This window comes from Triticum urartu, chromosome 3, assembly GCF_003073215.2.
Source record: "Triticum urartu cultivar G1812 chromosome 3, Tu2.1, whole genome shotgun sequence".
In the NCBI taxonomy this organism is placed as follows: Eukaryota; Viridiplantae; Streptophyta; class Magnoliopsida; order Poales; family Poaceae; genus Triticum; species Triticum urartu.
In genome coordinates this window covers 746,354,995-746,425,422 of record NC_053024.1, presented here as the reverse complement: position 1 = coordinate 746,425,422, position 70,428 = coordinate 746,354,995, and the positions used below count along the sequence as shown (strand labels likewise).

General features: G+C 45.6%; 3 protein-coding genes across 4 annotated transcripts; 2 read left to right on the top strand and 1 right to left on the bottom strand.

Moving 5' to 3' along the window:
- Window positions 1-26,796: 26,796 nt before the first annotated feature.
- LOC125546433 (protein IQ-DOMAIN 2-like) lies at window positions 26,797-31,370 on the bottom strand. The gene is made up of 5 exons (XM_048710704.1): window positions 31,019-31,370; window positions 30,521-30,931; window positions 29,188-29,403; window positions 27,875-27,994; window positions 26,797-27,760 (listed from the first exon to the last, which is right to left on the bottom strand). The coding sequence occupies exons 1-5, from the start codon at window positions 31,082-31,084 to the stop codon at window positions 27,029-27,031; spliced, it is 1,545 nt and encodes a 514-aa protein (XP_048566661.1). The 5' UTR covers window positions 31,085-31,370; the 3' UTR covers window positions 26,797-27,028.
- Window positions 31,371-35,161: 3,791 nt separating this feature from the next.
- LOC125546431 (E3 SUMO-protein ligase SIZ1-like) lies at window positions 35,162-42,752 on the top strand. 2 transcript variants are annotated; one of them, XM_048710700.1, is made up of 17 exons: window positions 35,162-35,377; window positions 35,527-35,607; window positions 35,918-35,960; window positions 36,137-36,215; window positions 36,319-36,487; window positions 36,590-36,717; window positions 37,248-37,304; window positions 37,507-37,594; window positions 38,092-38,167; window positions 38,538-38,611; window positions 38,820-38,927; window positions 39,041-39,202; window positions 39,557-39,661; window positions 39,845-39,925; window positions 40,006-41,389; window positions 41,563-41,856; window positions 42,476-42,752. In XM_048710700.1, exons 1-16 carry the CDS (start codon window positions 35,351-35,353, stop codon window positions 41,688-41,690), a joined length of 2,790 nt encoding a protein of 929 aa, XP_048566657.1. In that variant the 5' UTR covers window positions 35,162-35,350; the 3' UTR covers window positions 41,691-41,856; window positions 42,476-42,752. The 2 variants fall into 2 exon arrangements, with proteins under 2 accessions (XP_048566657.1, XP_048566659.1); XM_048710702.1 differs by having other exon boundaries at window positions 35,163-35,377; window positions 36,322-36,487.
- A 401-nt stretch (window positions 42,753-43,153) lies between these two features.
- LOC125546432 (probable serine/threonine-protein kinase PBL25) lies at window positions 43,154-44,695 on the top strand. Its single transcript, XM_048710703.1, has one exon. It carries the CDS (start codon window positions 43,154-43,156, stop codon window positions 44,387-44,389), a length of 1,236 nt encoding a protein of 411 aa, XP_048566660.1. The 3' UTR covers window positions 44,390-44,695.
- The last annotated feature ends 25,733 nt before the right edge of the window (window positions 44,696-70,428 follow it).

Genomic DNA, 70,428 nt, shown 5'->3' with positions numbered 1-70,428 from the left:
GAGATTGAACTAGGTATTGGATTCCGACGATCGAATCTCGGGCAAGTAACATACCGCTAGACAAAGGGAATTGTATACGGGATTGATTAAGTCCTTGACATCGTGGTTCATCCGATGAGATAATCGTGGAACATGTGGGAGCCATCATGGGTATCCAGATCCCGCTGTTGGTTATTGACCGGAGAACGTCTCGGTCATGTCTGCTTGTCTCCCGAACCCGTAGGGTCTACACACTTAAGGTTCGGTGACGCTAGGGTTGTGAAGATATGTATATGCAGTAACCCGAATGTTGTTTGGAGTCCCGGATGAGATCCCGGACGTCACGAGGAGTTCCGGAATGGTCCGGAGGTAAAGAATTATATATAGGAAGTGCTGTTTCGGCCATCGGGACAAGTTTCGGGGTTATCGGTATTGTACCGGGACCACCGGAGGGGTCCCGGGGGCCCACCGGGTGGGGCCACCTGTCCCGGGGGGCCACATGGGCTGTAGGGGGTGTGCCTTGGCCTATATGGGCCAAGGGCACCAGCCCCAAAAGCCCATGCGCCTAGGGTTCCACTTAAGGGAAGAGTCCCAATGGTGGAAGGCACCTCTAGGTGCCTTGGGGGGGAGGGAAACCTCCCTTTGGCAGCCGCACCTAGGAGATTGGATCTCCTAGGCTGGCGCACCACCCCCCTTGGCCCTCCTATATATAGTGGGGGAGAGGAGGAACTTCATACACCAGCCCCTGGCGCCTCCCTCTCTCCCCGTTACGTCTCTCTCTCATAGTATAGGCGAAGCCCTGCTACTGTGACGCCCTGCATCCACCATCACGCCGTCGTGCTGCTGGATCTTCCTCAACCTCTCCCTCTCTCCTTGCTGGATCAAGGCGTGGGAGACGTCACCGGGCTGTACGTGTGTTGAACGCGGAGGTGCCGTCCGTTCTGCACTTGATCATCGGTAATTTGAATCACGACGAGTACGACTCCATCGACCCCGTTCACTTGAACGCTTCCGCTTAGCGATCTACAAGGGTATGTAGATGCACTCTCCTTCCCCTCGTTGATGGTTTCTCCATAGATAGATCTTGGTGACACGTAAGAAAATTTTGAATTTCTGCTACGTTCCCCAACAGTGGTATCAGAGCTAGGTCTATTGCGTAGATTCTATGCACGAGTAGAACACAAAGTAGTTGTGGGCGTTGATTTTGTTCAATATGCTTGCCGTTACTAGTCTTATCTTGATTCGGCAGCATCGTGGGATGAAGTGGCCCGGACCAACCTTACACGTATGCTTACGTGAGACCGGTTCCACCGACCAACATGCACTAGTTGCATAAGGTGGCTAGCGGGTGTCTGTCTCTCCTACTTTAGTCGGATCGGATTCGATGAAAAGGGTCCTTATGAAGGGTAAATAGCAATTGGCATATCACGTTGTGGTTTTTGCGTAGGTAAGAAACGTTCTTGCTAGAAACCCATAGCAGCCACGTAAAACATGCAAACAACAATTAGAGGACGTCTAACTTGTTTTTGCAGGGTATGCTATGTGATGTGATATGGCCAAAAGGATGTGATGAATGATATATGTGATGTATGAGATTGATCATGTTCTTGTAATAGATGATCATGGAGCCCCAAGATGGAGATCAAAGGAGCTATATGATATTGGCCATATCATGTCACTATTATTTGATTGCATGTGATGTTTATCATGTTTATACATCTTATTTGCTTAGAACGACGGTAGTAAATAAGATGATCCCTCATTAAAATTTCAAGAAGTGTTCTCCCCTAACTGTGCACCGTTGCTACAGTTCGTCGTTTCGAAGCACGCCGTGATGATCGGGTGTGATAGATCCTTACGTTCACATACAACGGGTGTAAGACAGTTTTACACATGCAAAAACACTTAGGGTTAACTTGACGAGCCTAGCATGTACAGACATGGCCTCGGAACACAGAGACCGAAAGGTCGAGCATGAGTCGTATGGTAGATACGATCAACATGAAGATGTTCACCGACGTTGACTAGTCCGTCTCACGTGATGATCGGACACGGCCTAGTTGACTCGGATCATGTAATCACTTAGATGACTAGAGGGATGTCTATCTAAGTGGGAGTTCATAAGATGAACTTAATTATCCTGAACATAGTCAAAAGGATTTTGCAAATTATGTCGTATCTCACGCTTTAGTTCTACTGTTTAGATATGTTCCTAGAGAAAATTTAGTTGAAAGTTGATAGTAGCAATTATGCGGACTAGGTCCGTAAACTGAGGATTGTCCTCAATGCTTCTTAGAAGGCTTATGACCTTAATGCACCGCTCAGTGTGCTGAACCTCGAACGTTGTCTGTGGATGTTGCGAACATCTGACATACACATTTTGATAACTACATGATAGTTCAGTTAAACGGTTTAGAGTTGAGGCACCAAAGACATTTTTTGAAACGTCGCGAAACATGTGAGATGTTTCGAGGGCTGAAATTAGGATTTCAAGCTCGTGCCCACGTCAAAAGGTATAAGACCTCCGACGATTTTCTTAGCCTGCAAACTAAGGGAGAAAAGCTCAATTGTTGAGCTTGTGCTCAGATTGTCTGAGTACAACAATCATTTGAATCAAGTGGGAGTTGGTCTTCCAGATAAGATAGTGATGTTTCTCCGAAGTCATTACCACTAAGCTGCTAGAGCTTCGTGATGAACTATAATGTATCAGGGACATATATGATGATCCTTGAGATATTCGCGATGTTTGACACCGCGAAAGTAGAAATCAAGAAGGAGCATCAATTGTTGATGGTTAGTGAAACCACTAGTTTCAAGAAGGGCAAGGGCAAGAAGGGATACTTCATGACACGGCAATTCAGCTGCTGCTCTAGTGAAGAAACCCAAGGTTGAACCCAAACCCGAGACTAAGTGCTTCTGTAATAAAGGGAACAGCCACTGGAGCAGAATTACCCTAGATACTTGGTAGATTAGAAGGCTGGCAAGGTCGATAGAAGTATATTGGATATACATTATGTTAATGTTTACTTTACTAGTACTCCTAGTAGCACCAGGGTATTAGATACCGGTTCGGTTGCTAAGTGTTAGTAACTCGAAATAAAAGCTACGGAATAAACGGAGACTAGCTAAAGGTGAGCTGACGATATGTGTTGGAAGTGTTTCCAGGGTTGATATGATCAAGCATCGCACGCTCCCTCTACCATCGAGATTGGTATTAAAACCTAAATAATTGTTATTTGGTGTTTGCGTTGAGCATAGACATGATTGGATTATGTCTATCGCAATACGGTTATTCATTTAAGGAGAATAATGGTTACTCTATTTATTTGAACAATACCTTCAATGGTCTTACACCTAAAATGAATGGTTTATTGGATCTTGATCGTAGTGATACACATGTTCATGCCAAAAGATAGTAATGATAGTACCACCTACTTGTGGCACTGCCACGTAAGTCATATCGGTATAAAACGCATGAAGAAGCTCCATGTTGATGGACCTTTGGACTCACTCATTTTTGAAAAGTTTGAGACATGCGAACCATGTCTATTGGTGTGTATGCATGAAGAAATTCCATGCAAATGGACCGTTTGGACTCACTTGATTTTGAATCACTTGAGGCATGCAAATCATACCACATGGGCAAGATGACTGAAAGCCTCGGTTTCAGTAAAATGGAACTAGAAAGCAAATTGTTGGAAGTAATACATTTTGATGTGTGCAGTCCAATGAGTGCTGAGGCATGTAGTGGATATCGTTATGTTCTTTCTTCACAGATGATTTGAGTAGATGTTGAGTACATTTACTTGATGAATCACGAGTCTGAATTATTGAAAGGTTCAAGTAATTTCAGTGTGAAGTTGAAAGATCGTCGTGACAAGAGGATAAAAGATCTATGATATGATCATAGAGATGAATATCTGAATTACGAGTTTGGCACAAAATTAAGACATTGTGGAAATCGTTTCACAACTAATACAGCCTGGAACACCATAGTGTGATGGTGTGTCCGAACATCATAACTGCACCCTATTGGATATGATGCATACCATGATGTCTCTTATCGAATTACCACAATAATTTATGGGTTAGGCATTAGAGACAACCACATTCACTTTAAGTAGGGCACCACGTAATTCCGATGAGATGACATCGTATGGTTTAGAGAAACCTAAGCTGTCATTTCTTAAAAGTTTGGGGCTACGACGCTTATGTGACAAAGTTTCAGGCTGATAAGCTCGAACCCAAAGCGGATAAATGCATCTTCATAGGACACCCAAAACAGTTGGGTATACCTCCTGTCTCAGATCCGAAAGCAATAAGGGATTGTTTCTAGAATCGGGTCCTTTCTCGAGGAAAAGTTTCTCTCGAAAGAATTGAGTGGGAGGATGGTGGAGACTTGACGAGGTTATTGAACCGTCACTTCAACCAGTGTATAGCAGGGCACAAAGAGTTATTCCTGTGGCACCTACACCAATTGAAAGTGGAAGCTTATGATATTGATCATGAGACTTCGGATCAAGTCACTCCCAAACCTCGTGGGATGACAAGGATGCATACTACTTCAGAGTGGTACGTAATCCTATCTTGGAAGTCATGTTGCTAGACAACAATGAACCTACGAGCTATGGAGAAGCGATGGTGGGCCCGGATTCCGATAAATGGCTCGAGGCCATATAATCCGAGAGAGGATCCATATATAAAACAAAGTGTAGACTTTGGAAGAACTACTTGATGGTCGTAAGGCTATTGAGTACAGATGGGTTTAAAAGGAAGACGGACAATGATGGTAAATGTCACCATTAAGAAAGCTCGACTTGTCGTTAAGATGTTTTCTGACAAGTTCAAGGAGTTGACTACGGTGAGATTTTCTCACTCGTAGCGATGCTAAGAGTCTGTTGGAATTATATTAGCAGTCACTGCATTATTTATGAAATCTTGCAGATAGGATGTCAAAACATTGTTTCCTCGACGATTTTCTTGAGGAAAGGTTGTATGTGATACAAACGAAAGGTTTTGTCAATCCTGAAAAGATGCTAATAAGGATGCAAAGCTCCAGCAATCCTTCTGAGGACTGGAGTGAGCATCTCGGAGTTGGAATGTACGCTTTGATGAGATGATCAAAGATTTTGGGTTTATATAAAGTTTATGAGAAATTTGTATTTCCAAAGAAGTGAGTGGGAGCACTATAGAATTTCTGATGAGTATATGTTGTTGACACATTGTTGATCAGAAATGATGTAGAATTTCTGGAAAGCATATAGGGTTATTTGGAAAGTGTTTTCAATGGAAAGCCTGGATTGAGCTACTAGAACATTGAGCATCAAGATCTATAAGGATAGATCAAAATGCTTAAAAGTACTTTCAAATGAGCACATACCTTGACATGATCTTGAAGAGTTCAAGATGGATCAGTCAAAGAAGGAGTTCTTGCCTGAGTTCTGAGGTATGAAGTTAAGACTTAAAGCTCGACCATGGCAGAATAGAGAGAAAGGACGAAAGTTGTCCCCTATGCTTAAGACGTAGGCTCTACAGTATGCTATGCTGTGTACCGCACCTGAAGTGTGCCTTGCCATGAGTCAGTTAAGGGGTACAAGAGTGATCCAAGAATGGATCACAGGACAGCGGTCAAAGTTATCCTTAGTAACTAGTGGACTAAGGAATTTTCTCGATTATGGAGGTGGAAAAAGAGTTCGTCGTAAAGGGTTACGTCGATGCAAGCTTAACACCTATCCGGATAGCTCTGAGTAGAGATACCGGATACGTATAATGGAGCAACAATTTAGAATAGCTCCAAGTAGAACAGTTATTTGGAATAGCTCCAAATAGAACGTGGTAGCTGCATCTAGGAGATGACATAGAGATTTGTAAAGCACACACGGATCTGAAAGGTTTAGACCCGTTGACTAAAACCTCTCTCACAAGCAACATGATCAAACCCAGAACTCATTGAGTGCTAATCACATAGTGATGTGAACTAGATTATTGACTCTAGTAAACTCTTTCGGAGTTAGTCACATGGGGATGTGACCTTGAGTGTTAATCACATATCGATGTGAACTAGATTATTGACTCTAGTGCAAGTGGGAGACTGTTGGAAATATGCCCTAGAGGCAATAATAAATTAGTTATTATTATATTTCCTTGTTCATGATAATCGTTTATTATCCATGCTATAATTGTATTGATAGGAAACTCAGATACATGTGTGGATACATAGACAACACCATGTCCCTAGTAAGCCTCTAGTTGACTAGCTCGTTGATCAATAGATGGTTACAGTTTCCTGACCATGGACATTGAATGTCGTTGATAACGGGATCACATCATTAGGAGAATGATGTGATGGACAAGACCCAATCCTAAGCATAGCACTAGATCGTGTAGTTCGTATGCTAAAGCTTTTCTAAATGTCAAGTATCATTTCCTTAGACCATGAGATTGTGCAACTCCCGGATACCGTAGGAATACTTTGGGTGTGCCAAACGTCACAACGTAACTGGGTGGCTATAAAGGTACACTACAAGTATCTCCGAAAGTGTCTGTTGGGTTGGCACGAATCGAGACTGGGATTTGTCACTCCGTGTAAACGGAGAGGTATCTCTGGGCCCACTCGGTAGGACATCATCATAATGTGCACAATGTGATCAAGGAGTTGATCACGGGATGATGTGTTACGGAACGAGTAAAGAGACTTGCCGGTAACGAGATTGAACAAGGTATCGGGTACCGACGATCGAATCTCGGGCAAGTATCGTACCGCTAGACAAAGGGAATTGTATACGGGATTGATTAAGTCCTTGACATCGTGGTTCATCCGATGAGATCATCGCTGGAGCATGTGGGAGCCAACATGGGTATCCAGATCCCGCTGTTGGTTATTGACCGGAGGAGTTGTCTCGGTCATGTCTGCCATGTTTCCCGAACCCGTAGGTCTACACACTTAAGGTTCGATGACGCTAGGGTTATAGGGAAAGTATGTACGCGGTTACCGAAATGTGTTCGGAGTCCCAGATGAGATCCCGGAACGTCACGAGGAAGTTCCGGAATGGTCCGGAGGTAAAGATTGATATTTAGGAAGTATGGTTTTGGCCACCGGAAGTGTTCCGGGCATCACCGGTAGTGTACCGGGACCACCGGAGGGGTCCGGGGGTCCACCAGGTGGGGCCACCAGCCCCGGAGGCTTACATGGGCCAATAGTGGGAAGGTACCAGCCCCTAGGTGGGCTAGGGCGCCTCCCACCAAGGCCCAAGGCGTCCTCAAGGGGAGAGGGGACAAACCCTAGGCTCAGATGGGCCCTAAGGTCCACCCTAGGTGCGCCCCCCTCTCTCTTCCCCTTGGCCGCCTCCCAGATGGGATCTGGGGGCTGCCGCCACCCCTAGGGAGGGAACCCTAGGTGGGGGCGCAGCCCCTCCCCTCCCCCTATATATACTTGAGCAAAGGGGCAGCCCAACACGCGATTCCATCTCCCTGTTAGCGCAGCCCTACCCCTCTCCCTCCTCGTCTCTCGTAGTGCTTGGCGAAGCCCTGCTGGAGTCCCGCGCTCCTCCACCACCACCACGCCGTCGTGCTGCTGCTGGATGGAGTCTTCCCCCACCTCTCCTTCTCCCCTTGCTGGATCAAGGCGTAGGATACGTCACCGGGCTGTACGTGTGTTGAACGCGGAGGTGCCATCCGTTCGGCACTAGGATCATCGGTGATTTGGATCACGACGAGTACGACTCCATCAACCCCGTTCACTTGAACGCTTCCGCTTAGCGATCTACAAGGGTATGTAGATGCACTCTCCTTCCCTCATTGCTATATTACTCCATAGATTGATCTTGGTGATGCGTAGAAAATTTTGAATTTCTGCTACGTTCCCCAACAGTTAGTTCATAATCTTTGCTGAGAACTTAATGCTGGCTTTACATATTTACTACAACAAGAGCAAATAGAGTTTGTAAAAGTTTTTCTTTATCACTTTCAGTTTATCAACTGAATTGCTTGAGGACAAGCAAAGGTTTAAGCTCGGGGGAGTCCATAGCTCTGGGTCTGGCAAGATCTGGGGGTGATCCCGCCCACACACTGAGAAATTGAGATGGATCTCACTTTGTTGCGATCAATTCCTCTCTTGAGCTGGTGCTGGACAGGGAAGCAGTCAGTGGTGGTGAAGTTGTTCGTGGGGATGAGATGTCTCCTTATCCACGCGAGGACAAAGTGGGAATTTGTAGTTGATTTAGGGCTAGAATTTTCCTCCTCAATCCACAATTGGCCAAAAATCTCACTCAGGCCCTCCTCCTCATCTTTTCCTGGCTCGCTTTCCACCTCAGCCCGATTTGATTTTCCCACCTCTTTTTCAACTGCTTTGCGCTCTCCCTTTTCAGCGGGGGATGTGCTGCAAGGCGATTAAGTTGGGTAACGCCAGGGTTTTCCCAGTCACGACGTTGTAAAACGACGGCCAGTGAATTGTAATACGACTCACTATAGGGCGAATTCGAGCTCGGTACCCGGGGATCAGACTCATCGACTGCAGCGGGGACTGGCATGCAGCTCTACGGAGGGGGGGAATCCAAACCTGACTCCGATGGAGACTCTGGCGTGTATCTGCGATGAGCTTCCCAGGTCGAGCCTCTCGGAGCTTCAGTTAGATTCATCGGGACAGTGGCTGGAGGGATCAGAACGCCTTCCATCGCGCCCGATGTGCTGGATCTGATGAGTTCATCTCTGCACGCGCCCATGTGACGATTTTCTCCAGTGAGGTCGATCTCCATGGAAGCACCCACTCTAATTCCTCCGGCGTGACCTTGATACGTCTCCATAGTATCTACTTTTCCAAATACTTTTGCCCTTGTTTTGGACTCTAACTTTCATGATTTGAATGGAACTAACCCGGACTAACGCTGTTTTCAGCAGAATTGCCATGGTGTTATTTTTGTGCAGAAATAAAAGTTCTCGGAATGACCTGAAAATCAACGGAGATTATTTTTGGAATATATAAAAATACTGGAAGAAGAATCCACGTCAGGGTTCCCACACCCTGTCCACGAGGGTGGGGGGCACGCCTACCCCCCCTAGGCGTGCCCCCTGCCTCGTGGGCCCCCTGACGCTCCACCAACCTCAACTCCAACTCCATATATTCGTGTTCGGGAAGAAAAAAATCAGAGAGAAGGATTCATCGCATTTTACGATATGGAGCCGCCCCCAAGCCCTAAACTCTCTCGGGAGGGCTGATCTGGAGTTCGTTCGGGGCTCCGGAGAGGGGAATCCGTCGCCATCGTCATCATCAACCTTCCTCCATCACCAATTCCATGATGCTCACCGTCGTGCGTGAGTAACTCCATCGTCGGCTTGCTGGACGGTGATGGGTTGGATGAGATTTATCATGTAATCGAGTTAGTTTTGTTAGGGTTTGATCCCTAGTATCCACTATGTTCTGAGATTGATGTTGCTATGACTTTGCTATGCTTATTGCTTGTCACTAGGGCCCGAGTGCCACGATTTCAGATCTGAACCTATTATGTTTTCATGAATATATGTGAGTTCTTGATCCTATCTTGCAAGTCTATAGTCACCTACTATGTGTTATGATCCGGCAACCCCGAAGTGACAATAATCGGGATCACTCCCGGTGATGACCGTAGTTTGAGGAGTTCATGTATTCACTATGTGTTAACGCTTTGGTCCGGTACTCTGTTAAAAGGAGGCCTTAATATCCCTTAGTTTCCAATAGGACCCCGCTGCCACAGGAAGGTAGGACAAAAGATGTCATGCAAGTTCTTTTCCATAAGCACGTATGACTATATTCAGAATACATGCCTGCATTACATCGATGAATTGGAGCTAGTTCTGTGTCACCCTATGTTATAACTGTTGCATGAATAATCGCATCCGACATAATTCTCCATTACCGATCCATTGCCTACGAGCTTTTCATATATTGTTCTTCGCTTATTTACTTTTCCGTTGCTATTGTTACAATCACTATAAAACCCAAAAATATTACTTTTGCTATTGTTACCACTACTATCATATTACTTTGCTACTAAACACTTTGTTGCGGATATTAAGTTTCCAGGTGTGGTTGAATTAACAACTCAGCTGCTAATACTTGAGAATATTCTTTGGCTCCCCTCGTGTCGAATCAATTAATTTGGGTTGAATACTCTACCCTCGAAAACTGTTGCGATCCCCTATACTTGTGGGTTATCAAGACCATTTTCTGGCACCGTTGCCGGGGAGCATAGCTCTATTCTTTGAGCCACTTGGGATTTATATCTGCTTATCATTATGAAGAACTTGAATGATCAAAAAAACCATGATTTTTTCCTCAACCACGAGGGGAGGTAAGGAACTACCATCTAGCTCTGCACTTGATTCACCTTCTGTTTTGAGTAAGCTTGCGACACCTAAACCTGCTTCTGCTATTAATTCTGATATGTCGCATGTTATTGATGATGCCACTTCTGCTTTGTATGATGCTTATGATGAAACTACTTCTATGCTTGATACTAGTGTGCCACTAGGTGAATTTCTTGATGAACAACTTGCTAGGGCTAGAGAGAATGAAATTATTGAAACTGATAATATTGATGAAAGTGATGATGAAGATTCTCCTCCTAGATATGAATTGCGTGTCGTTCCTGGGGGTTATGTTATGGATGAAGAAACTGCTAGAGACTTTCTTGCTTGCAATGATAGATCTGATCTTAAGAAATTATTAGCTAAGCTTAAAGAAAAGTCTTTGAATGCTAGAATGAAATATGACCCTGCTTTCGCTATGAGGGGAGGTAAGGAACTACCATCTAGCTCTGCACTTGATTCACCTTCTGTTTTGAGTAAGCTTGCGACACCTAAACCTGCTTCTGCTATTAATTCTGATATGTCGCATGTTATTGATGATGCCACTTCTGCTTTGTATGATGCTTATGATGAAACTACTTCTATGCTTGATACTAGTGTGCCACTAGGTGAATTTCTTGATGAACAACTTGCTAGGGCTAGAGAGAATGAAATTATTGAAACTGATAATATTGATGAAAGTGATGATGAAGATTCTCCTCCTAGATATGAATTGCGTGTCGTTCCTGGGGGTTATGTTATGGATGAAGAAACTGCTAGAGACTTTCTTGCTTGCAATGATAGATCTGATCTTAAGAAATTATTAGCTAAGCTTAAAGAAAAATCTCTGAATGCTAGAATGAAATATGATCCTGCTTATGCTACTTCACCTATCTTTATTACTGATAAGGATTATGATTTCTCAGTTGATCTTGATATAATTACTTTGGTTGAATCTAATCCTTTTTATGGCTATGAATCTGAAACTGTTGTGGCACATCTTACTAAATTAAATGATATAGCTACCCTGTTCATTAGTGATGAGAAAACTCGATACTATTATATCCTTAAATTATTTTCGTTCTCATTAAAGGGTGATGCTAAGATATGGTTTAATTCTCTCGATCCTCGTTGTGTGCGTAGTCCCCAGGATATGATTTACTACTTCTCTGCTAAATATTTCCCCGCTCATAAGAAACAAGCTGCTTTAAGGAAAATATATAATTTTGTGCAAATTGAAGAAGAGAGTCTCCCACAAGCTTGGGGGAGGCTTCTCCAATTACTTAATGCTTTGCCTGATCATCCTCTCAAGAAAAATGAAATACTTGATATCTTTTATAATGGACTAACCGATGCTTCCAGAGACCACCTGGATAGTTGTGTTGGTTGTGTTTTCAGGGAAAGAACTGTTGATCAAGCTGAATTGTTATTGAATAATATGTTGACTAATGAAAATAATTGGACACTTCCTGAACCAACTCCTAAGCCAACTCCAAAGAAAAGGGGTATTCTATTTCTCAGTCCTGAAGATATGCAAGAGGCAAAGAAATCTATGAAAGAAAAAGGTATAAAAGCTGAAGATGTTAAGAATTTACCTCCTGTTGAAGAAATACATGGCCTTATTTCATCACCTATTGAAGAAACACACGGTCTCGATAACCCGACATAGGTAGTAAAGGTAAACTCTCTCTATAGATATGATAAAGCTGAAATCCCTCCTGCTAAGTTTGCTAGCCAATGTTTGGATGAATTTGATAACTTTATGGTTAAGCAAGAAGATTTTAATGCTTATTTTGATATACAACTGAAACGCAATGCTTATATGATTGAACACTTGAGTGATTATATGGCTAGTGTTAAAGGTGAACTTAAACTTATTAGTAAACATGCTTCTATGGTTACCACTCAAGTAGAACAAGTTCTTAAAGCTCAGAATGATTTGCTCAATGAATTTAATAGTAAGAATAATGATAATGTTGTTAGAGTTATGACTAGAGGTGGTAAAATGACTCGGGAACCTTTGTATCCTGAGGGCTATCCTAATAGACTTGAGCAGGATTCTCAGAGAAATAACATTGATGCACCTAGTCCTTCTAAGAGGAAGAAAAATAAAAATGATAGGACTTTGCATGCTTCTAGTGAACCTGTTTGTAACACCCCGGATGTAACTTACCATATTTGTATTCCAACTCTTGCCATTTTCGGCTCTAAGTTATGATATTCCCTCGTGGTTGGGTTTTGTCTTTGTTTTGCATTTTGTTCATGTCATGCATTTCATATCATGTCATCATGTGCATCGCATTTGCATACGTGTTCGTCTCATGCATCCGAGCATTTTCCCCCCTGTCCGTTTTGCGATCCGACACTCCTATGTCCTCTAGCGCCTCCTTTTGCCTCTTTTCGTGAGCGGGTGTTGAACATTCTCGAAATGGACCGAGATTTTCCAAGCGGCCTTGGTACACCACCGGTAGACCGCCTGTCAAGTTTCGTGCCATTTGGAGTCCGTTTGATACTCCAACGGTTAACCGGGGAACCGTAAAGGTCTCATGTGTGTTGCAGCCCAACACCCTTCCAAAGTGGCCCAAAACCCATCCAAACCCCCTCCATCCCCTCGGTCGTTCGATCACGATCGCGTGGCCGAAAACCGCACTCCATTTGGACTCTCCTAGCTCCCTCTACCTATAAATTTGTCCTCCCTGTCCAAAATCCGGGTCCCGAAACCCTAATTTCTTCCCCCGCCGTCGCCGGACACGTCCGGGCGGAGCCGGACGCATCCGCCACCGTTTCCCTCCACTCATAGGCCGCCACATGGCTGCGCACCGTCCAACCACCGTCGCGGCCCGCTCGGCCCGCGCGGAGCCCGCAGGAGGCCGCGCCAACCACCGCCGCATGCGCGAGGTCCACGTCCGAGCGCCGCCGCCTTCTCCGCCGGAACCCTTGTACCGCCGCCTGTCGTTCTCGCCGCCGACCACCTCCATGCCCTCACGCCTCGCCGCCGATGAGCTCCAAGTCATGCTCCACCATCTCTTCTTCCTCCCCGCCTCGCCTTCCGCCTCTCACCCGCGGCCATGGCCGACGCCGCGCCCTGCAGGTTCCTCGTGGTGGAGCTCCTCGTCGCCAGGATCCGTGCTCCAGCCACCGCACCTCGCTGGACACAGGTGCTCCGCCGCCCCTTGCCCATCTCCGGCCATATCCGTAACGCCGGTGCCGCCCCGCACCTCCACCGCGTCGGATCCGCGCGTCCCCGGCCTCGATCCGGCGAGCTCCGCGCCCGCGCCGCTGTCCTCTTCTTCAACTCCGGCAAGAGCTCCGATGAACCTCGGGATCCACGCCGCCCAGATCTGGATCCGAAACCCTAGGGTTGACCCGTTTTTTCCTAAGTCCCTAATATTTTCTAGCCCTGTTCATCATGCCATAACTCATCATCCGTAGCTCCGTTTTGCGCGTGTGATATATCAAATTGTTCACCTGGATGTCCTCTTTATTTTGTTCCATTGCACCATGCTTGTTTGAGTCCATCTTGATGCCCTAATGACTGTTGCAAGAGTGCTATAAAATGTTAGTTCCTGATTCTTATCAGTTTATGAGCATTTGTCATTTTTGCCATGATTATTATGTGCTTCCTATGGGCATGATCTCTACATGTGTTTTGGTCTATGCCATGCCATCTTTACAGGGGTGTATGCCATGTATTTTTGTGATCAATGTGATGGCTAGCACAAGCATGTAAAGTAGCTCTCGTGATGTTGCTGATTTCAGGGACTTAGAATTTCACTAAGTCATTTCCCTGCTGTTATTTTAATGCCATGTGTTCATGTTGATACAGAGTGATCCATGCTTCTTTTGAGTATGTTTAGTAAGGATGATTTGGGCATATGGTTGTTCTCTATCCATCCATGTCCTTGTTTACATTTATGGAGTACCCTAGCATGACTCAATCTTGCTCTACTTTTGCTATAAAATGTTCCTGGCAGATTGTTTACGTGTTAATCAATTTTGCCAAGGTTGTTGTAGTTGATCCATGCATGCTATGAGATTGTCCTTGCCATGGTTAGCTTTTTGATCATGTCTTCTTGCTGGGAATATGCTTAGTTTGTCATGCAATGCCTTGTGTTGAGTGCATCGAGCTCGCAAACACGCCTTCATAACTCTGTTTTTGCCATGTCCAGTTTTTCTGCTAAGTCTGAATCTGTTAACGAAACTTGCTATGTTTACATGGGTGCCATCATATCTTATGATCCTTTTTGGCTTATGGTCAGTAAGGGGCTTTTGCTATATGCTTTGAGTAGATTCATGCCATGCCTTGTATTGCTATGTTCTGTTCCTGTAGCATGTTGTTTATTTGCTCTAAACATTGCTTCCTGATGTTAATTCCTGGCAAGTTAGTATTTTCACCAAGTCTGTGAAGCTGATATCTTTTGCAATTTTGCCATGCTTGCTTGAACCTGTTCTTGTGTGATTTAGCCGTAGCTCAGTGTTCATATTTTGTCAAGCATCTTGAGTAGATCACTGCCATGTGCTTTGTTTCAATGTTGGAGTGCAGTAGCTTAGTTTCTTATTGCATTCTAGATGGCATCGTGCTGTTAATCGCAGAATTGTGCCATTATCGTTTTGCTTGCCATTTGCAAACCGTGCATCCGATTCCGGTGATCTTCATATCGATTTCGACCGAAATCAACTCATCTTTCCAGCGGCACTCTTGGTTTGCCAAGTTGAGGCCTGGTTCAATCTTTTCCTTCCGGAGCACGCATATGCATTGCATATCACATCCCGCATATCATGCCATGTTTTGCATCATGTTGCTTGCGCATTGCACCGTGGTTGATTGTGTTTCCCTTTGCTTGTGTTCTTGCCTTGGGTAGAGCCGGGAGATGAGTTCGTGATCGAGGATCCCATTGAGTACGCTTACGAGGATCAAGCTTACGTCAACTCGGAGAACTTTGCAGGCAAGATGACCATACCCTCGAAATCACTTCTATCTTTGCTTGCTAGTTGCTCGCTCTATTGCTATGCCGCGATACCTACCACATTCTTTATCATGACTCCCATATTGCCATGTCAAACCTCTAACCCACCTTGTCCTAGCAAAACGTTGTTTGGCTATGTTACCGCTTTGCTCAGCCCCTCTTATAGCGTTGCTAGATGCAGGTGAAGATTGGAGTTTGTTCCTTGTTGGAACATGATTATTGTTTGGGATATCATTATATTATCTTGTTTACTTTAATGCATCTATATACTTGGTAAAGGGTGGAAGGCTCGGCCTTATGCCTGGTGTTTTGTTCCACTCTTGCCGCCCTAGTTTCCGTCATACCGGTGTTATGTTCCTTGATTTTGCGTTCCTTATGCGGTTGGGTTATAATGGGAACCCCTTGATAGTTCGCCTTGAATAAAACTCCTCCAGCAAGGCCCAACCTTGGTTTTACCATTTTCCACCTAAGCCTTTTTCCCTTGGGTTCCGTGGACTCAAGGGTCATCTTTATTTTAAACCCCCGGGTCAGTGCTCCTCTGAGTGTTGGTCCAAACTAGAGCCCCTTGCAGCGCCACCTCAGGGAAACTTGAGGGTTGGTTTTAGTTGTACGGATTGCTTATCCGGTGTGCCCTGAGAACGAGATATGTGCAGCTCCTATCGGGATTTGTCGGCACATTCGGGCGGCTTTGCTGGTCTTGTTTTACCATTATCGAAATGTCTTGTAACCGGGATTCCGAGTCTGATCGGGTCTTCCTGGGAGAAGGAATATCCTTCGTTGACCATGAGAGCTTGTGATGAGCTAAGTTGGGACACCCCTGCAGGGTTTTGAACTTTTGAAAGTCGTGCCCGCGGTTATGGGCAGATGGGATTTTGTTAATATCTGGTTGTAGAGAACTTGACACTTAACTTAATTAAAATGAATCAACAGCGTGTGTATCCGTGATGGTCTCTTTTCGGCGGAGTCCAGGAAGTGAACACGGTTCTTATGTTATGCTTGAACGTAAGTAGTTTCAGGATCACTTCTAGTTCACGACCGTGCTTTGCTTCTCTTCTCGCTCTCATTTTGCATAAGTTTAGCCACCATATATGCTAGTGCTTGCTGCAGCTTTACCTCACTACCTTTTCCTACCCATAAGCTTAAATAGTCTTGATCGCGAGGGTGTGAGATTGTTGAGTCCCCGTGACTCACATATTACTTCAAACAGTTGCAGGTGCCGATGATAACCGTGCAGGTGACGCAACCGAGCTCAAGGAGGAGCTCGATGAAGATTTTGTTTGTAGTCTCATTTCGTTTCCAGTTGATCAGTAGTGGAGCCCAGTCGGGGCGATCGGGGATCTATGCATTAGGGGTTGTCTTTCTTTATTTGGTTCCGTAGTCAGACCTTGTTTGTATTCTGGATGATGTAATGCTATATTTATGTATTGTGTGAAGTGGCGATTGCAAGCCAACTCTTTATCCCTTTCTTATTCAGTACATGGGATGTGTAAAGATTACCCCTCTTGTGACATGCCTACAATGCGGTTATGCCTCTAAGTCGTGCTCCGACACGTGGGAGATATAGCCGCATCGTGGGTGTTACACTGTTGTAGACACACCTGAGAATCCTAATGATATTTCTATCTCTGATCCTGAAACACAATCTGGTAATGAACATGAACCTAGTGATAATGTTAATGATGATGTTCATGTTGATGCTCAACCTAGCAATAATAATGATGTAGAAATTGAACCTGCTATTGATCTTGATAACCCACAATCAAAGAATCAATGTTATGATAAGAGAGACTTTGTTGCTAGGAAGCATGGTAAAGAAAGAGAACCATGGGTTCAGAAACCCATGCCTTTTCCTCCTAAACCATCCAAGAAAAAGGATGATGAGGATTTTGAGCGCTTTGCTGAAATGGTTAGACCTATCTTTTTGCGTATGCGTTTGACCGATATGCTTAAAATGAATCCTTATGCTAAGTATATGAATGATATTGTTACAAATAAGAGAAAGATCCGGAAGCTGAAATTTCCACCATGCTTGCTAATTGTACTTTTAAGGGTGGAATACCAAAGAAACTTGGAGATCCAGGAGTACCAACTATACCATGCTCCATTAAAAGAAACTATGTTAAAACTGCTGTATGTGATCTTGGAGCCGGTGTTAGTGTTATGCCTCTCTCTTTATATCGTAGACTTGATTTGAATAAGTTGACACCTACTGAAATATCTTTGCAAATGGCTGATAAATCAACTGCTATACCTGTAGGTATTTGTGAGGATGTGCCTGTTGTGGTTGCAAACGTTACTATTTTAACGGACTTTGTTATTCTTGATATTCCCGAGAACGATTGTATGTCTATTATTCTTGGAAGACCCTTTTTGAATACTGCAGGGGCTGTTATTGATTGCAACAAAGGCAATGTCACTTGTCATGTTAATGGTAATGAGCATACGGTACACTTTCTGAGGAAACAACCTCAAGTCCACAGTATCAATTCTATTGGAAAAATTCCATCGATTACTATTGGAGGTTTTCAATTTCCTCTTCCTACTGTCACAAAGAGATATGCTATTCTTATTGTTGGGGATGTGCATATCCCCGTTGAGGTAACATAGTGTCATTCGAAATTTCTCTGGTTCCATGTTATTCGGAATGAGTTTGTTAACAAGACTTGATCAACCTTGTTAGTGGATTCCTTTTGATGAGCATGAGATGGATGAAGTTAGAAGGCACAACCCTCTGTACCCTTCTTTTACTTTCTGTTATTTATATTAAATAAAGCAAAAATAGTAATTTCTGTCAATTTTCTGAATTATCCGTGCAATAAAAAAATACCTCAAAAATAAAAGTTCTCCAAATGCCCTAAAAATTTAATATGATTTTTTCCGGAATATTTGAGAATATCTAGCACTGAGAACCATCAGGGGGAGCCAGCACCTGGCCACGAGGGTCCAGGGCGCGCCCTACCCCTTGGGCGCGCCCCCCTGCCTCGTGGGCCCCTAGTGGCCCCCCTCCACTTATTACAGCCACCACACACTCCTTCTTCCTTCCAAAAAAATCACCAACCAGCTCAAGCACGAGTTCTAGCTCATCTTGCTGCCATTTTCGATCTCCTAGCTCAAAGCTCCATTCACAAAACTGCTTTGGGGGATTGTTCTTTGGTATGTGACTCCTCCAATGGTCCAATTAGTTTTTGTTCTAGTGCTTTATTTATTGCAAATCTTTGCTGCTTAGGTGACCCTGTTCTTGAGTTTGCATGTCAAATTTATGTGGTCAAAAGTAGTTTTAATGCATGATATGGCCTCTAGGCACTTGTGGGAGTAGTTGCTATCAATTTTGTTGAGTTTGGTTCACTTTTATTTTAAGTTACTAAAAATTTCAGAAATTTTTCAGAGGAGGAAACATGTTTAGGAAAATGTACCAAGGTGGTTCTTCAAGGAAGATAGGACCCAGGCCCGCAATGCGTGAGCCGGACAATGAACCACCGAGGGACGCTCAAGTGCGGCCTTGTGAATGGCCAAGGCCGTCAGAAGATTTCATGGTCCAAGCAGGAATCAAGGATGAATTGGACGCATATGTGCGTAACGCCGATTTTGAGAGCTTCATGGCACATAAGTGCCGTCAGTACCACTACCTCACTGATTCCTTTGTGAGAAGGTTTCAATTTTCATCATCACGCAATTCTCAAACTATCCTGTTTGATCTTTATGATAAATCTTATACCATGGACTTAGAAGATTTTAACACTGCTTGTAAACTCCCACAGTGGGGTAATGTTAGTGAACCTCGCAAATCTGAATATAGAGACTTTCTTGCTAGTATAACTGTGGGGGAATTTAGGAAAATCACGCAAGCTACCATAGGGAGCATTCATTTTCCTGCTATACATTATTTTGCTCTCTTTATAGGTAGATGCATAAATGGTAAGGATGAGGCATGTCACATGTGTGTGCCAGATCTTAGTGTTCTCAAGAGTGCTATATTAGGAGATAGGCAATATAACTTGGGGGCCATTGTTGCACGCAGGTTGCATAATAACAAAATTAATGGAGATTTCTTTGGTGGAATTTACGCAACCCGTTTAGCTGATTTTCTTGAGATACCCATACATGGAGATGATATCGAGTTGCATCCTGCTTATTTAGATTATAATGCCATGGTTTGTCATAAGTTTGTTGAGAGGAACAATCAGTTCCTCCAGTACCGACTAATCTTTGACAGACGATGCACCTATCATGTCGCTCTCCCTGCTCCTACTTTTTTGACTTTCAGGCAAAAGGGAGATATGTTATAACCAGGGAGGAGGCGACCGAGTACGAGAGGAGGGCGGAGGCAGCCCGCCTCCATGTTGCAGCTCTTCGGGCAGTAGCTGATGCATCTCAGTACGACCCCATCTTCAACTTCGGATATCCATCAGGCCATCCAGGGGCATAGACCAACTTAGGCCAAAAGCCTAAGCTTGGGGGAGTACGTATTTCTCACCGACATTACATTCATGTTCACACACTCATGCTAGTTGTCGGTGCTCATACTCTTTCATTATATCATCCATGCTAGTTTATTTTCATTTTCTCGTTTTCTTCTTGTGTGTTTGAAAAACATTAAGAAAAAACAAAAAAAATAGTTGTAGCTTTTAGCTAGTTTACTTTCCATGCCTGTAGTAGTAATAATTAAAAAGAAAACCCAAAAAAATTCTCGTTCTTCGTTTGCTTGTTGGGAGCTTTCTCGGGTAAATAGTTTGTTTTATTTCTTTCCTTTGGGGGTCGAGAGGAGAAGACCACGATGAAAATGTTGAGTGGCTCTTATATGCATTATTGTTGATCTAATGAAGAGCCCATATTACCTTGTCTTCTCCCATGAATTGAATGCTTGCAGATTCCAGCTTAGTCCAATGCACGTGCACTATCATTATTATCCACACTATTCGGTCGTGCAAGTGAAAGGCAATAATGATGATTATATGATGAACTTATTGAGATGAGAAAAACTGGTATGAACTCGACCTCTCTTGTTTTTGTAAATATGATTAGTTCATCGTTCCTGATTCAGCCTATTATGAAAGATACATATTTGCAATGACAATTAGAGATCATAGTTTCTTGTGCCATGCTTAATTAGCTAGGAGCTTATAATGGTTTACCTTGCATGCCAACATGCTATTAAAATGGTTGTGATGTGGTATGATAGGGTGGTATCCTCCTCTGAATGATTTAAGTGACTTGACTTGGCACATGTTCACGCATGTAGTTGAACAAAATCAACATAGCCTTCACGATATTTATGTTCATGGTGGATTATATCCTACTCATGCTTGCATGTTCATGACTGTTGTCGCTCTCTAGCTGGTCGTTTCCCAGTCTTTTGCTAGCCTTCACCTGTACTAAGCGGGAATACTGCTTGTGCATCCAATCCCATGAACCCCAAAGTTATTCCATATGAGTCCACTATACCTTCCTATATACGACATCTACCTGCCGTTCTAAGTAAATTTGTATGTGCCAAACTCTAAACCTTCAAATAAATATCCTGTTTTGTATGCTCGAATAGCTCATGTATCAACTAGGGTTGTGCGTATCTTCCATGTTAGGCGGGTTATTCTCAAGAGGAGTGGACTCCGCTCCTCACTCACGAGAAAGTGGCTGGTCACCGGGATGCCCGGTCCCATGCTTTATGCAAACTAAATCAAAATAATTGCAAACAAAACTCCCCCTGGGACTCTTATTAGTTGGAGGCACTCGTTGTTTCGAGCAAGCCATGGATTGATGCTTGTTGGTGGAGGGGGAGTATAAACGTTAGCATTCTGTTTGGGAACCGCCTATAATGTGTGTAGCATGGAAGATATCGCCATCTCTTGGTTGTTATGTTGACAATGAAAGTATACCGCTTAAAATATTATTCATCTCTATTTCAAAACCGAGCTCTGGCACCTCTACAAATCCATGCTTCCCTCTGCGAAGGGCCTATCTATTTACTTTCATGTTGAGTCATCATCCTCTTATTAAAAAGCACCAGTTGGAGAGCACCTCTGTCATTTGCATCCATTACTGTTAGTTTACATTGAGTATGACTGTGACTGGATCTCTTTTACCATGAATTACAATGTCTAGAAAGTCCTTGATCCTTAAAGGTGCTCTGCATTTATGTTTTGCGGTCTCAGAAAGGGCTAGCGAGATACCATCTTATTATATCATATCATGATTGCTTTGAGAAAGTGCTATCATCCGAGATTTGTTATTATTGCTCGCTAGTTGATTATGCCATTGATATGAGTAAACATGAGACCTAAATGTTATTGTGAATATAGTTAGTTCATAATCTTTGCTGAAAACTTGAATGCTGGCTTTACATATTTACAACAACAAGAGCAAACAGAGTTTGTAAAAGTTTTTCTTTATCACTTTCTGTTTATCAACTGAATTGCTTGAGAACAAGCAAAGGTTTAAGCTTGGAGGAGTTGATACGTCTCCGTCGTATCTACTTTTCCAAACACTTTTGCCCTTATTTTGGACTCTAACTTGCATGATTTGAATGGAACTAACCAGGACTAACGCTGTTTTCAGCAGAATTGCCATGGTGTTATTTTTGTGCAGAAATAAAAGTTCTCGGAATGACCTGAAAATCAACGGAGATTATTTTTGGAATATATAAAAAAACTGGAAGAAGAATCCACGTCAGGGGGCCCACACCCTGTCCACGAGGGTGGGGGCGCGCCTACCCCCTGGGCGCGCCCCCCTGCCTCGTGGGCCCCCTGACGCTCCACCGACCTCAACTCCAACTCCATATATTCGTGTTCGGGAAGAAAACAATCAGAGAGAAAGATTCATCGCGTTTTACGATACGAAGCCGCTGCCAAGCCCTAAACTCTCTCGGGAGGGCTGATCTGGAGTCCGTTCGGGGCTCCGGAGAGGCGAATCCGTCGCCATTGTCATCATCAACCTTCCTCCATCACCAATTCCATGATGCTCGCCGCCGTGCGTGAGTAATTCCATCGTAGGCTTGCTGGACGATGATGGGTTGGATGAGATTTATCATGTAATCGAGTTAGTTTTGTTAGGGTTTGATCCCTAGTATCCACTATGTTCTGAGATTGATGTTGCTATGACTTTGCTATGATTAATGCTTGTCATTAGGGCCCGAGTGCCATGATTTCATATCTGAACCTGTTATGTTTTTACGAATATATGTGAGTTCTTGATCCTATCTTGCAAGTTTATAGTCACCTACTATGTGTTATGATCCGGCAACCCCGAAGTGACAATAATCGGAACCACTCCCGGTGATGACCGTAGTTTGAGGAGTTCATGTATTCACTATATGTTAATGCTTTGGTCCGGTACCCTATTAAAAGGAGGCCTTAATATCCCTTAGTTTCCAATAGGACCCCGCTGCCACGGGAGGGTAGGACAAAAGATGTCATGCAAGTTCTTTTTCATAAGCACGTATGACTATATTCGGAATAAATGCCTACATTACATTGATGAATTGGAGCTAGTTCTGTGTCACCCTATGTTATAACTGTTGCATGAATAATCGCATCTGACATAATTCTCCATTACCGATCCATTGCCTACGAGCTTTTCATATATTATTCTTTGCTTATTTACTTTTCCGTTGCTATTGTTACAATCACTACAAAACCCAAAAATATTACTTTTGCTATCGTTACCACTACTATCATATTACTTTGCTACTAAACACTTTGCTGCAGATATTAAGTTTCCAGGTGTGGTTGAATTGACAACTCAGCTGCTAATACTTGAGAATATTCTTTGGCTCCCCTTGTGTCGAATCAATAAATTTGAGTTGAATACTCTATCCTCGAAAATTGTTGCGATCCCATATACTTGTGAGTTATCAGACCTCCACACAGATCCTGGTGATGAGCTTTTGGATAGAATCGCCCCTCAGTGGGCGACGCATCGTCCACGCCATGCGCTCCCGATGCCTCGCCTCCATCTCCTCTTCCCCTTCGAGATCTCGGAGTGGCTTCTTGCGCTCCATTAGGCTGGGGTGGGCTAAGGCGGGGCCGCTCTCCTTCGATGCGGGGCAGTAGGGGTGGTGGCGACGACGGCGAGCGGCGTGGCAGGCGGTAGGCGGAGGGGATAAGGCAGGTCGCAGGAGCGCACATGCTAACCCCCAGCACTCGACTATAGAATGCTAGTGAGCTCACACCAAACCCTCCTTCAACGGTCGCCATGTTAGTTACTCCTTTCCTTTTAGCATGCAGATCTATCTGCAGTAAATAAGTGGCATCAAGCAACAAATATGATGGCAGGTGGTTTACTACTGTAGTAGGAAAGTAATATAAGTGACCAAAGAGAATGGTTTTCAGCAAAGGAGTTTGCTTAACAAAAGTATACATCAAAGTGACAAATTCAAACTTCCTATGGCTACGTTACATGCATGCCTCAAGCATTACTCTTGAACTGAAACAACATGTGGTACACATATATACATAAGGCAAAAGTTATGCTTAATACAAAAAAGAAAAGTTCTGTAGCACTGCCTTAAGGCACCGAAGCGCAGTCCGTGTATGTGTATGTGAACTTACAGATGCTAGTGTAAGGAGAAAGTACCACCAAAACACAACCAATTGCCAAAAAAAGGCAATGAGGTGCCGCTACCGGAATAACTGGCTATCAAAATCTGTGTCGTTGAAGGCCTGAATTTTCATTAAAGGCCAAAAAAAATGCCCGGATATGAGCTTGATCCAACAAGTACTAGCAGTTTTACATGTTGGGGAGGACGGTAGAGAGTGGAGGAGGCCCTAAACAGCTAGCAGAGCGGAAGTAAATCAGCTTGGGGCAAAACACAAGAGCCAGAGGTGAGCAGGTTGATGGCTTTGTTAATTCAAAGTCGGGCTCTGCGCGAGCTTTCGTTCTAAAAAAAAAACACAAGAGCCAGAGGTGAGCATCGCCCCGCGCCTCCCTGGGAAGCCCGATCCGCCAGGTGTTGGCATCGTCGCGGCAGCGTGCGCGCATCCTAGCCAACGACGACATCATTACGATGCTTCCAGAGGTTCCAGACGCACAGCATCATGAAGCAGGAGGCAGACTGCGGGAGCTTGGACGTTGTGGAGTTCATCGACTTTGGTATTACGGGAGTAGACAGCGTCCACCCACCGCAAAAAACAGTGAAGATGCCCATGAGATGAGAAGAATGTTGATTTTAGGTTGGTTCCCGAACTTCAGCACAAGGAAGACTGCATTATGGTTAGGCCCAACCTAAATGCTAAGCCCATATGTTATTGCAACCCACGTCATCAACATTAGTCGAATGGTGTGCTCATCTTGCTAGAAATGGAATGGGGAGCATACACTAATCACTGGACACGTTGTTTACCCGCTAAAAATGAAAATTATACACATATCCCCTTCTCTTGATTTTAATTACACTTACTCCAGTAATCAATCAATGAATCAAATCATGTAACATCAGATAATTGATTGTTGTTTATTTTTTTTCCCTTTCCTTTCCTTTGTCGAAATGCCAACCTTGCTTCTTTGAGATAAGTCCAAATTATAACCCCCTCTGGCACCGGCATGTGTCCTATATTTCTCATCTCAAATCATATCATTAGATTCACATCCAGATAGGCCTCTACTTATGCTTGCAGATTCATCAGATAAAAATCATACATTAATTAATCATATAACTGTTAGTTAGTCCTAAACAAAAACAGCTCCTTGCATTTTGGTAGAGATACACCACTGCACCATACAAAAGCTATTATCACAGCAAGAGCCGCACATCTCCGACCTCTTTAAACATGTTAGGTCTTTTTCTTCTCGGGACAGCCGTCCAAGCAACTTTCACCTCAAGCTCAGCGCAACCCATCTTACAGTTGACCACTTCGTCAGAATGACCAAGAGTGAGGGCAAGGTGTCCAAGTACGTCGTCGCCGCCGACAAGAAAGAGCGCCAGCTTCTGATCCCGTGGGACGGCTACCACACGACGAGTCAACGGAACGGAAGCACCGTCACCAATCACTATATTGTCGCCCGTTGCTTCGTATAGGATTCTACGATCACTAAAGTTTCCTCGAGTCGCAACGACTACTCTCGAGATATTACACGGGCCCTTTAGAACATTGATGGCAAAGGTGGCTTCCACGGGTGCGTAAACCTGCACACATGACAACTCCAGCCTACTCAGATAACTATCTAGACCGAGGGTCATGGTCTCCTTTCCTGTAGCGAGGCGGACCGAATCGAATTCTTGCAAGCATTTGCTAAAATCTTGATCCGCCCCTCCATCGCACTTGATCTTCAAATTGATCTCGAAATGAACCCTACTCTGCGGAACTAGCGCTCGACATGGGTCCGACAAAGATATCATATCATCCTACATGCAGAAGGGGTTTAATCAAGGGGAGAAACATCATGTAAAAAGTGTGTGTTGCACACTAGCTAGGAAGGAAGGAAGGAAGAGCCAAACGCCGATGGACGGATAAGCGATGAAGATGCACGCATACCGGGGAGGTGATGAGTTGGGGATCGTCCCTGTGACGCCTAAAGAGATAGACGCATCTATAGTCCACCGAGTCCCTTGCGACGACGGTGCCAAACACGTTGATCGGGAAGCCGACGTCCGATTCGCGTACCTTGAAGGATCTGATGTTGAGGCATGCTCCCACGAGCGACTCGCGCGCCGGTGTTGTCTTGTGGAGCGGCGGGCCACGGCAGAAGCGAGCTGTAAGGGTTTACTTAGGTTGTTGATGGATGTCAATAGTGAATAGTGAATAGAGAGAAATATGCACTGACTCTCTTTGTGGTAGTCGAACAAGGCCATGTTGAACTCGTGGTGGAAGCGATAGCACACGTGGTAGTCCTGCTTGGGCTCGTACGAGGTGAACTCGTTGACGCGGACCACGTGCAGAGCCCGCAGCGCCTTCTCCGTCAGCTTGAGCTCTCCATCAGTCCAACGAGACCCGCTACTCGCCGCCGACGAGAGCTGGTGGTGGTGGAAGTCCGGGACGAAGACGCCCCTGATGTGGAGGAGGTGGCAGACCTCGCGCGGCGACCTCCCCTTGATCCTGCCGGCGATGGCCCCGCATGCCAGGTCCATGAGGCCTCGGACCTCCAGCTCCTTGGAGGCCTGCACGTCGTCAACCAAACGAACGATTAGTACGTAATTGATGGTTGCGATCGATCCGAGGAAGAACAAGTCGATGAATTACGAGGATGAGGTCGTAGAGGGTGTGGAGGTCGTCGTGGTCGCCGGCGTGCTTCTTGCAGTAGTGCAAGACCTTGGAGAGGGTTTCTCCGTGGATGTTGAAGTAGATGGGCTCGCCGTCGTAGCAGATGGTCTCGGCATCCAGGACCATGGATTGGGTCGCGTCCAGGTAGGACACCAGGAAATCCACGCCGTCGTTGCTCCGGACTAGCAACGTCCTCATCTCTCCTCTCGACACCACACCATAGTTGATTCGATTATACGTATATATATATATATATATTGGAGAAAAAACTCCTCGTCGTCTTGTCAACGCACACATACATACTACTCCATACACATGATGATGATCTGCCCTGCAAATAAATCTAAAATTCTACTAGTACTTTTTATCTTCATTACAGGCAGATACTACTTTTTATTCAATGATGAATAATCAAATAAGAATACTGCCATCATACAAAAGAAATCAAAACAAAACAAATCAAATGGATGCACACAACACACCATTCTATATGTTCCTTTCATCACTCAACAAATGCAACAAATTCCGATCTGCTCCAGACCATACTGAATCTCCTTCCCACGAAGCATGTCACACGAGCGACGAGTCCCGTTCCGCGGTGCCACCTTCCACGGCCGCCTGCCGCACCTTGGGAGGCCCGGAGTGCCGCCTCGTCGCCGGCGGCGGCGTCCCAGCCGGAAAGGACAGCCGCTTCTTCGCTGAACCCACAGAAGACCATCCTTTCTCCAGCGTCTCAGCTTGAGCAGCACCCTCGGTCAGCATCGGGCTCTGCACACGCGACTTGGCCCTGGCCGACGCCGACTTGGTGGCCGCCATGTAGCTCGGCACCGACGACAGGCTCGCGTCATCACGCACGCTGGACGCGCCCATGCTGTGCCTCCGGGGCCGCTCGGACCGGACAGTGCTGACCACGCTCCTCGCGTCGTCGCCGTCACCGTCTCCGCTCTTGGGCGTCGCGCTCTTCTTCCTCGCCAGCACCGGCGAGGGCGTCGACGGGGACTGCCTGGGGGCAGGGCCGGACGGCTTCGGAGTCGAAAGCGGCGTGGGCTTATCATCGTTCGGCTTCAAAGAGTCCACCACCTGGTTGTCGGCCTTTGTGACCGTCTCCACTTGGCCGAGGTTCATGCTCAGGCTGGTGCTGTTCACCAACGTGCGGTCGACGCTGCTGCCATCCTTCTCGGCCGTCCCATTCCGGCCGTCGAACGGCCTCGACGCCATCCACCGCTCCAGCCAGCTCCAGCCCCAGTGCGGGTTGCTCGGGTCCACAAACATCGGGTTAGCAGACCTTGAGGTGCTCTTCCACTGTCAAGAAGAAGAAAAAACAGGAATGCATGTCCAAAATGCTGTCTGTCTAAGACTCTTGATGAAAACCTAGCATGGACTGCTGTGAACTGAATATGATGCAACCAAACTGACCTGATGGGAAAACGCGTATGCGAGGGCCCGTTCTCTTCTAGCTGCGGCCTCTTGCCTGCTCACGAGGCTGGCCTCGATCTGCTCCTTGGACTGCAGGCTGGTATTCCACTGATCTCCCATCTTATTATATATAATAACAGGGAAGAGTTTGTTACATGTCTTTTCATATGGTTGTGCTTTTATCATGCTTATTACAAAAGTAAATGTCAAAAAATAGCCCTAACTGAATAATAAACACATTAAAGTGCTAAAATCTCAGACCCCTTAACTGTATAGATATGTTCTGAATTTCACAAGGATTTCATCTTGAACTGCAGAGAGGTACATTACTCTTTCAATTCTCTGCAAATGCTAACTGCTTTTTCATTCTTATAACCATTTATTTAAACCAAAGTCGTCTTGTGTAAAGAGCAGCAAATAAGCATACTGAATCAAATCAAAAGCAGACAAATCCTGACTAGTAATTCAAACCCTGCAGTATGACAGTGATTGACTTCGGACTTCAGATAGGAAACACCCAAGTACAAACCACCGTGTCAGAACATAAAACAGAGGCTAAAGAGCAAGGACTACAGCAACATGACAGATGATCCCTCTGTATTCTAGCTCCCAGCAGTAATCAGCAGCAGAGCTCGCTGTATTTACCATAGTGGGTTAAGTTGAGGCCCAATCAACGCTAGTGCTCTAGTATTCTGCATACTTCTGGTCCAGCAACACTAACAATATCTGATCCGGTTATACATATTGTACTGGGATCACACCTAGGAATTCAGTAAAATAGTATGGAGGTTCAAAAAGGTTTTACTGTAAACGCATATTTCTGGTCAACAGCACTAACCATTTCAGATCAGATTCTAGAAATACCACTAGGAATTAAGTAAACGGTATAGAGGTTCAAAATGTTTTAGTATCAAGAGTCTTATTAGCAGACAAATACTGACTCTGCAATAATATGACAATGGTTATTCAGGCTTCAGATAGGCGACACCGGACTACTAAAACTGAGGCTAAACAGTCGCAGCAAATCCAGTAACGTATAACACACAATCCCTCTGTATTACAGCTCCCATTCACAATCATCAATAGAACTCTCAGTATTTACCACGGTGTGTTAAGTTGAGGTCCAATCAACGGTACTGCTCTAGTATTCTGCATATTTCTGCTTCAACAGCAGTAAGGATATCAGATCAGGCTCTACATATGGTACTGGAATTACCACTGGCTAGGAAGTCAGTAAAACGGTATGGAGGTTCAAAATGTTTTACTATAAAGAATATTACTACTATTGATTAATGATGATGTTTGCTGCATACCCTGAGAGTCTCTAGTTCCTGGTTCAACAAGAGCTGGCGCTGAAGGGCCTGGTTCTCCTCGGCCATCTTGATCCTCCTTGTCCGTATCTTGGACTGGACCCGGGATAGAGTCTGCATGCAGCGAAGCGTGCTGGTGGCCTGGCGCTTGACGGAGTGGCCTTGGACCAGAGACTTGAGCCTGACAAGGCCTTTCAATGCCCGCAGCGCCCTTCTTGCCTGGGAATGGATAGCAGCAATTCAGTCGGTACACTCATAGTATCAGTAAAAAGATGCTAGTGTGTAACAAAAAAAAAAGGTTCAGTTAAAGCTCCATTAGGACTGCAGGAAGTGTCAAGTTAGATTTTCCTGCTTAGGCAATCTGCCTCACACAACAAAGGCTTACACTTAGCATACATTGTTTAGGGAATTAAAAAAACTAACTTGCAGGTTCAAGACTAGTTTTTAATTAATCATCGCTGATATAAAATTGACAGTTCACTTGGCATTTGATGGTCTTGATGTAACAGGAATCCTATGTCTATGAAGAATGATGGTTTCAGTAATTAATCGCCTGGATAGATAGATAGATATTCATACATGGGGGAAACCGGTATCGGTGATTCTTCGCTTGGCATACTTAAAAATATGTGTAAGAAAAAAATTCTGCTAATGCGTAACAGAAAATATTCAGTTAAAGCTCCATTAGGGGGGGTACATCAAGTGTCATATTCGATTTCCCTGCTTAGGCAGTGGCAGACAATCTGCCTCACACCACACAGCAAAGGCAGTGGCAGTTGGAGCCAAAAAAAAAAACAGAGAGTTGGCATAAATAAAAATGGTGGAATGAATGAGTACACAACTCCAAGAAAGAAAGAAAGAAAGAAAAAATCACTGCAATTAATGAACTAATTCTACTCCCTCAGTTCCTAAATATAAGTCTTTTTAGAGATTCTATTACGGACTACATACGGAGCAAAATGAGTGAATCTACACTCTAAAATATGTCTATATACATCCGTATGTAGTTTGTAGTGTAATCTCTAGAAAGACTTATATTTAGGAACGGAGGAAGTAGCATGCATGGTTGATGAGCAAACCGTGAGAGTAAGCAAACGCATCAGAATGAAAATGGGGTCTATTTATAGGCCAAAACTTGCAAATGCATCAGCCGATGCCAATTTTATAAAACAAGCTCGCAAGTTGAGGGCTGGCTTTTGATCATCAAGGATGATATAAAACTGGCAGTGGCAGTTGAGTTGGTATTTGATGGCCTTGATGTTAAAGGAAGGGATTCTATGTCAAGAAAGAAAGCAGAATGTATGTATTTGATGGCCTTGGGGGTGGGGGGTATTACCAGGTGACCTCGGAAGGCGGTCTGGATCTTGGTGGCGGCGAGCTCCCTGGACAGGATGGGAGAGGAACAAGGAGCCGGCACAATGGCGGCCTGTGCCTGTGGTGGTGGTGGTGGTGGTGCGGCGGCAGCAGGGGCAGGGGCAGGGAGCGGCGCATCCGTGGCTGGCGCTGGCGCTGGCGCGGCGGCGACATGCTCAATTTCATGCTCCTCCTCTTGGGTTAGAGTTAGAGTTTGAGCGACGGGGAGCGGGGCCGGAGCAGGAAGTGAGGCCTCCGGGAAGTCGTCGGGGTAGCGGGGGAGGGCGGAGCCTGAGGAGGAGGCGCGGGCCTGGAGGTAGGAGGCGGAGGGCGTCAGATCCCGCGGGTAGGCCGCGCTGCTGCTGCCGGCGGCGGCCAATCTCCTCTGCAGTTTCTGCTAGATCGAACAGCAGTAGGAATTGGGTCAGGATTCAGTCTATGTGTGTGTGTGTGATTTGCAAATTACTGCTGACTAACGTACCTGGTCCTTGGATTCAGGGCTGAAAGCCTTCTTGACGGCGCCCAGCCACTTGGGCTTCTTCCCCATCAATCAATCTTCCTTCCAAGATGAAGATGATTGCTTTGCTTCCACTCGAGTCCAGTCCAGTGGAGAGCAAGAAGAGGCGAAGGAATGGGGAGATCCGGTGAGGTGAGGCAACCACCGGATCTGTGTCGATCTGATTGTTTGTTTGTTTGCTTGCTGCACCGTGACGGGAACAACAAGAGAGAGGAGCTGCAAGGTGGAAGAAGACTCGTTCCCTCTCACTCACAGCCACACCAGAGCAGACCAGCTTCCACCAACCCAGGTACCGTGTGTGTACACCACCACTCACATCTCGTGAATTACGTACGGTATAAATGTATGCGCGCGTGAGGGCGTTCAATTTTACTATTCAATCCCCCCCCAAAAAAAAAAGAAACGTACATCTCAAACCGAGACTATAGGAGGAGAAGTTTCGAGCAGCGAGGCGGCGCCCGGATGATTCCTAATCTCTCAACTTACACGAGTAGGGTTATAAGGTTGTCGGCTCCCTTGTTCTACGCTAGAGATCCCTTCTTCCCGGCTCTCTCGCCCGAGGTGCCTGGTGTACTTTTCCATCCTTTGCGGAGGCTGAAAAGATGAGACCTGGGTTGAGTTGGAGGTCGGGCCACCATGCCAAGTTTAAGCATAGACAAAAAGGATGTTAATAGTTTAGGGAGAATCAAAAAGGCAAAAACTTGTGGTTGATGACGAGGTCAATGTGGAAGAGGAACAATTGTGGGCCCTGATGGGTGGAGTTCTATACCGGAAGGTTTTGCACGTGAATACGATTCAAGACGCTCTCTTCCCTCCTCAGGGTACCCTGGAGGCCCTGATTTTCAGATCTATGGGGGACAATGTTTTTGTTGCAAGTTTCGATATTGGATATGGGGCGGAGGTCACTGGTCTGTAATCATTTTGTAGTTTTGGAGGTGTTCAGCATCATATTACACACTTCTGACTTAAAAGTTTAACCGTCTCAAGATTTGGGTAGGGGTGGTCAACCTCCCCTCTAATATGTTGGGCTTAATTTCCATGGCCTGCATAAATTGATGATATGGTTGGTAATGTGATACATCTGGACGCAGATGCTCGTGAATATGCACGGGGGTTCTTGTTTGAGGACCCACATATCGATCAATGTTAAAGAGCCATTTATGTGATGGTGTCAAGACCTCATTATTAACTACTGCCATCAAAGTCGAGAGAAGAATGGACAAGCGACAAAAGCAAAGGAAGTCCCAGATGGGCAGTGAAGCCCAGTTGCGCAACAAAGTCAAGCCCAGACCGTGACCACTATATAGCGGTATAGTATCGTAGTGTGTGAGAGGAGGGACATCGAATGACCTGTCACAACACACAGTCTCTTCTATTCCCCTTTCACCTCCTTCTATCTTCTTCTCTAAGATGTTGCGCCAGCCTTTCCACTCTAGTTTCAGCGAGACGCAATCATGGGGAAGACAAAAGCTTGTGACCGATGATGAGATCAACGTGGCGGGGGCACAATCGTGGGCTCTGATTGACAAGGTTCTATGTCGCAAGGTTTTCCATGTGGGTACGATACTCCGATCCACGTCCCGGCTTCTCATTCGCCAACGAAAACACGCGTCAGCTCTTGGTTGGAACAAGTGTTGCCCATCCAATGGACGACATGCACCTATGTCGTATAGACACGTGACGTGATCTAAACAATGGACTGCTTAGTTAAAAAGGCTGGTCAATCAAAGGCCTGCTTAAGGCCCACTTGACTTAGTCCAACTTCAAAGGACTGGACCATGATAGGCCTGCTAAATGCATACTTGCATATCGCCCATTTACAACCCAGATCCACACAGCCCGTTAGAACCTGTGTGGATTCGTGTGTTTTGATGGAGAGCTATCAGGGGCTTGCTGTCAAGTTTTGGAGAGTTGCATTGGATGCACATCAGGCAGGCTGCCATTTCTCCCATGTGTGGACTTGAAAAAGAGTCTCTTTATCATCGCTTATTGACATACGATCAGGCCAAGCTCTTTTGGGAGGAAACACAAGTTCTGTTCGAGCTTAATATCCCAAGGCTGCACCTTAATACTTGGACGGTCTTTTGGGAGGAAACACAAGTTCTGTTCGAGCTTAATATCCCAAGGCTGCACCTTAATACTTGGACGGTATATATTTTGGACCCATGCTTGGTGCCAAAAGGAGGAAGGGCAATTATGGTAACTTTTATGTAGGCATTTTTCCACTTGAGAAATAATTGCACTCATGGAGAGTTCGGTACCAGCGGCAACAACCTATGATCATTATGTATGGTATTGTTCGAGAACTAGACTAGGTGCTGAAAAACGCTCATGTACTGATGACAGTTATCAAATGGACTGCTCTTGAACCGGTTTGGGTTAGGTTAAATATGACGGTACATTGTTTTGGGTGGTCGAAGAGGAGTTGGGATGGTTGCAAGAGCCCATTTGGGAAATTTCTTGGCAACTTTTGGTGTCCCTCTATGTTCGGGTATTGGATCTGATGTCGGTGGAGATGCTACCATGTCGGGATGCGTCGCTATTTGCTCGCAATAGGGATCTTCAGCATGTTCAGTTGGAAATTGATTGTCTAAAAGTTAAAAGACTATGAAAGTCAAGCTCAGAAAAATCAATAGACTACCATATTTTATGCCAGACGAAGGAGATCGTACACTCTTTCCATGGATTCAAACTTCTTTTTTGCTTAGTGTTAGGCAAATGAGGCAACTCATAACACAATTAAAGAAGCTTTAATGTTTGGAAATCTTGTAAAGAACTTGGATGTAATCCCTAGCTTTTTGCCCCGCACTTTACGGTTGGGCTTACCTTCGCCAATTGAGTAAAGCTCCACAAGGCGAGTTTTCTTAAAAAAGGTTTACATCCATCTTGACTAGAGGGTTGCAATTCAGTGTTGGCCAGGCATGACTTTTGAGTCTTGTTTGAGTCGCTCCATGGCTTGGTACTTGGTTTGCCCACATGCTCACAGGTCCCAGGCTTGTACATTTCTCTTGGAGTGGTGGTTGCCGTGGCAGGGTCTGAGCGGTGACGGATGATGGCCGTTTATCTAGCGGAGCAATATTTGCTTATTTTCCCCATTTGTTGCTTGTACTCGAAATCAGAGGTTCCTTGCAAATATGCTTGTGTTAGATGGCTTGATGTTTGGCATAGGCGAGCGTGGATGCGTGGAACTCGGGCTGAATAACCTCATAGCTTGTTGTTTGGCATAGGCGAGGGTGGATGCGTGGACCTCGGGCTGGATAACCTCATGACTTGTTGTTTGGCATAGGCAAGCGTGGATGCGTGGAACTCAGGTCGGATAACCTCATGGCTTGTTCGATGTAACGAAGTTGAAGTAGCTTTCTTTGGAAAAAGGTGATGATGATGACCCTTGCAAGCAACCTCGACGATGATTTTCTCTCGGCAGTGTGTGTGCATGGGGGAGGAGGGGTAGCTAGGCTAAGTAAGAGGGTAATGCTTTTATTCTTAATTAACGGGTGGAGCCCTGGGTTTTGAATTTGCAAAATATAGACATTGTTTCAGTTCTAGGTGTTAGCGAGTAGCAAATTTCGTAATAAAGTATTGATGCAAATACCGACTCTAGTTAGTTATCTAATATGATAATGGCCGTGCAAAAATTATCGGTTACAACTTAGAAATGGTGGGTTGATGTTATCGAACGGTCGCAGCGACACGGATTAAAAGATGCGAAGCACAATGACGAGGCAACGCAACAAAGCGGTCGACCACGCGAAGATGCTGTATTGACGTCGATCGATGGCATATTTTCCTAGTTTGAAACTATCAGGGAATGGATGCGAAAAAGTTAGTTAAAAAGTTGGCATACGTCGTGGAAGCCTTTTACATCGCCGTTGACCCCGCACCGCCCGGTGGAAAATGACCGTTAATTCGACGCAAACTACTAGTGCGACTAAATAATGAATGATGGATTAATGAGGTTTAAATCACATTGAAATGGCTGGCTACTCTCAAAAAGAAATGGTGTAATGAGATGGATAATGACGGGGGTTTATAGCAAGGAAGAGAAGGAAGATTTGGTTTGAGTCAAAAAGGAAAAAAAAGACAGAGAGGCGGACTCGTACGGCGGCGAAGAAAACCAGATTTGATTTGCGGCGGACGCGTCCGTCCGTCCCCCCACCCTTTCCCCCTTCCCCCCGTCCGGCGGCGGGGGAGCCACAAAACTGAAACCGATCGATCGAACCGATTCACACGCCACCGCCGCCGCCGCCGCCCTCCTCGCCGCCGACCTCGACTGGGTCCAGGGCCGCCGCCGCCGCCATGGGGGACCTGGCCTCCACCTGCAAGGTCGGTCCTCATCCGATCCACACACACCCTCTCTCTCTCTCGCTCGCTTCTTTGCTTAGGATCCATTCTCCAGTTCCATCCAGGGGTCCCGTCTAGTAATCTAATCTAATCTAATCCTGAGTTGCTCTTCTACTTGTTGGTGATTGCAGGAGAAGCTAGCCTACTTCAGGATCAAGGAGCTCAAGGACGTGCTCATCCACCTCTCCCTCCCCAAGCACGGCAAGAAGCAGGTACCCCTCATCTCATCTCATCTCATCTCATCTCCTCTCATCTCCATCCCCCACACCACATCTTTCCCTCCTACCATACTACCTATCATATATATATATCCTTGTTCATTACTGCTCTCTAGGAGTAGTACCCATCACTATTTATTCCATCCGTTTTAACTACATTCAATTCAATGGATGGATCCACTCTCTCATGTTTCCAAATTATCTACTACTCTACCCACCATCACAACAGCTTCTCATACGTATGCTGCACCAGGTTATATTGTCATCCATCTCCAATCATCTCATCTATGCGTTGTTGTTGCAGGACCTCGTCGACAGGATCCTCGCCCTGCTCTCCGACGACCAAGGTCAGCCGCCCCACTTCTTTCCCAACCCTCTCCGTGCCCGTGCAATGCACCCCTGTCATCAACTTAAACCAATGCCACATTTTTTTATCTCTGCAAAGCAGCCGCAGCGTTTTTTTAGGGAAAAAAAATCACCTGCTACTTACTAACTTGCCTTGATATGTATGTTGCTGCCTCAGCCCAATGGCACCTTGGTCGAGGGAGGAAGAACGCGCCCAGCAAGGAGGCGGTGCTCAAAATAGTCGACGACATATACAGGTTAGCTAGCTTCCATGCCATTTCCCACTTGTCCACCCTTCTTTCCTTCCTATTTCAGTGCTACTGGTACTTGGCTTATCACACCATTCATTCATTGCCATAGCAGGAAGATGCAAGTCCACGGTCCTCCTGACCTCGTGGTATCTCCTGCTCAGAGCCAGCTGCCTGTCACGCCGGATTTCAACCGCATCATCAAAGCTAAAAAGGAACAATTGGGCCCTGACTCTGGCTGCCTTTGTGGTCAATCCTTTGTTCTCGGGAATGTGGTCAAGGTGTGCCCATCTGCCCTGCCCTGGCTGTCCTTCTCTCCAACGTACAAAAAATGACCATGTTTTCTACACTTGTTTGATTGTTTGTGTGCTTGCTTCTTCTAGTGCGACGATTGCCAGGTCCAGCAGCATATCGACTGTGTGCTGATTCCAGAGAAGCCTGCAGTGGGTGTCAGACCTGAAGCTCCAGAGCATTACTTTTGTCAGTTGTGCCGACTAATCCGAGCAGACCCGTATACCCTCCTACAATCCACTTCTATTTGCTATTTCTTTCTGTCATTTGCCATCTTGACAAATATGGTGCACTACTGTTACTGGAAACTTCAAAGCAATTCAGACTATTTGTTGCTTCCAGCATTCAAAGTTAGCATGTCCAACCAAATGGGCACTAATGGTAAACTTAATCATGATCCTTATACATATACAACTCTACTGTTGTAACCTAGGTAGGAATTTAACGAACTTGTCAGGTCGAGAGTTGCATCAACTGTATGACTGATTGGTTGATTCAGACTCCCATTATTTGCCAGTAGGCTGAAAAGGAACCTTATGGATCTTATTTGGAGCTCTCGTGTAGCACTACATGTTGCGCCTTGTCTCTAAAACTGTCTTCTAGTATATCATGACAATATCTGAGGGAACAAGATTTAACCCAATAAGTTTCCTATTGATTCTATACAACTTTGTCTCTATTCCTGCATGGATTGCTTGGAATTGAAATATTTTCTGCACATTTGCTACAGTGACTATTTTGAACCTGCAGATATTGGATTACTACTGGAAATCCTTTACTACCTGTGAGACTGATTACAAATGATGGGTGAGTGTAACTTTATGGGCAATGTATTCCTTGATAGTCTGGTAATTGCTACACTATAATCATCACTTACTGAGCATTTCAAATTATATTGGAAGGAGTGACCTTATTTGTAGTAGAATACTCTTCGTTGGCTTTGTCAGTCACACTATTATGTGCTACATTCAGTCCACAGTAATCTTACAGAATTCTCAACCATTTGCAGAGTGAATGTTCCTCAGAGTGTGGAGAGAACTTTTCTACTTACTCGAGCTGAGAGGGAGACTGTTCAGAGAGTGGAATATGATATTCAGGTTTGATTCCCTTTTCCTCTGAGACTGATTACTGTCATCCTTTACATTTCCTTTCCACAAGGACAATGACACTTTAATAATGTCATATGGAAATTATTAGCAGTGTGATGCTGCTTTTTCATAACCTTTTCTAAAGGGGAGGGTGCTATAAAATTAACTGAGTGTGGCATGTTCATGATTGCTTGTCATGTTGTCAAAGGCGAAACTCCTTCAAGAGAACCAAATTGCAGATTTTCTTTTTGTGATTTTTAACCTTTTACATGGTGCTTTTCTCGTTATTATGAATAAGAATAAATGCACTTTCTAACGTTATGTTTGTACAAGGACAAAATTCCTACGTTTATCTCGTGCAGTGCCTGTAGGCCTGGGCTGCTGGAGCGTTATATTCTCGTTATAGGGTTAAACTCCCTAGTTGTTTGTTTGTAAAGACAACACACTAGTAGTTTTTTTGTGTATGTCATGCAGCATGTTGCTGATGAGGGCATGCTCCTTTGCAGGTTTGGTGTATGCTTCTGAACGACAAAGTTCAGTTCAGGATGCACTGGCCTCAGAATGCAGACTTACAAGTGAACGGTACAGCTTTTGCTTTTCAGCTTTCTAGTACAGTTGAGATCGCAGACATGATTTGTTATATGATTCATGCGGTCCTATTTTTGTGTCCTCAGACTCAGAGTTTGAGTCATTTCTATACTCCAAAATAGAGGTAGACATGTAGTACCTCGAAAGAGGCCCTCGAGTCATGCTGTAGTTCACTAGTATCAAGTAGTGAATTTATCGATTTATTTTTTTGAAGATTTTATTTGTTCATTTATAATTTTATATACTGTATGCAGATATGTACAGTGAGCCTTGTTTAGGTGTTGCAATGCATTTATCTTGGTAAATTCTTTTATGAGCAAGGCATGGAGGATCATTCTCAATATTGGTTTCATGTTTTCATCAGGTATACAAGTGCGAGTAGTTCCCAGGCCTAGCACTCAGTTACTAGGGATTAATGGACGGGATGATGGGCCGGTGGTGAGTGCACTCCTATTTCATCGCTAGTGCATCTTAACCAACAGAACTATGTCTATCATCTGTCTTTAGTCATCTTAAAGTTATCAGTTGCTTTTCTTGGCAATTCATTTTTTTTTGAGAAACAATTCAATTTAATTTAATTGTGAGTCCCTTGTAAACAACACATCTGCACAGTTCAGAGCTTTTATGTTTTTGGACTGCTTTGCAGATAACAACCTTTTGCCGAGAAGGACAGAATAAAATAGTTTTATCAAGTGATGATGCCCGACCATTTTGTTTTGGGATCAGAATTGCAAAGAGGAGGACAGTTGACCAGGTTTTTTTCTCTCTCTCCTGTTACTTACCTAGCTGTTGAAGTGAATTGTAGAAGGTGCAAACTTTTCTGATAATAAACATGCCATCATCTATACTAAAACATTACCTTTTCAGGTTCTAAACTTGGTGCCAAAGGAAGCTGATGGCGAGTCTTTTGAGGATTCTCTTGCTCGTGTTTGTCGCTGTCTCAGAGGTGGAAATACTACAGATGATGCTGACAGCGATAGTGATTTGGAAGTGGTTGCCGACTTCTTTCCTGTCAGCCTGCGTTGTCCTGTGAGCATTTCTCTACATATTTCTGTTTTCCCTCTAGTTATGAGATTGCCTTTATTGTTTTGAATTTTAAGAAAGAATTCCATATATGAACAGTATCTTTGTCATTGATCAATGAGCTGGTTGTCTCTTGATACTGTCCTTTTACATGCCACACTTTCCCTCAAGTTAGGAATGACAGACATCCAAAAAAGTTAAGAATTACTGAGTTGACTCCAACCGAGTGGTTATCTAGCTGTATTTGGCTGCCATTATATTAGTATATCATCACAACGTACAAAATAAGCTTTTCTACAGTGCTTCCTGATATGCAAGCTTCAAGGGTTGAACATTTTTTTATCTGATAATATTTCACAGAATAGTGGATCCCGGATAAGGACTGCGGGAAGGTTCAAGCCTTGTGCTCACATGGGCTCTTTTGATCTGCAAACTTTTGTAGAGCTGAATCAACGGTCACGAAAGGTAAGATTTTATTCCTCCATATCCATAACTAGGATCTCTGCATAATGAACATTGTACTTTGGTCCAACTTGTGTTGGTCCATTTGGCAATGGACGGGGTAATTATGATTGGTTGGTCCATTTAAATGCATACTTTCTTCAGATTGACGTGGCCCTATTTTTAAAGACTTGTTGGTTTTTGCAGTGGCAATGTCCAACATGTCTGAAGAATTATTCTATTGAGAGCTTGATCATTGATCGGTATTTCAACCGGATCGCTTCTCTGGTAGGTTTGAATAAGTCATTTTCATTTTCTGTGTATTGTTAGCAGTTTTATGGTTTTCTTAGACTGTTCCTGTGATTCAGGTTCGGAATTGCGGTGAAGATGTCACTGAGATAGATGTGAAGCCTGATGGCTCTTGGCGTGTGAAGGGTGATGTTGAAGATATAAAATTGTCCCTGTGGCACCTGCCTGACGGCTCCCTGTGTGAACTGAAACAAGACGCTAAACCTGTTGCTGGTGATGTAAAATCTGAAGCTTCAAGAATTGGCAGCAAGGGAAATCTAGGCCTTAATGGATTGTGGGAAGCTAGTAAAGCTGTTGACATAAAGCCCTCAAAGCCTATGAGCAGTAGCCACACTGGAATTTACAGGGATGGGGACTACCTAAGTGTGAGTGAGTGCAGCACGCAAATTGGTGAGATGTACAGAGTTGATGATAGACTACAGCAACAGCTCGAAGATGCAGATGTCATTGTTCTCAGCGACTCCGATGATGACAATGTTGTGACAGTGTCTCCACCAGCTGCCTATAGTGATGTTGGTGGTTTGGGATTTGCTCCCATTTCTGCGCCAGGAGTTGCTGAAAGTTACCAGGAGGGTGGTGTAGTTGGGGGCCTTGGCCTTGATTTGTTCAACGACAACAGCGATATTTTTGACATAACTTCCTGGTCTGCGCAACCCCAACCAGAGCAAGGGTTCAATTTTTTCGGAGCTGATGTTCTACTTGGTTCTCACAATTCATCTGATGCAGCGCCAAGTGCTTATACCCTTGGCTGCCATGCTGGCTCTAGTGACACTTCCATGGTTCGAGATCCTTCTACCTGCCATGTACGCACCAGAAGCTTGGTCGATAACCTGTTGCCTTTCGGCAATGATGATTCTTCTCTGCGGATTTTTCTTCCTATTCAACCATCTGGCGTTCCCGTTCAGGAAGAACGGAATGGACATGACAACATGTCAAATGGGGTCCAGCCTGTTGATGACGATGAAGACGAAGATTGGATATCTCTTACACTTGCGGCGGGTGGAGGTAGTAATGAACAGTCTGAGGCAGCAGATACGGTGAGCACACAAGCACAAATCGCAGTGGAAGAGAGAAGGATGGAACCAGCAGACACGCTGAACCCACAAGCACAAATGACGGTGGAAGAGACAAGGATGGAACCAGCAGATGTGTTGAACCCGCAAGCGCAAATTGCAGTGGAAGAGACAAGGATAGAACCAGCAGATGCGTTGAACCCACAAGCACAGATTGCAGTGGAAGAGAGGACGGAACCAGCAGATGCGTTGAGCCCACAAGCACAAGTTACAGTGGAAGAGAGAAGGATGGAACCAGCAGACATTGTTAACCCACAAGCGCAAATTGCAGTGGAAGAAAGAAGAATGGAACCGGCAGAGACGTCGAACCGACAAGCACAAGCACAGATTGCACTGGAAGAGAGAAGGATGGAACCATTGAGTGATGCTGGTTCGTCTCTTTACTATGAGTTCAGTTTTATCTTTTGTGTTATTTATCCGTTTTTCTCCTGATTGATTAACTCCGCTGATAAACTGATTAAACTGGCCCAATACTTTGTGCCAGTGTTTAGTTGGTTTAGTGTTGACAGCCTTTTGTTTTTCTTTTCCCCGTGTTGTTTGCAGAAGGCTCGCCTCCCAGCTTGAATGATGAGAGGCGTAACAAAGGGAATTCAAAAACAAGGGCTGAAAAGATATTTTCTCCTCCGCGGCAGCCTCGATCCGTCAGGCCTCGACTAACGACACAGCAGTGACGTTGAGTAGTTCTTCTTTCTTACTTTGGATAGCTGTGAAATCATGATGTACTTGTGGCCGATGTAAAGAAGAACCAACATGAATGTTTTCATAGTTTAACCTGATGTATAAACTACAGAAGTTTCAAGTGCTGGAAATGAGGGTGCGCCTGAAGGACATCTGACGGTGAGTACTACTACAGTTTTCCTAAGAATGCAAATTTGCAGTTTTGGCGAATAATGGGAATATTTAGGTTCAAACTGGATTGTTTTTAGATATACCGTTCAGACCATATAGATAGCTACACCTTATGAAGGAAGAAATGTGCACATGGCTAAGTTTTAAGATTAGTTTGCTCTGGCTTTCTGCTTCTCTTTTACTAGGAGATACAGATGGCTTTATGCTTGCCAGCATCGATACGGAAGTATGCTATAATGCTATATAGGTTAACTGTCTTAGTCCATGGATGATATATCATACGTATTGTGGTTTTTGTTGATTCACACGCATAATATATTATGTCCTAAACTGATTTCAGTTTATGAAGTTGAGAGATTCCAAAATAGGCATCTTGTTGCAATGATATCATATGGTAAAAACCGGGAAGCTTTATCCAATATTTTTACATTGTTGCTGTTTAAGCCTGGCACAGTGAGTAGCATCATTCATGTAGTCCTTTTTTCTTTTCGTCGCGTGGAGATTCAGCTAGTGATGCATTGAAATTGTTTACCAGGTGATGAAGTGTAATTGATCGGAAAAATAATAATGCACTGACGTGTGTTTGTGTTTTTCAACATTGGTGCAGACATAACAGGAAGTGAGCAAGGAAGGCTTGATAGGTTTTGTGGCAGTCTGCTGCAGCATATTGTACATTTGACCACCAGACTATATAAAAATATATATGTGCTTTGCCGAAATGGAAGGCAAACAAATAGAGATGTGGAGGTTTGTGTATCACTAAATTGTAATTAGGGGTTGGCTTGTGTGTTGCTAATATTGAGTGAGATGCCCTAGTATACTTCCTACTCTTTCCGGAAATTAAATTATTTTTTCATGTTTACTATTATTACATTCTTTTTTCATGTTTCTTGTGTATGCTTGTTACTCTTTTCCGGAATTTTGTTCATGATTATTATTATTACATTCCATGAACAACAAATGCAGGCCAGGTGATAACCTGGAAAATGTAGCATCATATCATTTATTCTTTTTATGCATCACACTGTAAGCACGTGTGAAAAATAAATGTACTTGCTGCATTGTTGGTGTGCATCTATCTATCTATCTCTGGCCGGCCGGCCGTCCGTCCTAATTTTAGTTAGTCAGCCTAACAACCACCGGAACACATCCATCCATCCATAATTAAGCAAGCAAGCAAAACTAGACTAAATCTGGTTTCTTCCCTTGTTTCCTCGCCGGCCGGGTAACAGACAGCAAACGCCGTACGTACTCGGATCGATCGATCGATGCACGGCCGCCGGAGATGAGCTGCTTCTCATGCTTCAAGCCACCGCAGGCGGACGGCGAGGAGGAGGAGGAGGAGGAGGACAAGGCACCGGCGGTGGCGCCCCTGCCGTCGGTCAAGCGGCTCGGCTCCCGGCGAAGAAGCCTGCGCTCCTCCTCCTCCAGCAAGTCCGGCGGCAGCTTCGCGGCAAGCCGGCAGCCGAGCACGCGGCCCAGCAACATCACCAGCTGCAGCGCGCGCTCCTTCACCTACGAGCAGCTCGCGGCGGCCACGGGCGACTTCCGCGCCGACTGCCTGCTGGGCGAGGGCGGCTTCGGCCGCGTCTACCGGGGGCGCCTGGAGGACGGCCAGCTGGTGGCGGTGAAGCAGCTGGACCTGGAGGGCCTGCAGGGCGACCGCGAGTTCGTGGTGGAGGTGCTCATGCTCAGCCTCCTCCACCACCACAACCTCGTCAGCCTCGTCGGCTACTGCTCCCACGGCCACCAGCGGCTGCTCGTCTACGAGTACATGGCCCTCGGCTCCCTCGCCGACCACCTCCTCCTCCTCGACGACCGCCTCGCCACCGCCACCCCCAGGGCGACGGCGAGGGCGGCGCTGAGCTGGGAGACGCGGATGCGGGTGGCGCTGGGCGCCGCCCGGGGCCTCGAGTACCTCCACGAGACGGCCAACCCGGCCGTCATCTACCGCGACCTCAAGTCCTCCAACGTCCTCCTCGACGACGCCTTCTGCCCCAAGCTCTCCGACTTCGGCCTCGCCCGCCTCTGCAGCACCTCCTCCTCCGCCGCCGGCCCCGGCCCCGCCGAGCGCTCCCCGCGCGTCATGGGCACCTACGGCTACTGCGCGCCCGAGTACATCCGCACCGGCCGCCTCAGCGTCAAGTCCGACGTCTACAGCTTCGGCGTCCTCCTGCTCGAGCTCATCACGGGCCGCAGGGCTGTGGACTCGGCCAGGCCGGCGCCGGAGCAGGTGCTCGTCACATGGGCCGCGCCCATGTTCAAGGACAGCAAGCGCTACCGCGAGCTCGCCGACCCGCTGCTCCGGGGCGACTTCCCCGAGCGCGACCTCAACCAGGCCGTGGCCGTGGCCGCCATGTGCCTGCAGGACCAGGCGTCCGCCAGGCCGTGCATGAGCGACGCCGCCGTCACGCTCTCCTTCCTCGCGGAGGCCGCCGCCGCCAGCGCCGCGCAGCCGCTGCCGTTGCCCCCGCCCCAGCCGCAGGCCGATGAAACCTTGCGACAAGAAGAAGAAGCCTAGATGAGATAGCTTAATTAGCTTGAGCTTAATTAATTCATTATTAGGATGGATGGAGTCGACCGTACCGCACGTGTTGATTGGTTTTGGCGCCATTGGTTGTACCTAGTTTTGATGGATCAACTAGATGATACTTGTATGAGTACCTGATGATGAGTTGCATTGGAAAGAGCTAGAGACAAACTTTGCACATCGATAGTAATCTTTTTTTCAGTGCCACCTGTCATATTAACTTTGATCAGACCGGAATCGAGACATGACGCATTCGTGCTACGGCTAATAGTCGACAGCGGGCCGACGTCTCAAGGTGGAGGAGGAGGGGGAAAGATGAGGAGATGTGCGATGGCATGAGGGAAAGGGAAGGAAAGGGAAGGGACATCCGCAACATTGAAAGAGAGGGCACAAAGGTTGGTGGAGATTCTCTCTTTTCCCCTACCCATACCGAGTTGCCCTCGCGTGCAGCCGGGAGGGATCCCTTGCCATCACCGTCATCCCCCCCCCCCCCCCCCCCCCCCCCCCCCCCCCCCCCCCCCCCCCCCCCCCCCTTCTACCACTCCACCCCTCCTCACCCATGATGACCCAGAAGTATAGGGGATCTATCGTAGTCCTCTCGATAAGTAAGAGTGTCGAACCCAACGAGGAGCAGAAGGAAATGATAAGCGGTTTTCAGCAAGGTATTCTCTACAAGCACTGAAATTATAGGTAACAGATAGTTTTGTGATAGGATAATTTGTAACGAGCAACAAGTAACAAAAGTAAATAAAGTGCAGCAAGGTGGCCCAATCCTTTTTGTAGCAAAGGACAAGCCTGGACAAATTCTTATATAGAGAAAAGCGCTCCCGAGGACACATGGGAATTATCGTCAAGCTAGGTTTCATCACGATCATATGATTCGCGTTCGGTACTTTGATAATTTGGTATGTGGGTGGACCGGTGCTTGGGTGCTGTCCTTACTTGGACAAGCATCCCACTTATGATTAACCTCTATTACAAGCATCCGCAGCTACAACAAAAGTATTAAGGTAAACCTAACCATAGCATGAAACATGTGGATCCAAATCAGCCCCTTACGAAGCAACGCATAAACTAGGGTTTAAACTTCTGTCACTCTAGCAACCCATCATCTACTTATTACTTCCCAATGCCTTCCTCTAGGCCTAAATAATGGTGAAGTGTCATGTAGTCGACGTTCACATAACACCACTAGAGGAGAGACAACATACATCTCATCAAAATATCGAACGAAGACCAAATTCACATGACTACTAATAGCAAGACTTCTCCCATGTCCTCAAGAACAAACGTAACTACTCACGAAGCATATTCATGTGCATAATCAGAGGGGTATTAATATGCATATAGGATCTGAACATATGATCTTCCACCAAATAAACCAACTAGTATCAACTACAAGGAGTAATCAACACTACTAGCAACCTACAGGTACCAATCCTGGACTTGGAGACAAGAATTGGATACAAGAGATGAACTAGGGTTTGAGAGGAGATGGTGCTGGTGAAGATGTTGATGGAGATTGACCCCCTCCCGGTGAGAGGATCGTTGGTGATGACGGTGGCGATGATTTCCCCCTCTCGGAGGGAAGTTTCCCCGGCAGAACAGCTCCGCCAGAGCCCTAGATTGGTTCCGCCTCATGGCGACGGAGTCTCGTCCGAAAAGATGGCTTATGATTTTTTTCCTCATCGAAAGACTCCATATAGCAGAAGATGGGCATCGGAGGGCCACCAGGGGACCCACGAGGCAGGGGGGCGCGCCCAGGGGTAGGGCGCGCCCCCCATCCTCGTGGGCAGGGTGTGGCCCCCTCTGGAACTTCTTGCGCTCATTATTTTTTATATATTCTAAAAATGACTTTCGTGAAGTTTCAGGACTTTTGGAGCTGTGCAGAATAGGTCTCTAATATTTGCTCATTTTCCAGCCCAGAATCCCAGCTGTCGGCATTCTCCCTCTTTATGTAAACCTTGTAAAATAAGAGAGAATAGGCATAAGCATTGTGACATAATGTGTAATAACAACCCATAATGCAATAAATATCGATATAAAAGCATGATGCAAAATGGACGTATCAACTCCCCCAAGCTTAGACCTCACTTTTCCTCAAGCGAAAGCCGAAATCGAAAAATATGTCCACATGTTTAGAGATAGAGTTGTCGATAAAAATAAAATACGGACATGAGGGCATCGTGATCATTCTTAGAACAACAACTTATATAATTCTTGCCATATGATCTCTTATGCTAGAGTAATAATTCAATCACAATTTCAAATATGAATCGTAAACTTCATTGTAAACTAACAAACTATAATCTCAGTCATTGGAGCAATTGCAATTTATCATAACATAGGAAAGAGTCAATGTATAAGAGCTTTTCAGCAAGTCCACATACTCAACTATCATATAGTCTTTCATAATTGCTGACACTCACGCAATACTTATGGATATGGAGTTTTAATCGGACACAGAGAAAAGATAGGGGCTTATAGTTTTGCCTCCCAACGTTTTACCTCAAGGGTAATGTCAACAATAATAGTTCATGAAAACTCACATCCAATTAGCCATATATACCAGGATCTTTCCAACATACTGTGCTCGCCAAAGGATAAAATGTAAAAATGAAGGGTGAAGATCACCATGACTCTTATGCAAGGTAGGAGATAAAAGTAAAAGATAGGCCCTTCGCAGAGGGAAGCAGAGGTTTTCATGCGCTTTTATGGTTGGATGCACAAAATCTTAGTGCGAAAGAACATCACTTTATATTGCCACTTGTGATATGGACCTTGTAGGGGAACGTAGTAATTTCAAAAAAATTCCTACGCACAAGCAAGATCATGGTGATGTATAGCAACGAGAGGGGAGAGTGTGATCTACGTACCCTTGTAGATCGACAGCGGAAGCGTTAGCACAACGCGGTTGATGTAGTCGTACGTCTTCACGGCCCGACCGATCAAGCACCGAAACTACGGCACCTCCGAGTTCTAGCACACGTTCAGCTCGATGACGATCCCCGGACTCCGATCTAGCAAAGTGTCGGGGAAGAGTTCCGTCAGCACGATGGCGTGGTGACGATCTTGATGTACTACTATCGCAGGGCTTCGCCTAAGCACCGCTACAATATTATCGAGGACTATGGTGGCAGGGGGCGCCGCACACGGCTAAGAATATGATCACGTGGATCAACTTGTGTGTTTCTGGGGTGCCCCTGCCTCCGTATATAAAGGTTCAAGAGGGGGAGGCTGGCCGGCCACCATAGGGCGCGCCAGGAGGAGTCCTACTCCCTCCGGGAGTAGGACTTCTCCCCCAATCCTAGTTGGAATAGGATTCGTGAGGTGGAAAAGAGAGAGAGAGAAGGAGGGGGCGCCGGCCCCCTCTCTCCTTGTCCTATTCGGACTAGGGGGGGAGGGGCGCGCGGCCCTAGCCCTGGCCGCCTCTTCTCTTCTTCCACTAAGGCCCATTAAGGCCCATTTAGCTCCCGGGGGGTTCCGGTAACCTCCCGGTACTCCGGTAAAATCCCAATTTCACCCGGAACACTTCCGATATCCAAACATAGGCTTCCAATATATCAATCTTTATGTCTCGACCATTTCGAGACTCCTCGTCATGTCTGTGATCACATCCGGGACTCCGAACAACCTTCGGTACATCAAAACGTATAAACTCATAATATAACTGTTATCGAAACCTTAAGCGTGCGGACCCTACGGGTTCGAGAACAATGTAGACATGACCGAGACATGTCTCCGGTCAATAACCAATAGCGGGACCTGGATGCCCATATTGGCTCCTACATATTCTACGAAGATCTTTATCGGTCAGACCGCATAACAACATACGTTGTTCCCTTTGTCATCGGTATGTTACTTGCCCGAGATTCGATCGTCGGTATCCAATACCTAGTTCAATCTCGTTACCGGCAAGTCTCTTTACTCGTTCCGTAATACATCATCTCGTAACTAACTCATTAGTTGCATTGCTTGCAAGGCTTAAGTGATGTGCATTACCGAGAGGGCCCAGAGATACCTCTCCGACGATCGGAGTGACAAATCCTAATCTCGAAATACGTCAACCCAACATGTACCTTTGGGGACACCTGTAGAGCACCTTTATAATCACCCAGTTACGTTGTGACGTTTGGTAGCACACAAAGTGTTCCTCCGCCCCCCGCGAGTTACATAATCTCATAGTCATAGGAACATGTATAAGTCATGAAGAAAGCAATAGCAACATACTAAACGATCGGGTGCTAAGCTAATGGAATGGGTCATGTCAATCAGATCATTCAACTAATGATGTGATCCCGTTAATCAAATAACAACTCTTTGTCAATGGTTAGGAAACATAACCATCTTTGATTAACGAGCTAGTCAAGTAGAGGCATACTAGTGACACTCTGTTTGTCTATGTATTCACACATGTATTATGTTTCCGGTTAATACAATTCTAGCATGAATAATAAACTTTTATCATGATATAAGGAAATAAATAATAACTTTATTATTGCCTCTAGGGCATATTTCCTTTAGACCTTTATTATGCAGTCTGACGCTTTTATTTCTTCCATATCACACGATCGTATAAAGCTTATTTTCTCGCACACTAATAAGTCATACATATTTAGAGAGCAATTTTTATTGTTTGCACCGATGACAACTTACTTGGAGGATCTTTCTCAATCCATAGGTAGGTATGGTGGACTCTCAGGCAAAACTGGTTTAAGGGTGTTTGGAAGCACAAGTAGTATCTCTACTTGGTGCACAGAATTTGGCTAGCATGAGGGGGAAAGGCAAGCTCAATCATGTTGGATGATCCATGACAATATAATTTATCTCAGATGTAAGAAAACATAACCCATTACGTTGTCTTCCTTGTCCAACGTCAACTCTTTAGCATGTCATATTTTAACAAGTGCTCACAATCATAAAAGATGTCCAAGATAGTGTATTTATATGTGAATACCTCTCTTTCTTTATTACTTCTTATTAATTGCAACGATGACCAAAACTATGTTTGTCAACTCTCAACAACTTTTAATCATCATACTCTTTATATGTGAGCTCATTACTCTCCATAAGATCCATATGATCTCTTTTATTTCTTTTTATTCTTTTCTCTTTTCTTTTATTCACTCAAGATCATGGCAAAATAATCAAGCCCTTGACTCAACACTAATCTTTATTATATAGCTCACGGACTCGATTACAAAGAGGGATCATAAAGCAAAACTCAAAAATAGATCATGCCATAAACTTTTATTCTACTAGATCAAGATAATACCTAATAGGATTTAACTAAGAAAAAGGGTAAAGATAGGAGATGTGGTTGGTGATACGATACCGGGGCATCTCCCCCAAGCTTGGCAGTTTGCCAAGGGGAGTGCCCATACCCATGTGATTATGTCTCCTTCACTGGTGAAGAAGGTGGGGTTGTTGATGATGCGGGCTTGTCGTCCATCTTCCAAGGCATAGGCTCACCATCATAGAAGGATGATCGAGTCTCCGAGATCCTCAAATCTGCAGCCAAACTCATCCTTTTGAATCTATATTCATACTCATAGTTTTGGTTTTGCAGGTCATAGATTTGGGCTTGAAGGTGCTCGATCTTCTCGTGAAGCTTGAAGATGGTCTCCCCAATGTTCTTGGCATCCAGCTTGTGGTTGTTGGTGAACTCCGCGATCATCATGTGGTTGGAGTTGAGTCCACGTTCCACCATCCCCTGGCACTTGAAAACTTGTTGCTCCATTGCTTCGAGCCTCGTCTCCAGGCTTCCGGTCCCCTTCAGTCCCTCAACATCGCGGATGTGCAGCAACCCTCCGCGAGGTAAGGGTTGATAACCTTCTCGAAGAACTTATCCTTGGGGGCGCTTGGAGACGTCATGATGATCTAGATCTGTCAGAAAAACAGCTCGAAATGAAAACAAAAGATATTTGCGTGATACAGGAGTCAAAACCTTCGGGAGATTATATAATGAATTTTTACTGACCAAAATATGTAACATGCAAGAAAACAGAGTCCGGAAAGCACACGAGGTGCCCACGAGGTAGGGGGGCGCACCTAGTAGGGTAGGGCGCGCCCTCCACCCTCGTGGAGCCTCGTGTCCTTCCCGGACTGCTTCTTATTTTTCTATTTTTCTAAATATTCCAAAACGGAGAAATATTGCCATAAAAACTGTTTTGGAGTCGGTTTACTTACCGTACCACATACCTATTCCTTTTCGGAGTCTGAAACGTCCCGGAAAGTGTCCCTTATGTATTCCTCCAGGGTTATGGTTTCAATAACATTGGTTTCAACATTTATGGGACTACTTGAGATATAATGTTTGATTCTTTGACCGTTCACCACCTTCGGATTTGTGCCTTCGAAATTGTTGATTTTTATGGCACCGGAACGATAGACCTCCTCGATAACACTCAGATGAGACTAGCTACGAGTAAAACCAACCCTCAAGTTTCCCCGAGGTGGCCCCGCAGGCAGCTCAGTTCGGACCAACACTCAGAGGGAGCACTGGCCTGGGGGGGGGTTAAAATAAGATGACCCTTGGGCTCCGGTAACCCAAGGGAAAAAGAGGCTAGGTGGCGAATGGTAAAACCAAGGTTGGGCATTGCTGGAAAAGCTTTAATCAAGGCGAACTATCAAGGGGTTCCCATTATAACCCAACCGCGTAAGGAACGCAAAAATCCGGGAACATAACACCGATATGACGGAAGCTAGGGCGCAAGAGTGGAACAAAACACTAGGCGAGAGGCCGAGCCTTCCACCCTTTACCATGTATATAGATGCATTAAGATAACAAGACAATATAATGATATCCCAACAAGTAAATAAAAGATGTTCCAACAAGGAACGGCCTCCAATCTTCACCTGCAACTAGCAACGCTATAAGAGGGGCTGAGCAAAGCGGTAACATAGCCAATCAACGGTTTGCTAGGACAATGGTGGGTTAGAGGTTTGACATGGCAATTTGGGAGGCTTGCAAGCAAGTGGTAGGCATCGTAGCAATGGCATAGCAAAAGAGCGAGCAAACTAGCATAGCAAAGATAGTAGTGATTTCGAGGGTATGATCATCTTGCCTGCACAGTTGTCAGAGTTGACTGAATCCTCAAGAGCAAACTCAACGGGCTCCTCGTTAGCGATATCGTCTTCCGGCTCTACCCAAACAATACAAACAAGCAACAAGGATACAATCAACCACGTGCAAGACCAAGCAATATGATGAAATGATGATATGCTATGCGGGATGCGATGCGGGATGCAAAATGCAAGATATGACAGGAAATGCATGAACCTGGCCTCAACTTGGAAATCCAAGTGTGCCACTGGAAAGATGAGATGAAATCGCTTGAAAACGATATAAAGAACTCCGGAATCGGAGTTACGGTTTGGAAATGGCAAGCGTTTCAAAAATGACACTGAGCTGCGATTTACAGCTAGGCATCTAAATGCAATGAGATGAACATGCTACAGCACCCAAACATGACAACAAAATACATGGAAGGGATGCACACAAGATGCTTAACAAAAGTCTAGCACTGAGCTACGGCCAATTCATCCATTAACAGGTTCAAACAAGCATGGCAAAAACGCAAATGGTAAAACAGATCTCAGACTTAGTGAAATTAACACTTGTCTGGAATTTCAGATCATATAGCCCTCTTCGGAGCAACAAAACAACATGTTACAGGACCTGAACATGACAAAGAAAGACATGGCATGGAGCTTCTCAACAAGTTTAACAAAAGTCCCTTAGTGACCTTGAGCCAAAAGGGATCACAAAATATACTAACAAGCACACGAACATAGCAAAAACATAATCAGTTCTCAGACTTGGTGAAAACTGGGACATGCTGAAATATAACTCACGAAGGCATGTTTACGAGCTCGATGCACTCACCACGGTGCAAGTCATGGCAAGACAAGCATACATCCCTTAAGAAGGCACAAAATACAAGCTAGACATGGCAAGAACAATGGCATAGCATGCACGGATCAACTACAATAACATCGGCAAAATCGCAAACAAGTTGACGATCTGCCCAGATTCACAACGAAGCAAAAGTAGAGCTCGATTGAATCAAGCTAGGGTGCTCCATAATTGCAAACAAAGACATGGATGGATAGAGCACTATAATATTAACAAAACTCCCTTACTGATCATCCTCAAAAGAGGCACGGATCACTAGGAAACAACATGAACATATGGCATCGTGAGATAAATAGCTCCAGAACTTGGTGAAATCACTAAGTCCCTGAAAACAGAATTAGCAAGTGCACCACTTTGCAAGCTTGCACAAGTCACCACACACATCCTAAAAATACATGGGTTGCACCTCTGGAAAGATGACAAAACCCTTAACAAAACATATGAAGAACTCACGGGCATAGCATGCACACATTAATCATGGCAAAAATGACAAAAGTGCTAAACGGAGTAACAGATCTGACAATTAACTCAAGTAGCCCTCTTCTAACAACATTTCGGGCATCAATATTAGCTCAAATGAAAATGATGCAATGGAATGAAATGATGTACTCTCTGAGATGAACATTTTGATATGCTATATGCATGAATCGGAGCTACGGATGCAAAGTTACGGAGCCTTGAACAGGAGCATATGGATCAAGAATTTCGGGACTTAGACAAATTTTATACCCTGCAAAAAGTCAACGGGACGAGGATATCCCGGGACGGAGGGATCCGGGCAGCGCGGGGCTGCGTTTGGATGAGATCCCGGTGGATCTCGTCCCGATCCACCGGATCTCGCCGGAGAGGACAACGACGGCCGGAGGGAGGTCGCCGGCGACGATGGACGATGGCGGCCGGAGTCGGCCGCGGCGGCGGCTGCGGGCGGGCGGCGCTGCGGAGGCGGCGTCGCGGTGGCGGCTGGAGGCGGCGGGCGGAGACGAGGGCCGGCGGGCGGAGGCGAGGTCCCGGCGCGGCGGTGGCACGGTTCCGGTGCGGCGGCGGCCGGACGTCTCGATGGCGGCGGGAGGAAGGTGACGGCGGCGCGCGCGGGCGAGCGCCTCGGCCCGGGAGGGAGCGACGGAGGGCCTGACCTGGGCCTCCGCGGGCCGGTGGCGCGGGCGACGAAGTGGTCCCGCGGGGGGACACGTGGCGGCGGGCGGCTGGGTCGGACGGTGTCCGGCGGCGGCGGAGACGGACTTTAGGGTTTGGGACGAGGAGGATCCGGAATTTGGAATGGGGGGTGTATATATAGGCATAGAGAGAGATAGGAGAGTCCAAATGAGGTGCGGTTTTCGGCCACGCGATCGTGATCGAACGCTCTAGGACATGGAGCAGAGTTTGGTGGGTTTTGGGCCAAATTGGAGGGGTGTTGGGCTGCAACACACACGAGGCCTTTTCGGTCCCTCGGTTAACCGTTGGAGTATCAAACGAAGTCCAAATGATACGAAACTTGACAAGCGGTCTACCGGTAGTAAACCAAGGCCGCTTGGCAAGTCCCGGTCCAATCTGGAAATGTTTAATCCCCACACACGAAAGAAAGCTAGAAATGGCCACTGGAGGAGAACGAAGCGCCGGAATGCAAAACGGACAACGGGGAAAATGCTCGAATGCATGAGATGAACACGTATGCAAATGCAATGCACATGATGACATGTTATGAGATGCATGACAAAGACAACAACACACGGAGACAAAACCCGAACCCGAGGAAATAAATATAACTTAACGCCGGAAACGACAAGAGTTGGAGCACAAATAGGGAAAGTTACATCTGGGGTGTTACATCGCCGTTAATGCGGCGCTTCTGCTTGTTGCGACGCGACCTGCCACTACTGTCCCTGGTATCCGAATTACCAGGGTTCTTGGTCATATTGTTGCTACGAGCGAGCCAGCTGTCTTCTCCCGCGCAAAAGCGGGTCATGAGTGTCGTGAGTGCTGCCATAGATTTCGGCTTTTCCTGTCCAAGGTGCCGGGCAAGCCACTCATCACGGATATTGTGCTTGAAGGCTGCTAGGGCCTCTGTGTCCGGACAGTCGACTATTTGATTTTTCTTTGTTAGGAACCGTGTCCAGAATTGCCTGGCCGATTCCTCTGACTGCTGAATTACGTGGCTTAGGTCATCGACGTCTGGTGGTCGCACATAAGTGCCCTAGAAATTATCGAGGAATGCGGCTTCCAGGTCCTCCCAACAACCGATTGATCCTGCTGGCAAGCTGTTAAGCCAATGCCGAGCTGGTCCTTTAAGCTTGAGTGGGAGGTATTTGATGGCGTGGAGATCATCGCCGCGGGCCATGTGGATATGAAGGAGATAATCCTCGATCCATACCGCAGGATCTGTAGTGCTATCATATGATTTGATGTTTACGGGTTTGAAACCCTCGGGGATTTGATGATCCATTACTTCGTCTGTGAAGCATAGTGGGTGTGCGGCGCCTCTGTACTGGGCTATATCACGACGTAGCTCTAATGAGCTTTGTCTACTGTGTTCGGCCCTACCGGATTTGTGTACGGCGTGACGGTTACCGTCTCGAGTCGTGGGGCGCCCACGCGATCCGTAGATCGATCTTGTTTGCCTTGCCTTGTCCTCCAACATATCTCGCAGGTCTGGCGCATTTTCCCGTGCCTTGGTACGGGGTGCGGCTTGAGTGGAGGGCCGAGAGACCTCTCTGTCGCGGCCACGAGGTGGCCGGTCGGCCGTATCAAGTGCTGGTGATGTAGGTTTAAGTGCTTCCTCCTCTAATCGGGGTAGCAACCTGCGCGTTGGGTAGCTCTTGGAGGGGCGTTCGAGTTTATGCTCTTCGGCCGCAAGGACTTCAGTCCATCTGTCGACTAGCAAATCTTGATCAGCTCTAAGCTGTTGCTGTTTTTTCTTGAGGCTTCTTGCCGTGGCCATAAGCCTGCGTTGAAAACGCTCTTGCTTGACGGGATCCTCTGGCATGACGAATTCGTCGTCGTCGAGGCTTGCCTCGTCTTCGGAGGGAGGCGTATAGTTATCGTCCTCGACCTCTCTGTCTGCCGCTCTCTCATGAGGGTTGGCTTCTCCATCCTCCCGTGCTGAATCTTGCTGGAGGGGGTTTTCTTCGGCACTCTCCGAAGTATTATTACCTCCTGTGCTGGAGTCACCGTATTTGCTTTGGCGGGATTTTGAACGGCGCCGCTGACACCGGCGCTTAGGCTTTTTCTTGGAGGGGTCATCCTCCGCTGTTCCATCGCCATCTCCTTCTTTTGGGGTGTCCACCATGTATATGTCATATGAAGAGGTGGCTTTCCAGGGCCCAATAGGCATTAGTTCTTCATCGTCTCCTGCATCGGCGTCCATACCGTCGATGTCTTCGAAGTCGAAGTCGAGCATGTCGGTTAAATCGTCGACAGTGGCTACAAAGTGGGTGGTGGGTGGGCTTTGAATTTCTTCATGGTCCGTATCCCAACCTTGCTGACCGTAGTCCGGCCAGGGCTCTCCTGATAAAGAGAGAGACTTTAGTGTCTTCAGAATATCGCCGAAAGGCGAGTGCTGAAAGATGTCCGTGGCAGTAAACTCCATGATCGGCGCCCAATCGGATTCCATCGGCAGGGGCGCGGAGGGTTCGGAGTCCGGAGAGGAGTCCGGCTTCTTGGAGTCACGAGTCTCGCGGAGTGCGGGGCTGGTGTTCGGCTCGATCGCCGTTGGGACCGCAGCCCTCGAGGCGGCGTCCAACCACCCATCCTCGATCGGCGCAGTTGGCTCCGAATTAAGGGTCGAAGCCGATGCGGGTGCGGCCTCCACGGCACTGTTCGACGTCAGAGCTAGATCATACTCGTCGTGACAGTGCGGCACGCTCGGCAGTGGCTTGAATCCGTCGAGGATCAAGTCCCCGCGGATGTCAGCCGTGTAGTTTAAACTTCCAAATCTGACCTGACGGCCAGGGGCATAGCTTTCGATCTGCTCCAGATGGCCAAGTGAATTGGCCCGCAGTGCGAAGCCGCCGAAGACGAAGATTTGTCCGGGGAGGAAGGTCTCACCCTGGACTGCATCGCTATTGATGATCGTAGGAGCCATCAAGCCTAACGGCGACGACACAGAGGAACTCTCAATGAAAGCACCAATGTCGGTGTCAAAACCGGTGGATCTCGGGTAGGGGGTCCCGAACTGTGCGTCTAGGCCGGATGGTAACAGGAGGCAAGGGACACGAAGTTTTACCCAGGTTCGGGCCCTCTTGATGGAGGTAAAACCCTACGTCCTGCTTGATTAATATTGATGATATGGGTAGTACAAGAGTAGATCTACCACGAGATCGGAGAGGCTAAACCCTAGAAGCTAGCCTATGGTATGATTGTTGTTCTATATGTTGTCCTACGGACTAAAACCCTCCGGTTTATATAGACACCAGAGAGGGTTAGGGTTACACAAAGTCGGTTACAATGGTAGGAGATCTACATATCCGTATCGCCAAGCTTGCCTTCCACGCCAAGGAAAGTCCCTTCCGGACACGGGACGAAGTCTTCAATCTGGTATCTTCATAGTCTAGGAGTCCGGCTGAAGGTATAGTCCGGCCATCCGGACACCCCCTAATCCAGGACTCCCTCAGTGCTATTCTAGGGCAAAGAGTTGATAAGAAATTAAACATTATTCAATATGCTAGTAAAACCCTAGACAATGCTCAAAGAAATGCTACTACTGAAAAAGAATTCTTAGCAGTTGTATTTTCTTGTGATAAGTTCAGACCTTATATGTTGATTCTAAAGTAACTATTAACACTGATCATGCTGCTATTAAATATCTTATGGAAAAGAAAGATGCTAAACCTAGACTTATTAGATGGGTTCTATTGCTACAAGAATTTGACTTGCATATTGTTGATAGAAAGGGAGCTGGGAACCCCGTTGCAGACAACTTGTCTAGGTTAGAAAATGTGCTTGATGACCCATTACCTATTGATGATAGCTTTCCTGATGAGAAATTAAATGTCATAAATCCTTCTCATACTGCTCCATGGTATGCTGATTATGCTAATTACATTGTTGCTAAGTTTATACCACCTAGTTTCACATACCAGCAAAAGAAAAAGTTCTTCTATGATTTGAGGCATTACTTTTGGGATGACCCACATCTTTATAAAGAAGGAGTAGATGGTGTTATTAGACGTTGTGTACCTGAGCATGAACAGGAACAGATCCTACGCAAGTGTCACTCCGAAGCTTATGGAGGACACCATGCTGGAGATAGAACTGCACATAAGGTATTGCAATCTGGTTTTTATTGGCCTACTCTCTTCAAGGATGCCCGTAAGTTTGTTTTATCTTGTGATGAATGTCAAAGAATTGGTAATATTAGTAGACGTCAAGAAATGCCTATGAACTATTCACTCGTTATTGAACCATTTGATGTTTGGGGCTTTGACTATATGGGACCTTTTCCTTCCTCTAATGGTTATACACATATTTTAGTTGCTGTTTATTACGTTACTAAGTGGGTAGAAGCTATTCCAACTAGTAGTGCTGATCATAACACTTCTATTAAAATGCTTAAAGAAGTTATTTTTCCAAGGTTTGGAGTCCATAGATATTTAATGACTGATGGTGGTTCACATTTTATTCATGGTGCTTTCCGTAAAATGCTTGGTAAGTATGATGTTAATCATAGAATTGCATCCCCTTATCACCCTCAGTCTAGTGGTCAAGTAGAATTGAGTAATAGAGAGGTCAAATTAATTTTGCAAAAGACTGTTAATAGGTCTAGAAAGAATTGGTCCAAGAAACTTGATGATGCATTATGGGCCTATAGAACTGCATATAAAAATCCTATGGGTATGTCTCTGTATAAAATGGTCTATGGAAAAGCATGTCACTTACCTCTCGAACTAGAACATAAGGCTTATTGGGCTATTAAAGAACTCAATTATGATTTTAAACTTGCCGGTGAGAAGAGGTTATTTGATATTAGCTCACTTGATGAATGGGGAACCCAAGCTTACGAAAATGCCAAGTTGTTTAAAGAAAAAGTTAAAAGATGGCATGATAAAAGGATACAAAAGTGTGAGTTTAATGTAGGTGATTATGTATTGCTATACAATCCTCGTTTAAGATTTTTTGCAGGAAAACTTCTCTCTAAATGGGAAGGTCCTTACGTTATCGAGGAGGTCTATCGTTCCGGTGCCATAAAAATCAACAACTTCGAAGGCACAAATCCAAAGTGTTGGAAATATGCCCTAGAGGCAATAATAAAAGCATTATTATTATATTTCCTTGTTCATGATAATTTTCTTTATTCATGCTATAATTGTGTTATCCGGAAATCGTAATACATGTGTGAATAACAGACACCAACATGTCCCTAGTAAGCCTCTAGTTGACTAGCTCGTTGATCAACAGATAGTCGTGATTTCCTGACTATGGACATTGGATGTCATTGATAACGAGATCACATCATTAGGAGAATGATGTGATGGACAAGACCCAATCCTAAACATAGCACAAGATCGTATAGTTCATTTGCTAGAGTTTTCCAATGTCAAAGTATCTTTTCCTTAGACCGTGAGATCATGTAACTCCCGGATACCGTAGGAGTGCTTTGGGTATACCAAACGTCACAACGTAACTGGGTGGCTATAAAGGTATACTACGGGTATCTCCGAAAGTGTCTGTTGGGTTGACATGGATCAAGACTGGGATTTGTCGCTCCGTATGACGGAGAGGTATCACTGGGCCCACTCGGTAATGCATCATCATAATGAGCCCAAAGTGACCAAGTGTCTGGTCACGGGATCATGCATTACGGTACGAGTAAAGTGACTTGCCGGTAACGAGATTGAACGAGGTATTGGGATACCGACGATCGAATCTCGGGCAAGTAACATATCGATTGACAAAGGGAATTGCATACGGGGTTGATTGAATCCTCGACATCGTGGTTCATCCGATGAGTTCATCGTGGAGCATGTGGGAGCCAACATGGGTATCCAGATCCCGCTGTTGGTTATTGACCGGAGAGTCGTCTCGGTCATGTCTGCTTGTCTCCCGAACCCGTAGGGTCTACACACTTAAGGTTCAGTGACGCTAGGGTTGTGAAGATATGTATATGCAGTAACCCGAATATTGTTCGGAGTCCCGGATGAGATCCCGGACGTCACGAGGAGTTACCGAATGGTCTGGAGGTAAAGAATTATATATAGGAAGTGCTGTTTCGGCCATCGGGACAAGTTTCGGGGTCACCGGTATTGTACCGGGACCACCGGAAGGGTCCCGGGGGTCCACCGGGTGGGGCCACCTATCCCGAGGGGCCCCATGGGCTGAAATAGGAGGGAACCCAGCCCATAGTGGGCTGGGGCGCCACACCCCCTAGGGCCCATGCGGCTAGGGTTGAGGGGAAACCCTAGAAGGGGCGTCCCCTTGCTTGGGGGGCAAGCCCCCCACCCTAGGCCGCCGCCCCCCCTAGTAGATCTCATCTACTAGGGCCGGCGCCCCCCTAGCACCCCTATATATAGTGGGGGAGAGGAGGGACTTCACACCCAGCCCCTGGCGCCTCCTTCTCTCCCCGTTACGTCTCTCTCTCACGTAGTATAGGCGAAGCCCTGCTACTGTGACGCCCTGCATCCACCACCACGCCGTCGTGCTGCTGGATCTTCATCAACCTCTCCTTTCCCCTTGCTGGATCAAGAAGGAGGAGACGTCTCCCGTCCCGTACGTGTGTTGAACGCGGAGGTGCCGTCCGTTCGGCGCTTGGTCATCGGTGATTTGAATCACGTCGTGTTCGACTACATCATCACCGTTCTTTTGAACGCTTCCGTGCGCGATCTACAAAGGTATGTAGATGCATCCAATGACTCGTTGCTAGATGAACTCCTAGATGATCTTGGTGAAACGAGTAGGAAATTTTTTGTTTTCTGCAACGTTCCCCAACAGTGGCATCATGAGCTAGGTCTATGCGTAGTTCTTCTTGCGCGAGTAGAACACAATTAGTTGTGGGCGTAGATTTGTCAACTTTCTTGCCGTTACTAGTATTTTCTTGCTTCAGCGGTATTGTGGGATGAAGCGGCCCGGACCAACCTTACACGTACGCTTACGTGAGACCGGTTCCACCGACTAACATGCACTAGTTGCATAAGGTGGCTGGCGGGTGTCTGTCTCTCCCACTTTAGTTGGAGCGGATTCGATGAACAGGGTCCTTATGAAGGGTAAATAGAAGTTGACAAATCATGTTGTGGCTTTAACGTAGGTAAGAAGACGTTCTTGCTAGAACCCTAAATCAGCCACGTAAAACTTGCAACAACAATTAGAGGACGTCTAACTTGTTTTTGCAGCAAGTGGTTTGTGATATGATATGGCCAAAGTTGTGATGAATGATGAATGATCTATATGTGATGTATGAGATGTTCATGCTATTGTAATACGAATCACGACTTGCATGTCGATGAGTATGACAACCGGCAGGAGCCATAGGAGTTGTCTTTATTCTTTTATATGACCTGCGTGTCATCGAGGAACGCCATGTAAATTACTTTACTTTATTGCTAAACGCGTTAGCCATAGTAGTAGAAGTAATAGTTGGCGAGCAACTTCATGGAGACACGATGATGGAGATCATGATGATGGAGATCATGGTGTCAAGCCGGTGACAAGATGATCATGGAGCCCCAAGATGGAGATCAAAGGAGCTATGTGATATTGGCCATATCATGTCACATTTATTATTTGATTGCATGTGATGTTTATTATGTTTTTGCATCTTGTTTACTTAGAACGACGGTAGTAAATAAGATGATCCCTCATAACAATATCAAGAAGTGTTCTCCCCTAACTGTGCACCGTTGCTAAAGTTCGTCGTTTCTAAGCACGCCGTGATGATCGGGTGTGATGGATCCTTACGTTCACATACAACGGGTGTAAGACAGTTTTACACATGCAAAACACTTAGGGTTAACTTGACGAGCCTAGCATGTGTATAGACATGGCCTCGGAACACAGAAGACCGAAAGGTCGAGCATGAGTCGTATAGAAGATACGATCAACATGAAGATGTTCACCGACGTTGACTAGTCCGTCTCACGTGATGATCGGACACGGCCTAGTTAACTCGGATCATGTAATACTTAGATGACTAGAGGGATGTCTAATCTAAGTGGGAGTTCATTAATAATTTGATTAGATGAACTTAATTATCATGAACTTAGTCTAAAATCTTTGCAATATGTCTTGTAGATCAAATGGCCAACGTAGTCCTCAACTTCAACGCGTTCCTAGAGAAAACCAAGCTGAAAGACGATGGCAGCAACTATACGGACTGGGTCCGGAACCTGAGGATCATCCTCATAGCTGCCAAGAAAGATTATGTCCTACAAGCACCGCTAGGTGATCCACCCGTCCCACAGAACCAAGACGTTATGAACGCTTGGCAGACACGTGTTGACGACTACTCCCTCGTTCAGTGCGGCATGCTTTACAGCTTAGAGCCGGGGCTCCAAAAGCGTTTTGAGAGACATGGAGCATATGAGATGTTCGAAGAGCTGAAAATGGTTTTTCAAGCTCATGCCCGGATCGAGAGATATGAAGTCTCTGATAAGTTCTTCAGCTGTAAGATGGAGGAAAATAGTTCTGTCAGTGAGCACATACTCACTATGTCTGGGTTACATAACCGCTTGTCTCAGCTGGGAGTTAATCTCCCGGATGATGCGGTCATTGACAGAATCCTCCAGTCGCTTCCACCAAGCTACAAGAGCTTTGTGATGAACTTCAACATGCAGGGGATGCAAAAGACCATTCCTGAGTTATTCTCAATGCTGAAATCAGCGGAGGTAGAAGTCAAGAAGGAACATCAAGTATTCTTGGGTGCAGGGAGCTTTGGCTGTTACAGGAAAACTCCGAAAGGAAATAATGGACCTCAAGCAGCAAGTCAACAAGCTCGAGGAGGAGAATCATATCTTGAGGGGCATCATCGCCAAGAACATCACATCACCATCCCCCAAAAGAGAAACATAATCACATGGGTATGGGCACTCCCCTTGGCAACTGCCAACCTTGGGGGAGTGCCCCGGTATCGTATCACCATCACTTTTATCTTTACCGTTTTCTTAGTTTGATCCTTTTGATATTATCTTGATCTAGTAGAATAAAGTTTATGGCATGATCTAGTTTTGAGTATTGCTTTATGATCCCTCTATGTAATCGAGTCCGTGAGCTATATAATAAAGATTAGTGTTGAGTCAAGGGCTTGATTATTTTGCCATGATCCTAAGTGAATAAAAGAAAAGAGAAATAAATAAAAAAGGAAACAAAGAGATCATATGGATCTTATGGAGAGTAATGAGCTCACATAGAGAAAGTATGATGAATAAAAGTTGTTGAGAGTTGACAAACATAGTTTTGGTCATGATTGCAATTAATAGGAAGTAATAAAGAAAGAGAGGTCTTCACATATAAATATACTATCTTGGACATCTTTTATGATTGTGAGCACTCATTAAAATATGACATGCTAAAGAGTTGACGTTGGACAAGGAAGACAACGTAATGGGTTATGTTTTCTTACATCTGAGATAAATTATATTGTCTTGGATCCTCCAACATGTTGAGCTTGCCTTTCTCCCTCATGCTAGCCAAATTCATCGCACCAAGTACAGATACTACTTGTGCTTCCAAATACCCTTAAACCAGTTTTGTCATGAGAGTCCATCATACCTACGTATGGATTGAGTAAGATCCTCCAAGTAAGTTGTCATCGGTGCAAGCAATAAAAATTGCTCTCTAAATATGTATGACTTATTAGTGTGGGAGAAAATAAGCTTTATACGATCGTGTGATATGGAAGAAATAAAAGCGACAAACTGCATAATAAAGGTCCATATCACAAGTGGCAATATAAAGTGACGTTCTTTCGCACTAAGATTTTGTGCATCCAACCATAAAAGCGCATGACAACCTCTGCTTCCCTCTGCGAAGGGCCTATCTTTTACTTTTATCTCCTACCTTGCATAAGAGTCATGGTGATCTTCACCCTTCCTTTTTACATTTTATCGTTTGGCAAGCACAATATGTTGGAATGATCCTGGTATATATGGCTAATTGGATGTGAGTTTTCATGAACTATTATTGTTGACATTACCCTTGAGGTAAAACGTTGGGAGGCAAAACTATAAGCCCCTATTTTTTCTCTGTGTCCGATTAAAACTCCATACCCATAAGTATTGAGTGAGTGTCAGCATTGCGTGAGTGTCAGCAATTATGAAAGACTATATGATAGTTGAGTATGTGGACTTGATGAAAAGCTCTTATACATTGACTCTTTCCTATGTTATGATAAATTGCAATTGCTCCAATGACTGAGATTATAGTTTGTTAGTTTTCAATGAAGTTTACGATTCATATTTAAAATTGTGATTGAATTATTACTCTAGCATAAGAGATTATATGACAAGAATTATAATAATGATCATGATGCCATCATGTCCGTATTTTATTTTTATCGACACCTCTATCTCTAAATATGTGGACATATTTTTCAATTTCGGCTTTCGCTTGAGGACAAGCGAGGTCTAAGCTTGGGGGAGTTGATACGTCCATTTTGCATCATGCTTTTATATCAATATTTATTGCATTATGGGCTGTTATTACACATTATGTCACAATACTTATGCCTATTTTCTCTTATTTTACAAGGTTTACATAAAGAGGGAGAATGCCGGCAGCTGGGATTCTGGGCTGGAAAAGGAGCAAATATTAGAGACCAATTCTGCACAGCTCCAAAAGTCCTGAAACTTCACGGAAGACGTTTTCAGAATATATAAAAAATACTCAGCGGAAGAAGTTCACCAGGGGGGCCACACCCTGCCCACGAGGGTGGGGGGCGCGCCCTACCCCCTGGGCGCGCCCTACCCCCTGGGCGCGCCCCCTACCTCGTGGGCCCCCTGGTGGCCCTCTGGTTGCCATCTTCTGCTATATGAAGTCTTTCGATGGGGAAAAAAATAAGAAGCCATCTTCTCGGACGAAACTCCGCCGTCACGAGGCAGAACCTTGGCAGAACCAATCTAGGGCTCTGGTGGAGCTGTTCTGCCGGGGAAACTTCCCCCCGGGAGGGGGAAATCATCGCCATCGTCATCACCAACGCTCCTCTCATCAACATCTTCATCAGCACCATCTCCTCTCAAAACCCTAGTTCATCTCTTGTATCCAATTCTTGTCTCCAAGGCCGGGATTGGTACTAGTAGGTTGCTAGTAGTGTTAATTACTCCTTGTAGTTGATGCTAGTTGGTTTATTTGGCGGAAGATCATATGTTCAGATCCTATATGCATATTAACACCCCTCTGATTATGAACATGAATATGCTTTGTGAGTAGTTACGTTTGTTCCTGAGGACATGGGAGAAGTCTTGCTATTAGTAGTCATGTGAGTTTGGTATTCGTTCGATATTCGTTCGATATTTTGATGACATGTATGTTGTCTCTCCTCTAGTGGTGTTATGTGAACGTCGACTACATAACACTTCACCATTATTTGGGCCTAGAGAAAGGCATTGGGAAGTAATAAGTAGATGATGGGTTGCTAGAGTGACAGAAGCTTAAACCCTAGTTTATGTGTTGCTTCTGATTTGGATCCACATGTTTCATGCTATGGTTAGGTTTACCTTAATACTTTTGTTGTAGTTGTGGATGCTTGCAATAGAGGTTAATCATAAGTGGGATGCTTGTCCAAGTAAGGACAATACCCAAGCACCGGTCCACCCACATACCAAATTATCAAAGTACCGAATGCGAATCATATGAACGTGATGAAAACTAGCTTGACGGTATTCCCATGTGTCCTCGGGAGCGCTTTTCTCTATATAAGAGTTTGTCCAGACTTGTCCTTTGCTACAAAAAGGATTGGGCCACCTTGCTGCACTTTATTTACTTTTGTTACTTGTTGCTCGTTACAAATTATCCTATCACAAAACTATCTGTTACCACTTATTTCAGTACTTGCAGAGAATACCTTGCTGGAAACCGCTTATCATTTCCTTCTGCTCCTCGTTGGGTTCGACATTCTTACTTATCGAAAGGACTACGATAGATCCCCTATACTTGTGGGTCATCTGTAACCGTTGTGAAGTTTGGCTCCATTTAGTGAGTAGATTGATGGAGGTCCAACTGTCTCAACAGACCGATCAGTTGCGATGGAAGCTTACTACGAATGGGGAGTTTACAGTTAAATCGATGTATCTCGATGTTATAAACTCTAGTTCCATTCCTAGTTCCAAACATGTTTGGAAAGTTAAAGTTCCCCTGAAAATTAAAGTGTTTATGTGGTTTGTACATAAACAAGTCATTTTAACCAAGGACAATCTGACAAAGCGCAACTGGACAGGATCTACTAGATGTAGCTTTTGTGATCAAGATGAAATTATCAAACACCTCTTTCTTGACTGCCCGCTGGCAAAAGTGCTATGGCAGACGGTGCACATAGCCTTTAATATTACTCCTCCGAATTTCATCAACACATTATTTGGAACGTGGCTTAATGGGATAGAGGCCGATACAGCGTGACATATTCGCGTAGGAGTATGTGCTTTATTGTGGGCAGTATGGAACTGCAGAAATGATATGGTTTTTAACAGAGCAACAAACTTTCACTTTTTGCAGGTTATCTTCCGAGCCACTGAGTTGATCCGTATGTGGTCACTACCCACTCCGACAGAGGCCAGGGAGCGTTTGGTTACTGGATCTATCCGGCGGGAGATGGTAGCACGGGATATATTCAACCGATTTGGATGACGGTCATGTAATAAGATAGGCAATTAGTTTTCTTTCCTTGTTTATGTCGGCCGGTTGCGGCACTTTTGATCACTTGTTTTAGGCTCTGTATGAGCTTTTCTTTACCTCTTTGTGGCGTTAAGATCTTTGTCGAACTATTTGTTTATTTAATAGGACGCCGATAACTGCCACACGTATGGGCGTTAAGAAATCTGCCCACACGTTCTCTGTGGTGTCTAAGAGGACCAGCCCACACGTCTGTGTGTGGGCAAAACAATTAGCGCCCACACGCCTCTTTTTTCCCTCCCGGTCCCTCTTACACGCGTGCGTGTGGGCGAAATAGATAACGCCCACACGCGCGGTACGTCAGGCCTCGTACCTCGTGGTCCCGCAGGCCCCACGTGACACTTTACCGCGCGCCTCGCAGTTGCCACGGGCCGGACCCTCGTCCATGTTCGTTTAAGTGCAGTTGCCATGTCGCTGAACTACGGTTGCCATGTCGGACAACTACAGTTGCCATGTTTGCTTAACTGCAGTTGCCATCTCAGGTCAAAGTTCCAGATTGCCATTTTTTGGACAACTACAGCTGTTGCCATGTGTGGTCTGGTCTACTGCAGTTGCCATGATTTCAAAACTTTAGGAGTTGCCACCTACTAACACTAGACAGTTGTCATGTAGCGCTACAAAAAAGGCATGGCAAAAACATGTTCGGGTAAAAGAGAGAGTTGCCATGTGCTCACAAGCATGCTAGGGTAGTTGCCATTTAAAAAAAAGAGTTGTCATCTGCTTACGTGCATGCTAGGGCAGTTTGTCATGTACCATGCAAAACATATGGCAACTGACATGTTCGGGTAAAAAAAAAGAGAGTTGCCATCTGCTTGCAATCATACTAGGGCAGTTGCCATGTACACTGCAAAACGCATGGCAACTGACAACTTGGGTGTGGGAGAGGAGGCGGGTGTGTGGGCGAGATGGCAAACGCCCACACACCAGTCCTTGTGCGTGACTGAAAACTGGTGTGTGGGCGAACTGCTAAACGCCCACACACCGGCCCCTCCGTGTGGTAAACGGATGTGTGAGTGACCTCTCTCACACACCACACACGCGAGTTGTCCTACGTGGCATAAAAAATCAGCTAATTCGTGCCAAGATTCGTGCAGAAGTTACTAGATGGTGATGGAGGCGTGTAGACGAGTTGGTTAACGCCCACACGTGTGGGCGTTAACATTTTCGATTTAATAAAGTGTGGACGTATGTATCATTCTGATGTAGAGGCCGAGAGTCCCCTTTTCGAAAGAAAAAAGAAAAGAAAAGAAAAGAAAAAGGAGTACTTGCTAGGTCGTACTGTAATTGGATTCGGAGCGGACAGCGGAGGCCTTGTCCGAGATGGAATAGAATTGTAGTTGTAGGAGTCCACGTCCAGCTAGGTACTCTATGCAATCTATTGTACTTGTAGGCAGCCCTGCACTTAATTTGCAGGCAGAAACAAATCCAAGGAATCCATGGCGGCGGAAGAGACGACGACGACGACGACGAGGATGGAGATGGTGGCGCTGCGGAGCCAGGAGGGCGTGGATTTCGTGGTTCCACCTTCTTACGTCGTAGGATGGAGCTCGACCGCGACAACTACATCGTCCCCGCCGACGGCGACGAGACCAAGTACACCCATATCTTGCTCCGCTCCATCCGAGCCGACGTCCTACCCAAGGTTCTGCACTACTGCAAGAGGCACGCCATTGCCACCGACGACGACCGGGCCCTCGGCGGCGATTGGGACGCGGAGTTCATCGGCAGCGTCGACCTCGACACCCTCTACGATCTCATCCTGGTGATTCATTAATCAATTTGTTTCCTCTCCATCTCTTCTACAACCACATAACCAGCAACTAATCATGTGCTTGCTTGCACCATATTTTTTTTACTTCAACTTTTGAGTTTTTTTTTGGAGACAATTCAACTTTTGAGCTTTGAAGCATATATATTGATCGTGCTAGTTACTGTTAAATCGCAGGCTTCGGAGAAGCTCGAGGTCCGAGGGCTCCTCGGCCTGAGCTGCCGGGCCCTCGCCGACAAGATCAAGGGGAAGTCGCCACGCGAGACCTGCCATATCCTCGACATCAGGGGCGTCTTCGACGGACGCGGATTTTTCACGCATATGCTTCGGAGCCCTACTATCTTGGCCATCCGTCACTGTTGTGTGTCTCGAGATGCGAGGAGAACCTGTGGGCGCTTAAACTCTCGATTAGTAGGAGTAGTTCTGTAGGTCTGCTTCGTAGGTCCTCCTCCAGGAATAGTGGCCGGCAGTAGACCTGTATGGTTTTGTTGTTTTCCACACAGTGCCAGGATCTCCCAGCACAAAAAGCATTATTGTATGAGGTCCATGCATGTCTCTCCTTCAAAGTTCTGTCACATGTATGCTCAATCTTTCTCACACAAGCTATCTCTTTTCTCACCCTCTCATATGCTGCACAAGCTCTCTTTTACCTACGAAAATAAAAGGCTTTCTCTCATACTCTCACACTCAAGTTAAAAAATAGCAAGTTCAGAATGACACTGTTTCTCTCTCTCACTCCTCTCACAGATTCTCTCCCTTCAGTTTCTCAAAGCGAGTTGTTCTCTAAGCCCCAAGTTCTCTCTCATTCAAAGCCCACACTTTTTTCTCAACGAAGGAGTAGCCAGCCCTCTAATGGCGGTCCAATCTGCGGCGTCCCTCTTTCTCTGCAACACAACCCAAATGCTAGCAAGAACATGAGAGATAAAGAGAGAGAACTCTTCCGCGCATGCGCACAATGATTTTCTGTGAGTTTTCTTGTCCTTGTCCGCTTCCTGGTGTCTTTTGTCTAGGTAGCATGTAGCAGGGTCAGGGGAGCAGTGGCCTACCACTTCGTAGGTTGATCACAGTGGACAACCTGTATATACCAACGTGGTTATGAACTGCAAAACCTGAAGATGAGCTTTGACCGTGCCATGACCTCGTCTATCCCAAGGAATACATGCGGCCAGGATAGAGGCGCTCCGAAGCATATGCCTTCTCAAATATTATCCCGTCTTCGACGACGCCAATCGTGACCTCAAGTTGGTGGAGAAGGCGTTGGCGGCTCTTAACATAGTCTGTTGCCAAGACTTCACCCAATACGAACCCAAGCTCAATGCTTTCAAGTGTAGTCGATACCACAACTTTGAGAACCTAGCCTTCTTCGACTTCGACAAAGAGTGTGAGTGTCGATACCACAATTTTTTGTCACCATCATCAAACTTCTTCTTCTTCTTCTAGGTCTTCACTGCACGACACAATATCAATATATGAGTATGCATGTGTTACATGTTGGTTTTGATTTGTTATCATGGCTTTTATTTATTCATGTGCAGCTAGCTTCCAACGTGGTCCCTCGCTCCACAAGTTACCTTCACCCGAGTCGATCCAACGATATTGCCTCAATGTCATTTCTGTCAAGGCGCGTGAATCGGATGTTGGCTATCCGATCAGCGTGTTTGGAACCGTTATAGCGAGGGACTATGTCGACTACAGATGCGTCTATCTGTTTAGGCGTGAAAGGGATGATCCCCAGCTCATCAGCTCTCCCGTATGTACCTTGATCTTTGTTCCTCGCCTTGTTAATTGCTGCTTATTATATCATTCCACCGTTTTTGCTTGGAAATGTAAGGCGTGTTTGACATGTTTTCTTTCCCTGAACCCTTTTGCAGGATGATATGTTATCTTTGATAGATCCATGTCGAACGCTTGTTCCAATAGACAACGTTTATTTTGAGACTGATTTAAAGATCAAGTGTGATGGAGGGGCAGATAGAGTTTTCAGTAAAGGCATAACGGAATTCAATTGGGTTTGCATCCCTACATACAAGCAAACCATGACGGTCAGTGTGTATGTTTCCTGAGTGACGTGGAGTTTTTATGTGCACTGGTTCACGAACCCGTGGAAGCCATCATTGCAATCAATGTTTTGAAGGGCCCATGTAATATCTCAAGACTAGCCGCTTCGACTCCCGGAAACTTCAAGGATCATATCGTTCTATATGAATCAGCGGGCAGTCCGACGGTAGTCGGCGATGGTGAGTCCATCCCGTTAACTCGGAGCGTGGTAGCTATCTCGCTAGATCGGAAGTTGGCGCTCTTCCTTGTTGGTGGTGACGCGTGTGAACACCTTGTCCTCACTCTAGGATATTCCGATCAAGTGCTTCTTCGCAAGATGGGTTGTGCGGTGCTGGAGGTAATAGTTGGGTGGACATATGTGCCGAAAAGAGAGAGGCCTAATATGTTTAAGGATATTGGAAAACATACACGCCTCTTGCTGTGAGAAGGTATGGTGCCGATGGAGGCCACGTATTAGTTGTTTGTATAATTGTGGTACTC

What these genes read in the sequence shown, in the direction of transcription:
- LOC125546433 (XM_048710704.1), bottom strand. Translation starts at nt 31,084, where the DNA reads ATGGGGAAGAAGCCCAAGTGGCTGGGCGCCGTCAAGAAGGCTTTCAGC. An exon ending in GCCCTGAATCCAAGGACCAG is followed by an intron (nt 30,932 to 31,018) that starts GTACGTTAGTCA and finishes TCGATCTAGCAG; the next exon opens with AAACTGCAGAGGAGATTGGC. An exon ending in CCGCCTTCCGAGGTCACCTG is followed by an intron (nt 29,404 to 30,520) that starts GTAATACCCCCC and finishes ATCCATTCCCAG; the next exon opens with GCAAGAAGGGCGCTGCGGGC.
- LOC125546431 (XM_048710700.1), top strand. Translation starts at nt 35,351, where the DNA reads ATGGGGGACCTGGCCTCCACCTGCAAG. An exon ending in CGACTAATCCGAGCAGACCC is followed by an intron (nt 36,718 to 37,247) that starts GTATACCCTCCT and finishes TTGAACCTGCAG; the next exon opens with ATATTGGATTACTACTGGAA. An exon ending in AGACTGATTACAAATGATGG is followed by an intron (nt 37,305 to 37,506) that starts GTGAGTGTAACT and finishes AACCATTTGCAG; the next exon opens with AGTGAATGTTCCTCAGAGTG.
- LOC125546432 (XM_048710703.1), top strand. Translation starts at nt 43,154, where the DNA reads ATGAGCTGCTTCTCATGCTTCAAGCCACCGCAGGCGGACGGCGAGGAG.